Source organism: Lycium barbarum, chromosome 6, assembly GCF_019175385.1.
Source record: "Lycium barbarum isolate Lr01 chromosome 6, ASM1917538v2, whole genome shotgun sequence".
In the NCBI taxonomy this organism is placed as follows: domain Eukaryota; kingdom Viridiplantae; phylum Streptophyta; class Magnoliopsida; order Solanales; family Solanaceae; genus Lycium; species Lycium barbarum.
In genome coordinates this window covers 100213077-100285165 of record NC_083342.1, presented here as the reverse complement: position 1 = coordinate 100285165, position 72089 = coordinate 100213077, and the positions used below count along the sequence as shown (strand labels likewise).

At 35.6% G+C, this 72089-nt stretch overlaps 5 protein-coding genes across 12 annotated transcripts; 3 read left to right on the top strand and 2 right to left on the bottom strand.

Annotated features, from left to right (window-relative positions):
- Window positions 1–23729: 23729 nt before the first annotated feature.
- On the top strand, window positions 23730–25290 carry LOC132645029 (probable galacturonosyltransferase-like 4). The gene has a single exon (XM_060361766.1). It carries the CDS (start codon window positions 23730–23732, stop codon window positions 24828–24830), a length of 1101 nt encoding a protein of 366 aa, XP_060217749.1. The 3' UTR covers window positions 24831–25290.
- Window positions 24438–40845, bottom strand: LOC132645027 (AP-5 complex subunit mu). Of its 7 annotated transcripts, XR_009583974.1 has the most exons (11): window positions 40669–40845; window positions 40358–40492; window positions 36410–36655; window positions 36099–36233; window positions 33773–34084; window positions 32697–32980; window positions 31699–32588; window positions 30893–30949; window positions 26016–26063; window positions 25527–25860; window positions 24438–24794 (listed from the first exon to the last, which is right to left on the bottom strand). XR_009583974.1 is itself a non-coding variant. In XM_060361760.1 (10 exons), the coding sequence occupies exons 3-10, from the start codon at window positions 36475–36477 to the stop codon at window positions 25789–25791; spliced, it is 1866 nt and encodes a 621-aa protein (XP_060217743.1). In that variant the 5' UTR covers window positions 36478–36655; window positions 40358–40492; window positions 40669–40845; the 3' UTR covers window positions 25308–25788. The 7 variants fall into 7 exon arrangements, 6 of the variants coding, with proteins under 6 accessions (XP_060217743.1, XP_060217745.1, XP_060217746.1 ...); XM_060361760.1 differs by lacking the exon at window positions 24438–24794 and having other exon boundaries at window positions 25308–25860; XM_060361762.1 differs by lacking the exon at window positions 24438–24794 and having other exon boundaries at window positions 25308–25860; window positions 40764–40784.
- Window positions 40846–47156: 6311 nt separating this feature from the next.
- On the top strand, window positions 47157–53392 carry LOC132645026 (uncharacterized). Of its 2 annotated transcripts, XM_060361758.1 has the most exons (11): window positions 47158–47434; window positions 48507–48671; window positions 48771–48889; window positions 50613–50687; window positions 50926–51019; window positions 51106–51165; window positions 51254–51319; window positions 51405–51503; window positions 52004–52048; window positions 52849–52945; window positions 53051–53392. In XM_060361758.1, the coding sequence occupies exons 1-11, from the start codon at window positions 47312–47314 to the stop codon at window positions 53137–53139; spliced, it is 1032 nt and encodes a 343-aa protein (XP_060217741.1). In that variant the 5' UTR covers window positions 47158–47311; the 3' UTR covers window positions 53140–53392. The 2 variants fall into 2 exon arrangements, with proteins under 2 accessions (XP_060217742.1, XP_060217741.1); XM_060361759.1 differs by lacking the exon at window positions 52004–52048 and having other exon boundaries at window positions 47157–47434.
- An 8600-nt stretch (window positions 53393–61992) lies between these two features.
- Window positions 61993–63686, top strand: LOC132645023 (uncharacterized). Its single transcript, XM_060361756.1, has one exon. It carries the CDS (start codon window positions 62183–62185, stop codon window positions 63458–63460), a length of 1278 nt encoding a protein of 425 aa, XP_060217739.1. The 5' UTR covers window positions 61993–62182; the 3' UTR covers window positions 63461–63686.
- Window positions 63687–65042: 1356 nt separating this feature from the next.
- Window positions 65043–67593, bottom strand: LOC132645024 (BI1-like protein). Its single transcript, XM_060361757.1, has 4 exons — window positions 67178–67593; window positions 65845–65958; window positions 65581–65738; window positions 65043–65471 (listed from the first exon to the last, which is right to left on the bottom strand). The coding sequence occupies exons 1-4, from the start codon at window positions 67431–67433 to the stop codon at window positions 65265–65267; spliced, it is 735 nt and encodes a 244-aa protein (XP_060217740.1). The 5' UTR covers window positions 67434–67593; the 3' UTR covers window positions 65043–65264.
- Window positions 67594–72089: the final 4496 nt, after the last annotated feature.

Below are 72089 nucleotides of genomic sequence, written 5' to 3'. Positions count from 1 at the left end.
AATTAAATATTCCTACATCAATTCTAAGTAACATCAATTCTGTCAGCTTTGCCATAATCCACTGCTGGCCTAATTGGTTTTGGTGGCGCCTCAATGTCGCTAGCATGTTCATCGATCTTCCGTGCAGCATAGTCCCAAAGGAGTGCGCCGTACCTATTGCGGAGCATTGTTGCATCGATTTGTGCTGGGATACCTTCACCAGTGCTTAGATATTCAGCGAACGCTGCTACGTACACACCACAATCCCTGGAAAGGTATAAAAGAAGTAGAATTATTAGAATGAACCCCGTATATGAAAAATTGCAATACATTAAAATATACGTACATGCTGGTAGTGTCTTGCTGCAACAGATTTTCTACATACTCCACTTGCATGTTCTCATTCTGTGTCATGTCCGTATATGCTAGGTGATTCTGCCAATTTATGCCAGTTTTTTGAGTGTAGAATCCACTTATGTGTAGATAATGTGGCAGGAGGGCAACAAGCTTTTGTACTTCCTTTCTAACAACCGCATTGTGGCCTGCGCTGCCTCGGTATGAGTTGTACACATAATGTCGACTGTCGTACCGAAAAGAAACACATGACACATTAAAAACTGTGTTGTATTTGAAAAAAAAAGGCAACCAGATACATGGAATGTAAATTAAAAAAATATCAATAAACTTGAACCAAATACACTGGATAGTTTTACAGATACATAAAGTACACTCTGAAGGCCAACAATGATTATCCGAAAAGAGCATACATAAATATATGATTCATTAAAACACAATTGAAACTGAAAATACTTAACTAATAAAATATATATACATAAAATACATGTCATTGAATGAGAGTACGACCAAAATCCAATGATTATCCTCTTTGATGTTGACATGTATAAAAATATTGTCAACTGAATGCCACGGGACATTTGCATGCAATCTGTAGACCTTAACATATTGACATATATCGTCTTCTTCGTTGGCTAAATTGGGTCCAGTTTCCGGGTTATTGTATGCAAGATATGTTTGATCAACCTTTCGCATGAAGAGACAGTCAACTGTTGTGTATTTGAAAGTGCTCCTTCTGTCATACTTTCCTTTCTTTCGCAAGTAGTAGAAAATCACGTCAATGTGCTGAAAATCGAAACACATAAACATTAAAAACATCAAAAACATAAATCTTAAAAAAATGGAATATTGTATTTTATGTTTCTATATTTTTATTGAACCTCATCATTCCACAGCTGGCCACTCATTGATAACTGGTAGAACCAGTTTTTGTTCTCTACTACTGTGATGCCAAAATTATAAGTATAATATGCATCATTCTGCAAAGCTGCCATCTTCTTTTTGTAACGGTCTTCATTGTTCTTTCTACGAAAGAATTATGCAAAATACATACAGTTAGTTGATATGAAAATAAATGACTGATATCTACATTAAACAGTAAATGTATCTACAAATTTTACACGAAGAACATACTTATTTTCATGCCTGACAAGCAGTCCCTTGCGAATCACTCCAAGTATTTATCAAAAAGCTCTGTGTCGACTGGGCCAGTGATAGGATCTTCCGCGAATGGATGCTTCTTCTTAAAAATGCGGACAATGATGTGTTTTGAACCAGCTGAAAATATTCAAAGTACATATGATCAATATAAAATGCTTTGCAATACAAAAAATTAAATGCATTAATGCTTTTTTATATATAGTTTCCTGAAGCAGAGTCGTAATCCTCCATGAAAGGGGAAACTTGGTATTTACTAGGACGCCTATTCCGGGATACTGATGGATGCAAAACCATTCTTCTTTCGGGAGTTTGGCTTGGAAACAGCTCGTCAGGAAAACGAAACTGAGATAAGGGAATCACATTCTCACCAACTTTGGGCGGCGTCTCGAAAATAGAACGATCTTCCTGCAATACAACACTCTTGTCATGAAAGGGACCTGAAGACCATCCTGTGCGAGAAATATCAGCTAGGACCTCTGCTATGTCAGCAAAGTTTGCTGATACGACTGGCGATTTGACAGATATGGTGTCGTCGGGAAATTGAACTATGTATTCCTATTCAAGAATGAAAATACATTAAATACACAATATATATTATGAAACAGTCAGATGTACTTGATCTATGCATACCGTCGATTCGTTTTGTTCTCCAGAATTATCACCACCTTCTTGAAGTTCTTCAGTAGATGCTTTTAATGTTTCCCCACTTTCGTTGCGTGATCCATTCCAATATCAGGCACATCAAACTGTTGCATGCCAACTCCCTTTGAAAAAAATAGTGAAAATAAATAAATAAATAAATAAATAAATAAATAAATAAATAAATAAGGAAAATACATCAATAAAATATAAGTATTTTCAATGTACATCTATGTACATCAAAGCGTAATTCAAGGTACCCAATAAACACATGACACAGTAAAAATTGTGTTGTATTTGAAAAAAAGGCAACCAGATACATGGAATGTAAATTCAAAATATGTCAAATAAACTTGAACCAAATACACTGGATAGTTTTATAGATACATAAAATACACTCTGATATACAACAAAGAATTTTGATGGAAAACAAATACATTCAAAACACACCAAAAACATTTTAAAAAAAAATCCAATTATGTCAATCAGAAAATACAAGTACAGTTTCAATACATCGAATTCACCAACAAATTACCTCTGTTGACGCTGCATGACCCGTGTCGGTTTGCATTTGTACTCCAGCATCCCGTGGAATGTACTCGTCGGCTGGCTGAACCGGGTCCGCACTGTCAGCACCCTATAAAAACATTTTTATTGATAACTTTTATTTATCTGTTGTATTTCAAATTTTCAAATAATTGTATATGTATGGATCTTTACTACCTTTTCTGTAGTTTGATTCACTTTCATATATTCAAAAACCTTGGCAAAGTTTTTGTTGATGGCGTTGTGAAGATCCTTGAATTCGGTGTAAACCTAAAATTTCAAACAATATAAATATAAAACTGCATACCTTATTAAACAGTAATATAATACAAACAAAAAAAAAATATGATAAAGAAGAAATAATAAGTCTTACTTTATTCTTAAACTCATTGAGTTCCTCCCTCAGACCAGAGATATCCTCGAATTTGCTGGTGGATGGGATGTCAACAGGAACAACAGACGGGGGGTTAGGTATTGGAGCTGATTCCTTTTCCACTGCTGAAGCATGCCCAGTTGATTCCAACCCATGACGTCTGGTTAATCGTCCACCTCTCGAATAACTACCAACACGTGTAATTGGAGATGCGGTCTTCTTCATTGGCGATGGTACCATTGGCATCTGTCTAGGCTTCTTGTGGGGTGAAGATTGTGATACACCTTTATTTTGAGGCTGCTTGGTCGTAGACACATGTGGTGGTGTCGAACTAAAATCATCATAGTAATCCGCCACCTGTCGTTGACCTGTCGAAGCAGAATTACCGAAGAGACATGGACGCAATCCAAGTTCCTCAATCTCACTGATGGTCGGCACAATATTCCTATAAGTAAGACGGTCCTGCAAAAGTATCGTACTTAAATAAGTCAGATACAAAAATACCAAATATTTCCGAATTTTTTTCGTGTATTTGAACTTATGTTTATTTTAATATACAGAGGTTCAAAATACATATTTGATATACATAGGTTCAAAATACATAATTATGTTCAGATACATGTGGTTATACATTTGTAAAAGACTAGTAATCTGATTGACATAGGTTCAGATACATGTATCTGATTGACATATGTTCAGATGCATGTGGATATACACTTATTTTCATGTATTTTGAGCCTATGAATAATTTCATAGACATAGGTTCAAATACATAATTTCATATACATAGGTTCAAATACATAATTATGCTTCAGATACATGTGGATATACATTTGAAAAAAACTCATAATCTGATTAACAGTTCACTGTTTTTTATCAAAATAAATAATTATGATTCAAATACATGTTGAAAACTACATTGTCTTAATTTGAACATCCATGTAATTTTGCATTAAAAATAATGAGTGCAAATTACCTCTGACTCGTCATCATTGAACATGCCAGTCATGAGATCTTTAAAGTGTGGAGTCCCGTCTATAGTTTTCCAGTTGAACATTCTGGGAATACGATCTCCATTTTTTACTGTCAAATTTGGGTAAACGTTGGAGCAGCACTTGTATAGCCATGCTTGCATTGCAAACGGAAAACCACGAAGACAATAATACTGTTTTGTCTTATCCATCTTATGGTGAATACTTCTGACCAAATCATCAAACGCTTCCTTTCCCCATGTATAGTCTACGTACCGCCCACTCTCTACCAAGTCAAAAGGAGCCTTGGAATGACTACATTATTTTTCTCACCGGATAGGATGTATGTATGGATAAAATACAGCAATGCAATCTTTACAGCATCTCCATCTGCATCATCGTCAACGCCCCAATTCTGATCCTCAAAGCATTCAAGCAATTCAACCCTTTTCACACTTTTGTTGGAACCCCCAAAATATGTATCCAACAGTTTGTTTTTCTTAGAGTTAACAACAATTTCTTCCCCAAAACACTTCAACCCAGTCATTAATGCAAAATCGAAAAGCTTGAACGTCAATTCGAAACCATTAACATCAATAACAAAGGCAGTAGGGGTACTTTTTTTTCAGTTCTCTAACCATAAAACACCTGAACATCTGTGGTTGAACTTCACAATGCTGCATGTCGAGGTATTTCCTAAATATAGTCTCGGAAAAGAGTTCAAACTGTCTATCCGTAAGCTTGTCCTTCAATTCTTTTTTAACTTTCGGGTTCATGTAAGAAACATATCGTATTGCATGACTGGGAGGATATTGGACAAAGACTTTATCATCCTGTGTAAAAACAAGTAGTTAATTAAAAAAAAGACACAACAAATATATGTATACAAATATCATATGAAGCTGATGAAGAAAATTAGAGTGAACCATACATAACTACAACAAATATGTACACACATGATTAAATAACCATGTGTACATTCAAAAATATATGATTCTCAGTTCATCACCCTTTTCAGATACACAGTAAAATTCCAATAATATGTGGTTCTAAATTCATCAATTTTCTAAATACATCACATACATTGAAGATGGTTCCAGGTTCTTCAATTTTCCAAATTCAAATACATGATTCTCAGTTCATCAACCTTTTCAAATACTCAGCAAATTTCCAAATATATGATTCCCAGTTCATCAATTTTCTAATTTTCCAAATACATAACATAAGATACACAGAAAAAAAATATGATTCTCAGTTCATCAATTTTCCAAATACATAACATACATTCAAAAAATACAAAAAAAAAAAAAAAACACTCTTCATCAATACATAACATATATCAAATACATTCATCAATACATAACATACATCATTACATATCATACATCAATACATAACATACATCAAAATATTCGCAAGTTCAAAAATACCTGCTTCATCGCTGGGTCAAACTCTTCCCCTTCTCCTGCTTCATGTTGTACGACTTTTTTCCTCTTCATCTTTTTTCCGGTATCTATTTTCTTTGTTGATTTTGTGACTACCGGTTTTTTAGGCCTTTGCATGTGGGAAGGATCATGATTATTTTTTGTCCTTCTTTTAGCAGTGATTCTCTCAGCCGAACCTGCAACAACATCATGTTGTTGTTGAGAAATCCCCAAATCAAAAGAAGGATAACCAAAATTTTGAAGAGTAGAATGTATACCTCGAGTAACCATTTTGATTTTGTTCCGTCTACCATTAATGTATAAGCATTTAACTTCCAATTGCTTGAAACCCTAGCAATTTAATACTTCAATTGACTTGAATTTGGTGGAAAGAAAAAGACTAAAATATGAAAATACACTACTAGAGAAAGAAAAAATCTAAAGAAATATACATTCCCCAAAAATCACGGAAGAATCTTTTGCTAATGTTGATCATGAAGGAGATAATGGAGAAAAAATCGGTGAAAATTAATGAAGAATGAGAGAGAAATCAAGTTGAATAATGATGTATCCGTTAAACTTGTGATATGGGAATATGGTAGCGTCTAATACGGTTAGTTACTGAGTGTATTTAACTGTGTATATTTATCAATAACTGTAATTTACTGATGTAGTTATAGATGGTAAATAAAAAAAGTAAATTAGTTACTAAATATAAATAAATAAAATGATAGTTATTATCATTAAATATGTCTTATAAGAAGCTATAACGAGTAAAAATTTCATTTCCAAAGTCCACGCATTAGAAACCTCGTAATACATATTTTCTGGTATGCAAACATCACTTTACAATTTTGCATGTGTTACATTTTGACACTTGATAATAAGTTATTGTTGTTGCATTTTACTTCACCTAGTTGTTAACACCATAAAATTTCACCTCTAGAAAAAAGGAAAGAGAGTATACGAATATTACATTAAAAATTATATACAGAGTTAATTAATTTGATGCAATAGTAGAATCTCACTAGCGTAGATTCCTAATCATATATAGACCTAAAGCTAAACTTTCCCTATGTTAGGCAGGAGTCTTGGGGAAATTTTAAATAAATGAACATGCACGCCATGCTAGACATTATAGGGAACAAAATGCAATATTTTAGGGTCTGAACTTTGGAGTATATGACAACTTTCCAGATATTAAAAAGAGACCTTACTTTTATGATAAAACATTATTTTTAATGACAAAACATATAGCATATGATGTAATTAGAAGGTGGAAGATTTATTTGAAGCAAGCAAAGTCATGTTAGGACTTTCAAGTGCTTTTATATTTATTCAATTGTTTCGAAAAAGATACATATACTTCTTTCTGTTTAGTTTATTATTCTGTAAAATAATTGTTTTTTTTATGTACAATCACATGACTATTCATCAATGTATATTCTCCTCGAGCCCTGTCACAAGCTGAAGCAAATCTCTCGATGTTTGGTGCAAACTTACACGCCAAATCATTATCTCGTGCCTTTATTTTTAATTTCTTTTTTTGTGTTTTGTATTTTTATTTTTATTCAGAAAAGAAGAAACCTTAAAGAAAATGTCTTCTTGCCTTCTGAATTTTGATCCGAATTTGTAAATCATTATTTGTGTCCCTCTTGAGTTTCAGAATATGTGACTTGAATGCTGCTGTGTCTTATACATTTGCTTGGCCAATAGGGCACCTATTTTTCCATTTTCATGATCCTTAATTTCTTTTTGCTATTTTGTCTCGTTTTGCTTAAATTTCTAGCCAAATTTAGCACCACATGCTCATTACAAAATCTGAAGTTAAATCACATGTGAATTATTCCCACCCTTCCACTTGAAGAGTTTATTATAGACACGATGAACGTGCATTTAAACTTTTTGATTTTATGAATTTTGAATTCTAATTTTTTTTTTTATTATTGAGTTCTAAAGTTTAAAAAAAATACATAGTTTGGATCATTACTATTTATAAATTCTATCGAATCCGTCAATTCCACAACAGCCCCTACACACAATCAGGTCGAGTTAGATTATTTTTCCTTACTATTATAATGACGCACCAAACGTTCTCCTAAAGTGATTGTATTTTAATTTCTTGATTTATCTCAAGTACATGCAAGTTGTTAAAATTTATTTATTAGATGGCATGGGAATTAAAAATTAGAGTTTTGGGATTTATTACCATTTTCTTTCTTTTTATCAGTATGGATACCAAGTGATAGTTATTAAAATTAAAACAAGGGCTCGATTAATCCTACTTTCACCTCCAATCGTCTATTTAATAAATATAGGGCACCCGATATGATTTGTGATTAATGTTCCTCTTACCATTATATCAATTAACATGGCGAATGCGGCTATATGATAATATTTATGTTTTAGGTTATACGCACCGATAGTATACAAAATATTTATACGACCAAATCAATTAAAAAAACAATGATATGTAATTTAAGTACCATTGTTTGGTAATATAAAAAAGACAATAAGTAACCAGTTATAGTTAAAGTATATCGATTTTTAGACGAATACACTAAGGTAATACTTAAATTTATCCAGCAATGAAATAAATCTTAAGTCTTTTATTTTATAACAGAACATGATGCGCCATTAAAAGATCTCTTCACCCTTAACCGGAAGTCCCAAATTTGAGTCATGTGAATGAAATATTAAAAGAGCAATTACGTTTTAGAAAAGCCCTATATAACATGAATTTATATCAATTGGATTAGTAAGTTTCGAATGCGATACTCCCTTCATTTCAAAATAAATAAATTTTTGGAGGATGGCACACTCCTTAAGAAAGTTAGTTAATGACATTACTCAAAGCGTAATTTGTCAATATTACTCTCTTGCCTCTTCGAAAACTTTTCTTAAAATTAGAGATAGTCAATATTGGAATTTGAAAAACTCATTTAGCAGAAGTGTAACTTTGAAAATAATCAATTACTTGTAGTAATTTTTTGGGGGGCTTTAAAAAAATTTATTTATGTTGTACAAAAAAAAAAAAAAGGCGCTAGCAATTCATTTCAAAATTAATTTTGAAATGAAGGGAGTATAGTTAAACCAAAAAAAAATAACCGAACATGATGCACTTTTGCTGACATAGATATGCCGTCATTGTGGGTGTTTAGGTGCATGCCAAGTGTTTACTAACTGAATAGGTTGGCCCAATTAGAAGAAAAAGTAGGATTTGATGGCTGAAGTATCCAAAAGGAGAATTAATGAGAAGAATGATTTGAAGAGTTTGGAGTTTCCAAGAGAGATTCGTAATAGCTAACTAACATTGGCTTCCTTAGCTTTTTGAAACTACTGATAATGTCAGGAGGGTGAAGCATGGATTTCTAAACATGGAGGCCATTATGTCTCCTCCCCCCCTAACCCTTTGTCCTTCCAAAAAGTTACCCCTAGAAACCCCCCCACTCCACCCCTTACATCCCAATCTTTTTTACTTCTTTTTTCTTGGCGGAATCTCTTCTGTCCACTTTACTTATCGTTCTTAGTATTAATAGATAATTCAAAATAGTTATCATTTTAAAAATATAATTAACTATTAATGTGTTGAAAAAAAAGTAGTATTAAATTGAGATCAAAGAATAAATAAAAATAATTTAGTCCAACAACCTTTTTAGTTATGATAAAGTGTTTCTATTGAACATTTCTGATTTAAATTTTGAAGAAACTTCTACCCATGCTTTGAAGTGCCTAATACATAGAGAAGTTACCTACTTAAAACATATCACCTCCTTCAAGTATACACAATAGTCTCAATAAGTAAAACCTCAGGCCTCTTTCGATTGATACTAATGTATATAATTAATTTATCTACAATGAGTGTTTGAGAACGTTCGTAGAAACTTTTTCAAAATTTGAATCGAAAGTATCTAATAAACGCACTTTATCATGTATTCGGGTGCTTAATTGAAACAGGTCCTAGTTCGAATGTCTAAATGAAATTGCCAAGTTTAAGGGGTTATCGATGTATTCAACCTTTTTATCCTCTTTTAAACACTGAAATCTCATGCTCCCTTTGTTTCATTTTATGTGCGATAGTCTATTTTTTTTTTTAAATGAAACAGAGGGAGTATATTTTTATATGTGATAATAATATAATTTTAATTTTTTTTTTGCCCCTATTAATGTTATTCTTTTATAATTACATAAATTTCATGTATATTTAATATCGCCACAAGCTTCAAGGTCAGTCTTCTTTCTTTTTTCAAATTAAACAAAGCCACGTAAGTGAAACAAAAGGAGTAGTAGTTTTTGTTCAACTTAATCTACTGGACCGACAGATCGTGTTATGAAATTTTGGAGAAAATGATAAAAATGGTCCATTTAAGACTAGAAGTGTTTAACTTTTAAGAAACTTAAAGGACCAAAACTGGTATGTCTATACTTAAGGGACTATTTTGAACTTATCCTCAAACATAATAGATCATTTTTGTCATTTTCTCTGAAATTTTGAATGAGTTATATTTTTAATTTGTTAGAAATGTCAATCAACCGATCAACTATTTCTCAGCTCCAATTAACTAGCTGGAATTTCTTATATAAATCTGTTCTACTTTTTAAGTTGAAAAATTGTTATTAAAAAAAGTATTAGACGTTGCGCATGATAGTAATAGAATATAAGAGTGATATTGTGACACCAAAGAAGGATTTCGGGTTGTATTCTCTACCCGTTCTTAAATCTACTACTTCATATTCTAAGTCTTTTGCAATAAAACATCATTTCCATTTTTAACTTTCTAAAGTGAAACAAAAAGTCTTAAAGGATAATGTATAAACCGAGGATCAATGAGCTCAACAAAAACAAACTTGAGGGCAAGATTATGAAAAAGTGAGTAGTTAGAGGACCAAATTAGCGATTTATCTCCCTTATTATTGTATACGGTAAAAATCGGACATATGTTAGAACCGGTAAGACCAAAGATCGAAGGAAAAGAGGGAAGATCATCATCTGGTCCGATTTCTCCATAGTCGAATTGACCGTGGTCGTTGGTCCGTTTGATCATGGCCGTTGGTCCGTTTGATCGTAGCCGTTAGTCCGGGAGATCATGGCCGTTAGTCCGGGAGATCCTGGCCGTTAGTCCGTTTTGGTCATGGCCGTTGATCCGGGAGATCCGTTACGCGGTTGCCACGTGTCGATAGCATCCTGCCATGCTCAACTGCCAATCGTACGGGTGTCAGACCGTACGGCCAACCTAACCCAAACTAATCCAACTCAGAGCTTTTTTATCATTATTTTATTGTTCATGTTGTATGAAGCCCACAGAGCACTACTATAAATAAGGAGCATTGTCCTCCTCTTAAAGGGTTGGCTTCCTCGTATCAAGAACACTTTGTAGTAGCAATATATATACAAAATCTCTCTCTCAAATATCTGATTTCGGTCACATTTGTTGTGTTTATTTCTTACATATCTTCAATCAAGTAACACTCATACATTAGCAAACATACAAGTATATAGCAAACCACCGATTATCATTGCTCTCTTCATATCATATCTATATTTATATCTTTCTTTTATCAAGTAGATTGAGACTTAACCACATATCTTATACCCACTCACAAATTTAATTGATTATCCAAATTCGGGGTAAACAGTTTGGCGCCACCGTGGGGCTAGGATAATAGTGGTCTTTGATCTTGATCTCTATCTTACCCATCAAAATAAAAAACACCTACTATTCGTCTCTGAAAAAACGGACCAAATGGCTAACAGTGGGCAATCTGGTCACGTCAACAACAACGAGATCGTGGACGAAAATGAAGGCAGCGGGCCACGAGGATTGCCAAACCCCGTTAATTCGAGGGAGGGCCTCAACCGACAAAACACCGTGGACCAGGAGAATGCCGCCCAGCCGGCCACTGACCCTTTAAATACTAACAATTCAATTACTTTGTTCGGGACACAAGTCCGGAAAGAACCGGATACCCCGAATGATAATATTGACTTGCGTTTAATTTTTGAAATGTTGCAAGAACAGAGAGCGGCGATTGCCGAACAGGGAATCGCAATAGCCCAGTTGCAAACGGAAAAGATAAAACGACCCCGGAAAAGGCGAAGGGTGTTGCTGAACCCAGAAGAGATGAGGCACGGATGGTTGAAAGCAATGGCTCCGGAGCTGTTTCATCCACCGAGGATCTGAGAATGCTCGAAGCGTTGGCGAAGCGGGTAGACTCGACTGAAAAAAGGGTGGAGACATACAACTCTCGGGTGGATCAAATCCCGGGGGCTCCGCCTATTTTGAAAGGGCCAGATTCAAAGAGGTACATCCAAAGGCCTTTTCCTCCGAGTGCGGCTCCGAAATTGATCCCGAAGAGGTTCAAAATGCCAGATATCCAAAAATATGACGGCACAACGGACCCTCACGAACACGTGACCTCATACGTCTGTGCTATAAAAGGCAATGATATGGAAGAGGATGAAATTGAATCCGTGTTGCTGAAAAAGTTCGGGGAAACTCTGTCAAAAGGAGCATTGACTTGGTACGATCATCTGCCCGAGCATTCAATCACTTCTTTCGAAATGCTCGCCGATGCCTTCATAAAAGCACACGCCGGAGCCAAAAAGGTGTAGACTCGACAGGCGAATATTTTCCGTATAGCCCAAAGAGACGAGGAGTTATTGCGTGAATTTGTCAACCGGTTCCAAAGGGAACAAATAGAGCTCCCCCCGGTTCCGGAGGAATGGGCTGCACAAGCTTTCACAAAGGGGCTCAATGTTCGGAGCTCGACGGCTTCGTTCAAATTAAAGGAAAGCTTGCTAGAATACGAGGCTGTGACCTGGGCGGATGTCCATAACCGATACGAGTCAAAAATTCGGATAGAGGATAACCAACTCGAGCTTCCCCCGGGCCCGTAAAAATGAACAAAAGCTCGAAGAGATCACGAAATAATTACGAACCGGAGACCGGACCATCGAGGGAAAGGTATCAGCCATACTTTTGAAAACCAAGCTTCAGGTCGAAAAAATCAAGGGATGGCCCGAGTCATTTCTCCGGGCGGGAGTGATAAACGGATCGAGTCCTCGGTTCAGGTATACCACCGAGGAGTCAAATGAGGAGGCCATGGCTGTGAAAGTCGATCTCACGGATGAACTTCGCGAAAACTCATTGGTCCGTATTACAGCCCAGAAGCAGAGAATGGAAAGGTACTACAATCGGAGAGCCAATTTTCGACATTTCTAAGTTGGGGACTTGGTGCTTCGGAAAGTTACCTTGAACACCAAGAATCCCAACGAAGGAAAACTAGGTCCAAACTGGGAAGGACCGTACAAGATAACCGAGGTAACGGGTAAAGGGTCATACCAGCTGGAGTCCATGGACAGGCAACGGTTGCGCAATAATTGGAATGTGGCTCGTCTAAAAAGATACTACTGCTGAGGTATGAACCCCTCATGCTTTTCTATTTTTGACCTTTCTTTTTTGCAGGAGACCGAGTACCGGGCAAAGAAAAGAACCTAATTCCAAAAACACGTGTTGCACTCATTTCCTTAGTGCGGTTTTGTCCCAAAATTGGTTTTCTGACAAGGTTTTTAATGAGGCAACAAGTACAACGTGTTACTTGACAAAGATAAAGGACAGACGTCCGGATTCTCGGGGTCGCACCCAAAAAACGGGGACTATCACACCCACTCCAGAGTTTGCCCCAGTTAGCCGAAACCGGAGGCCGCCCCTAACGAACAAAACCGGACCAAAAATGTCAGGTCCCGATCTAAGGACCAAACGATCAAAATGAATCGTGTCCCCTCAATATTTGCTACTGCAAAATCAAGACCGGACCTTCTGCATTAGGTTTCGGTGTAAGGACCAAATGATCAGACTGAATCGTGTCCACTCAATATTTGCTACGGCAAAACCAAAACCGGACCTTCTACATTCGGTGCTGATGAAAGGACCAAATGATCAGAATGAATCGTGTCCAAACAGTATTAGCTACGGCAGAAGCAGAAGGAAACAAAATTCTCGTATCTTGTACAAATACTTGCAATACAAAAATCATTGAAAGTTCGGATAACGATATCTCGGATGTCTTCTTGTTAAAATACTCTACCCCTATGATTATCGCTGTATTTCGGCATTACTTCATTCGTATACCTTATTCCGGGCACTACGGTCGAAATTCGACAAAGGCAACAAGGTCATAGTGAACCAAGCCAAAATCGTTAACTCCTCAAACGGGGACTGTTACATCAAAATTTAGCTAAGGCTGAGATTCAGGTGTCCGAAAAATACCGACCCTAAAAAATAGCCGAAAAATACCGGCCCTAAAAATGCCCATCGTGATTCAGAAACGTCTGAATTCACAAAGCATAAGATAAGTCCCACGGGCAAAAACTCCATCAAATTCCCGGAGAAAACATACCGGATGAAGAGAAAACCCGATATTCAGGCACAGCGCGGAATAATGACTCCGAGTCTGCTTGTCCTTAAATCGGACCGACAACTCGGGCAAAGGTCATAACAGATATTCAAGCAAAAGAATAAAGAGAATCAAGAAAAATGTGTGTTCCATTTATACGAAGGTCTTTACACCGGAAACCCCTACAAAAGCAAAAAACAAAAGGCTAAGTACAACCCATGGTCTATCCGGTATGGCTGGATCCAGAGTGTTCGAACATTGTCCGCTCGGAGTCGTGGCAGTCAGTCTCGAGGGCTCTCTTAGCTTCTTCCTCGAGCCTCTTAGCTTCAAGTATCAGGGTCGGAAGATCTGCAAAACCATGCCCGGCTTGCTCAAGGGTGATCCTCCGAGACTTCCATCGTTCATAATACAAGCGATGAACCAAAGGGGATAAACGGTTAAATCAGCAACAAACTTGAGATGGAAGATGATTAGAGGTGACGAAATGAAGAGAGAATAAAGTGAAGTGAAGAAAATAAAATGGAGGAAGAATGAAATGAAGACGTGATTCATCCACTTCCCATTACTCCGATAAAACTACGGTCCGGAAAGTGTGGGGGCTATCTGTATACGGTAAAAATCGGACATATGTTAGAACCGGTAAGACCAGAGATCGAAGGAAAAGAGGGAAGATCATCATCTGGTCCGATTTCTCCATAGCCGAATTGATCGTGATCGTTGGTCCGTTTGATCGTGGCCGTTGGTCCGTTTGATCATAGCCGTTAGTCCGTTTGATCGTGGTCGTTAGTCCGGGAGATCGTGACCGTTAGTCCGGGAGATCCTGGTCGTTAGTCCGTTTTGGTCATGGCCGTTGATCCGGGAGAACCGTTACGCGGTTGGCACGTGTCGCTAGCGTCCTGCCATGCTCAACTGTCAATCGTACGGGTGTCAGACCGTACGACCAACCTAACCCAACCTAATCCAACTCAGAGCTTTTTTATCATTATTTTATTGTTCATGTTGTATGAAGCCCATAGGACACTACTATAAATAAGGGGCATTGTCCTCCTCTTAAAGGGTTGGCTTCCTCATATCAAGAATACTTTGTAGTAGCAATATATATACAAAATCTCTCTCTCAAATATCTGATTTCGGTCACATTTGTTGTGTTTATTTCTTACATATCTTCAATCAAGTAACACTCATACATTATTAAATATACAAGTATATAGCAAACCACCGATTATCATTGCTCTCTTCATATCATATCTATATTTATATCTTTCTTTTATCAAGTAGATTGAGACTTAGCCACATATCTTATACCCACTCACAAATTTAATTGATTATCCAAATTCGGGGTAAACAATTATTATTATTATTATTATTATTATTATTATTATTATTATTATTATTATTATTATTATTATTATTATTATTATGTTTATTATTATTAGGAACACACGTTTTATGCAAACTCATGAAAAAATTCCAACCTTTTAAACTAGTTTATCAATATTAGGGGGTGGAGAGGTAAAAGGATGACATGCTTTTGGAGAGTGAAAAAAGATACAAAAATAAAAATCTTCACTTAATTTAAGAATGTCTCATGCTAGATTCGTAGACTAAACTTGATTCCGACATGTTGGAACTCTTAAACATGCTTATTCTAATTAGTGTTAGGATGCATGTAAGAGATTAGATTCTAATTGCAGAACTAATCATGATTACCCTTTTTCTTAAACAAATCCAGGTATGTAAGTTTCAAGGGGATATACATGTCCCCTCTTGAACCCACAATTATATGATTTTTCTTGCAGTGTTTTGGCCTAACTTTTTAAAAAGATTTCATCCCTAGCCTTTAATCAATAATAAATTTGATTAGTAAAATTTTCCTCTTTTGACCAATGATGCGTTATGAATAATTGATTTTTAATTTGTTCAACAATTTATTGCAATGTGGATTAACCAAAGGTTTTAAACATAAATAGGAAAATGTTTAGTGGGAAGGGCCACGTCTCTTCATTTGCGCATGTTAGCCATGTCACACTTATGCAAGCTGTTCCAAATATTCCCAGAAATTGGCCAACTTCGTCTGTATTAATGTATAAATAATTTTTCAGAGGAAACAAACATAAAGGGGGAAAAAGGCTGTTGGCATATTTTTCCTTTAGAAAAAGATAAGCGAATAAAAAAATGTTTACATGATTAAAACAAAACATTCTGGGAAGAAATGTGTTAAAGAGTGGCAATATGGGACTAAACAGACTTTAACATGCACATTGAACTTCTAATATGTGTAGAAATTGAGCTTGTTATTAAAATTTTCTCCAAAAAATTAATTAATGATCTTAGTTTAGTTTTGCTATTAAACTCGTAACCGCAAAAGAGTTTCACCTTAAATAATTAAATTAAAATCATTATCCTGTTAAAATTAAATGGACAGAGTTACAACTATTCTTAGTAAATTAACTTCACAATTACTCATGAAAACTTTTGGTGGATGCAATCACTCACTGAAAGAAAATGAATCATTAAGGTCTTTGAAACTTGGAAATCACAAATGGGCACAATCATCACAACATTGTTGTTCTAGCAAAGGAACAATTAGTTATAATTTGGACTCTAATGTACCTCATTATGAGTACAATGTATGAGTAAAACAGTACATTTGTACGTACTTGTACAATTCCGTATGCATATTTTTTATACATATTCGTCAATTTATCATAGTACTAGTAGCAACACAATCGAAAAATTATTAAGATTAGTAAGGTATATATGATGATCAGCCTCAGAGATCAAAATAATCGTTAATGTGTAGGGGGTCGAACTATTTCGATTTTTAGTGTACGTACCGTTTAATATGTAGTCCCAAATGCATTTTAAAAATTGATCACTTTTAGTCTATCAATCTAAAACTAACTATTTTCCTAAAACAATCAACCATTTGAAAGAACCTACGGGTTCACCGGTGACTAGTTCAAAGCCTGAGAGTTTACTCAAAACAGTCTAGGAGACCTGGTCCCTGAACTATTTTCACACATAATAATGGAAAGTAAATTAAGCAAGGTATTTACGTGAAAAACTCTTTGCTCAAGGGATTAAAAATCACAACCTACCCTTGTAGGATTTCCAACTTCACTAAACTGAGCAATGTTCAGATTACAACCTGTTGCAATTTGCAACCTAGGAATTAAAACTCTTAATCTCTCATCCTTACAATAACCCTATTGTAAGCAACTCTTGACTACCTCTAGCCAAGCAAACTAATACACCTTGCCTTCACTTAGATAAGTGTACCACTCAAAAGGTTAAGTGAGTGAACAACCCACAAACATCTTCTGAGAATTTAAACTAATACACCTAGACTAACTCTAACCTAGTGTACCTCTCAAAACTTGTAAAGATAACCTTCTTACAAGAAATCCCCTTGGGATTCAAGCGCCTACAAACATCTTCTTAAAAGAGAAGAGTATGTTTACAATTTATAGAACAAAGAAACAAACGCTCAACAACCTAAGGACTTAAAGCATCTTCAGTTCAGGGATCTGGTCCTTTGGGTGGTTGAGGCTTGTTCTTGAGAGCACCTTGATAGGGGTAGCGGTTGCACTTGAGAAAAAATATATCTTTTTGATTTGCAAGTGTTAGGTCAAACTAATCCCAACATGTTGTATATATATGAGATCAATGTAGAGAGAATGTGAGAAACATGTGACCATAGATGGTGGCTTTCCAAGGGCTCATAGCTCCTAGCACACATACAGCTGTGCTGCTGCAGTTCTGCAGAACCGTGCAGCAGCTTCACTAGCTGCCATGTTTCGTATAGTGCTCAAGGGACCTAATCAAGGACCTAGTCCTTAGTGTGTTTGTCAAATCATCAAAACTACAACATATCATAACTTTTAGAAACTACACAATCTTGACTTGTTCCATTCATTCACCAAGAGAGAATATATATAGGATACAATCTTGAACCCTAGTGAAACAAGGAAACTAACTAATATATGGTAATTAGTGAAAAAAGGAAACTAACTAATATATGGTAATTATCTCCCTACAAATATGCTACCAAATAATATCAAATAATATAAAGATATTATACCGCAATACCCCCCTCAAGTTGGAGCATGGGAATAAAAAATGCCCAACTTGGAAAGCAAGAAGTCAAATTGAGTTTTGCCGAGAGCTTTGGTAAAAATGTCTGCCAATTGTGAAGATGTTGAAACGTGTGATGAAGAAATTAAACCTTCATTAATTGCATCACGAACAAAGTGACAATCTACCTCAATGTGCTTTGTTCATTCATGGAAAATCGAATTTTTTGCGATGTGCAAAGCGGACTGACTATCACAAAACAATTTGATCGCCTTGGGATGTTGTATACCTAAACTCAACAACAGACCTCTCAGCCACTTCAACTCACAAGTGACCGCAGCCATGGACCTATATTCAGCCTCTGCAGAAGATCTAGAAACTGTGTGCTGCTTCTTTGTCTTTCAAGAGATGGGAGATTGACCTAGAAATACTAGCCAACCTGTCAACGAATGACGAGTAAGCGGACAAGCCGCCCAATCAGAATCACTCCATCCCTGCAAAGTCAACTCACTGTCGGTACGTAACAAAATACCCTGTCCTGATGTGCCTTTCAAATAACGGACCACTCGTAAGGCCGCTTCCCAATGTTCAATCCGGGGTTCTTGCATGAATTGAGACAAAATACGAACAGAATATGCCAAGTCCGGTCGAGTGACCCCCAAATAAATCAAACGCCCGACTAATCTACGGTAGACCTCCGGATCCGACAACAAATCTCCATTTGCAAGGCCAAGTTTATGATTTTGCTCAATAGGGAACCCACTTGGCTTTGCACCTAACAATCCTGCTTCAGAGATAATATCAAGAGTATACTTGCGTTAACACAAAAACAACCCTGATGAACTACGAGCTACTTCAATACCCAAAAAATATTTGAGAGACCCAAAGTCTTTCATTTTGAAACAGTCACTCAAATAGGCTTTGAAAGTTGCAAGTACAGCGGAATCATTCCCAGAAATAATAAGATCATCAACATAAACCAAGATATTAATCTGAATATTCCCTCTAGTAAAAGTAAAAAGAGAATAATCAGAATAAGATTGAAAGAAACCGTACCCTTTCAAAGCACTCACCAATTTTGCAAACCAACATCTAGGGGCCTGTTTCAACCCATACAGCAATTTGCGCAAACGACACACCAACATAGGATCTGGACTTTCAAACCCGGGAGAGAGCTTCATATACACCTCCTCATCAAGGTCACCATGTAAAAAGGCATTATGAACATCCTTTTGGTGAAGTTCCCAATTTTTGGATGCTGCAATGGCTAGGAAGGCTCGAACAGTAGTCATCTTGGCGACCGGAGCAAAAGTTTCATTGTAGTCAATCCCCGCTTGTTGATGATTTTCCAACACAACCAAGCGCGATTTGAGTCGTTCCACATCTCCATTTGACAAAAACTTGGTCTTGTACACCCACTGATTACCAAGTGCTTTCTTACCCAGAGGAAGATGTTCCAAAGTCCATGTACTATTGTCTTCCAATGCACGTATCTCTTCTTTCATTAAATGTCTCCAACCTTCGTGTTTCATGGCTTATTTGAAGGTCTTAGGATCCTTACCCGAAATAATAGCTACAAGAAACTTACGATAATTTACAGAAAAATTGTCACAATTAATATAGTGTGCCAACGGATAGGGAGTACCTGAGGATTGATTGTTAACAGGAGTTGTAGGGGACGGACTATTAGCAAAAACTGAGTGTGTCACATAATCAAGAAGCACAACAGAGGGAAATTTCTCCCGAAAACCACGCCCCAAGCCACCTTCCACATTCATGATTGGGGTATAGTGTTTCTGCCCCCCCCCCCTGCCAGCGGGCGCTGGGTTCCCAGCAGGCTGTGCAGTGGCTATTGGCAGCCGCTCAGCCTCGCTGCCAGCTGGTGCTGGGTTCCCAGCGGGCTGGACAGTGGCCGCTGGCTGCAGCTCGGCCTAGCTGCCAGCAGGCGCTGGTTGGGCAGTGGTTTGCGGCTGCTGCTCGGCAGCCTCCGAACTATCAACTTCGCCCCCTAATTCATCCCCGTACACCATAAAATCACGATCAATTTCAGCACCCTCATCAAAAAAACTAGACGAAATATTAACATCTTCCGGACAAGCAAAAGGAAACACATCCTCCACAAACTTTACATCACGAGTGACAAAAAATTCTTTCGTATCAAGATCAAACAACCGCCACCCCTTCTTACCAAATGGATATCCCACAAACAAACACTTTCTGCTCCGACTAGCAAATTTGTCACCCTGAGTTTTTTTATTATGAGCAAAGCACAGACACCCAAAAGTACAAATAACATCAAAAGAATGAGGTTTTTTGAATAAAATTTCAAAAGGTGTTTTATTTTCCAATTTTGGTGTAGGGGTACGATTTATGAGATGAGATGCAACAAGAACACATTCACCCCAGAAAAAAATAGGCAAATTGGCCTGAAATCTGAGAGCCCTCGCAACATTCAACACATGTTTATGCTTCCTCTCTACCCTCCCATTCTGTTGCGGAGTACCCACACAAGAGGTTTGAAACAATATACCAGTGGCGGAAAAATAATCGATCAAACAATTAAATTATGTACCATTATCACTTTGTACAACTTTAATTGTTTGATTAAATTATCGATCAACCATAGCAACAAAAACCATAAACATCAGAAACACTTCTGTTTTATCAACCAACAAGTAAATCCAAACAGCTCCGGAAAAATCATCAACAATTGTTAAAAAATAACGAGCTCCACACGACGAAACATGGCGATATGGGCCCCACAAATCACAATGTATTTTCTCAAATATTCTAGATGCATTATTATCACTTAAAGGAAATTTGTCTCTAGGATGCTTAGCACGTAAACACACTTCACCATCCTTTGCTAAACTACTCTTATCACTACTGACATGAGGAAGCAACTTAACTACTCTCTCGGAAGGATGCCCCAATCGTCGATGCCACAATTCCAATGCGGACGTTGCCATGACAGTAAACACATGTTGCATCACGTCCGGTTTGCTAAAATAGTATAGTCCGTCCGGTTTGCTAAAATAGTATAGTCCGTCCGTCCTAACTCCCGTTCCAATCAGCTCCTTCAGGGGGTCATGAATAGCACACATATAAGAATTAAAAGAGACAATAGTATGTAAATTATCAGTAAGTTGGGGGACGGAGAGTAAGTTGCAACGTAAATAAGGCACATAAAAGACATGATGTAAGGTGATTTTATCTGACAATCGAACAGAACCTTCCAAAGAAGCAAGCACCTTTTCACCATTAGGCAAACCAATAGGACAATCAACAGTATGGACATCAAACAACCAAGATTTCTCACCGGTAACATGATGAGTAGCACCAGTGTCAATAATCCAAGAAAAAACATCAAACTTATCATTCAAGCGATTTTCGGGAATTGTAGCATTACCAAAAAATCCCGTAATAGCCTTCCATTGATCGGAAGTAAAGTGCTGACCGATAGCAGCGTTATTTGATGCGCCCTTGAAACGATTAGGCGTGATATAGTCCCCGGGTCGGTCTTGAGGACCGAGAAAATAGGGAGAATTAGACTCAATTTTGGGTGGTGGTGGAGGAGGTACGGCGTCACCGGCCATGGAAATTTACGATGAAGAGAAGAAAAAAAAACGTGTGGCCTGATACCATGTAGAAACTACACGATCTTGACTTGTTCCATTCATTCACCAAGAGAGAATATATATAGGATACAATCTTGAACCCTAGTGAAACAAGGAAACTAAGATCCTAGTGAAACAAGGAAACTAACTAATATATGGTAATTAGTGAAACAAGAAAACTAACTAATATATGGTAATTATCTCCCTATAAATATGCTACCAATAATATCAAATAATATAAAGATATTATACCGCAATATAACTCATCACCATTCGATCGACTATGAGATTGCCCTGTAACAGTGTTGCAGAAACGTTAACATAAATTTTATGTTGATATTCCTTACTACCACCATTGCTGCTCAAGGTTTTCTTCTCTAGGTTCTGTATTTTTGTGTTTATATGCCAGCCATGGTATGTTTACTCAACTGGATTCTTTAGGGAACCGTTACTTTTAACTTAGATTCTGGACTTGGTGTCCCACTTATGGTTATTTTCTCATAAATGACCAAAATAGTTTGGCTCCATGGCTAAAGTCTATTTTAGTTATTTTCTCATTAATCTCATCTTTGTGAAAATTAGAAACTTTTGTTCTAACGCGTCTCATAGCAGACGTTATGGCAAAGAACAAAAAAGGAACTCAGATACTACAAGTAAAAATTCATGGTCAGTATTCATACTAGATCATACTTGATCTCTTAATTGATTTAACATATGGTAATTATTGTTGTTATTGTTCGTGTTATATTTTCAATAAAGGAATAGAAGGACTAAAATAGATAACAACTATCAAGAGGCGATTGGAGAGGTTAAAGGTCTCACTTACATCGAAATCGTTAAGTTTTACTTCAATTGAAATGTCCAAATCGTTAAGTTTTACTTCAATTGAAACGTCCAAATCCACCAAGATGACCTCCAATAGTCTCAAACTATGCAAAGCATTGCACAACTCATTCAAATTAGGCTATACGTAAACATTTTCTAAAATTTTCGGACAAGTCAAAGGAAAGTAAACTCAAAAGATAACCTCCGTTTAACCGATCGGATCCCCCCCTCCCTTTTTTTTTTTTTTTTTTTTTTTTACAGAATTAGATTACCCATAAGCTCATGATTCCAAATCTATAATGAATGTGCAACTTCACACACGCATGCCACTTTGTTCTTGCTCTAGCTAAAGAGTGATCAATCTGCTAATGTAAGTCACTACTCAAGTAGTGTAGATTCAACAACGGACAAAAAGAGGAGTAATTTGGGATGCAAGAAGGAACCTCAAAAACAACTGGCTTACTATTTTACAGGTTTTAAAATAAAAGGTATACTTATTACGTTATATATACTCTCACTTGTTTTACCTGAACAACACACCTATGTATTCATCTCGTATCATAGCATGAGACCAGGCATACAAACACATTTTTTTTCTTGCACAATTTGATGTAAAATGCAATTAAGAGTTCATTTATTTCCTACCACTTATGTGGCACAACTTTTTGTTTATTACTCTGGTTTTAACAATATTTTGACCTATTTATTAAAACATTTTAGTTACATTATTTTATGATTAAAAAAAAAATAGATGTTTGAAGTTTATCTTTTACTAGAATTTGATCTGAGCAAAAGGAAAATTATTGATCTCTTCCTTATTGCAAAGATTAAGGAATTCCAGATATGTGCATACAGCGATTTTAGACATTTGCTTAGGAATTGTCCGTGTCAAGATGGTAGCTGATACTCTGAATATGCACAGAGAAATATCCTGGAAAACTTGTAATTTGCAAAATTCTTGTATAGGCAGTTATTTAGTTATTGAAAATATATGACTGTACATGCAAAGATATCGGTTTATCCTACATTTAAAAATAAAGAATTCCGTAAGTTTTGCATGAGCAATAATTTAGGACATTGAAAATAAACCAATGTAATTGAAAAACTATCGGTTCTCCCTACATTTCATGATCAAAATTTACCTGTTTGTTGTAAGCACTTAAACTTTAGAACCACTAATCTAGATTATTACTAAAATAACTCTATTAACAAACTCGTCCAATGGCCAATTCTTTCTCTCTAAAAGTTACTTTATTTTGAGTTTGTCAAGCACGTATTGAACGCGGATTAAGACTCTCCCGCCCTTTTGACATCCATATTATTAGCCCAAGAAAGAAAAAAAACAAGAAATGTAGCTCAAGGAAGGATGGCCTTTTGGAACAAAAATGTCCCCTCTTCTTCTTCATCACCATCTTCTAACTATTTTCCAATCCTAGGCCTTCTTTCCCTCCTCCTCTTGCATCCTACCACCACCACCACTTCGTCCTCTTTTGCTAACGCCATTCGTGTTGTTGCCATCCAAAAACCTACCTCCGATGACATTCCTTCCTTCCGGGAGGCACCTGCCTTTCGCAATGGCAATTCATGCAGCTCGCGTGACATAGATAAGATCCAAATAGTAATGCCTGTTGATGCCAATTACATTAGGGGCACCATGGCTGCAGTGTTGTCTATTTTGCAACATTCAACATGTCCAGAGAACACTTCCTTCCATTTTCTTTCCATCCATCTTGAACCTGAGATCATTTCCCTCATCAACTCTACTTTCCCTTACCTTAGCTACAAAATCTACCGTTTTCATCCTAATCGTGTTAGGGGAAAGATATCCAAGTCTATTAGACAAGCCTTGGATCAACCTCTAAATTATGCAAGAATTTACCTCTCAGATATTCTCCCTGAGGACGTGCACCGCGTTATCTACCTAGACTCAGATATCATTGTTGTCGATGACATTGCCAAGTTATGGGGGGTGGATTTGGGAGATAAAGTCCTGGCAGCACCAGAATATTGCCATGCAAACTTTACAACTTATTTTACAGACACATTTTGGTCGGACGTTAATTTAGCGAAAACATTTGAAGGAAGGCGTCCATGTTACTTCAACACAGGTGTAATGGTGATGGATCTTGATGAATGGAGGAAAGGAGAGTACACACAAAAAGTTGAAGAATGGATGTTAATACAAAAGCAAAGAAGAATTTACCATCTGGGGTCATTGCCTCCAGTTTTGCTTGTGTTTGCAGGAAACATTAAGGCAGTTAATCATAGATGGAACCAACATGGTTTAGGTGGTGACAACTTTGAAGGCAAATGTAGGGGCCTTCATCCTGGACCCATAAGCCTATTGCATTGGAGTGGCAAGGGTAAGCCATGGTTGAGACTGGATGCCAGAAAGCCCTGTACCATTGATTACTTGTGGGCCCCCTACGATCTGTATCGTTCATCCAGAATTGCGTTAGAAGAGTGAGAGAGAGAGCTGAATAGAACTGAGATAGATTGATAGAAAGAAATTGCTACAGTTAAAAATGAAATGGTGCTAGAAGTACCAACACCGATGCAATATAATTGCATTGTAAGACATTGTCAGGGAAGAATGATTAAGATTACAGCCAATAGTCCTCAGGCTTGAGATGTAGAATCCTTAGGCCTTGTAAATCTAAAGAATGAAGCTAAAAGAGTCTACAGGTATATTAGACACCGATAGCTAAGAAAGGAATTCACGAGTGTGAATGAACTTAATTGTTCTCCCCTTATTAGGCTTTGTACATTCACCATTCTTGATTATAAGGTACAGTGTTAATTTTGAATGTTTCCTTCATGAATGCATAGGTACGTTAACAACAGGAATGGACTTACAAAGATTTATCTTAAAACAGACAGAAGCACTTCAGTTAAAAGGGCACCAATCCAATGAACTCCAGTGTCCACACAAATTAGAAAGCAATTCACTAACAGCTAGAAATATCTTTCTAGTTTTATTGAGTTCAAATGAAGGGGAAAGCTGACAATCAAGTTTCTTGCAAAAGCATGTGTAACAGTAGAAGGCACGAGACTCGGTCTTTTTAGCAACAAGAGTATCTTTCACCTAGTAGAAACACCAAGGCAAACAAGCATATATGCAGTTAGTTCTCATAACCTATACAACTAACTAATTATGTATGACCTGAGGCTGAGTATCCACGAAGTAGTTGTACACGTCTTAAATAATCTTGTCCCACAAAAACCAAATGCCAAGAAACATGAGTCATCCACTTCCCCATTGTTGAATCTAACTGCAGCAGGAACTTGTCATGGAATGGCCCCACAATACATCTCTTTTACAGACAGCATCTTTGACGCTCACCTCTCAAACTCAGCTGCCATCTGACAAGTTAACCGTCTGTCACTGCTCCTAATCAGATACGCCAACAATATATCTTGCAACTCTATGCTTTGGGTGTGGCAGCAACCGGACATTTTCCTAATGTGTTCCACAAAATATAATCCCCAGAAGTCACCTGTGACAATCATAGCAAAGTTAGACAACTAAAAGTTTTAGTAACCCAAAAGATAGGCTTGATTGCAGATGTTGAACAGCTGCTGTAATAAACAGACCTAAAGACAGCTAGAGAAATATGTGGCCAGGAACCTATTTAACTAATAACAAAAATACCTGAGTTGAGAACTCCACGGGTGCTTTAACAGCTGGGAAAATGCTTACCTGCAAAGGCTCATCGCATTAAGAATAGCAGTGACTATATATCAGTATAAAAACAGGAAATATAAAGAGCCTAAGGATCTCTATGACTGAGCAACTTCTCCCAGCACAAACCTAGGGCTGTAATTAGCAGGTCAAGTATGATGCAGTGAACGATGGTAATTTGCTTTCATCTAGATGTTCAAGGCGGAAAGTAGTCGTCGCATGAGAAGTTTGTATGCTTAAGGAAGAGATCTGAAGTGCAGAACTAGGTCGAAACTTCTGATAACAAATAGTAGAAATTACTGTATATAGCCTGGCAAAAGTGGGTACAGACCAAAAAACACACTTATATTTCTCCTATCACAAATAACAGGAAATCAACCTGATAACAATTAACATGTTAACATCAAATAATGCAATACAATGGAAAAGAGGAGACCTAAAGAACTCTCCCATAACAATGGATTTACACCACAAATCAACCTTGAGCCTTCGTTTATTTATCTTCAGTATGAATGAGCCATACAACATTATACAAGATAAGACTTCATGGTGCATGCTATTTGTAAATGATAACGTGTCAAATGACAACAATAAGGAAGAACTCAACTCAAAGTTGAAACAGTGGAGACACACTCTATAGGGTAAGGGCTTTAAAATAAACAGAAGAGAAGATTTAGCCCCCTTATTACCAAGGTCAATGAAATTAAACATCATTGTGGCGCCAAAATATAGATAATTTAGTATTTAAACTCAGTCTTCAAGAGAATGACATGACCTGGAAAAGAGAAGACCTAAAGAACTCTCCCATAACAATGGACTTACACCACAAATCAATCTTGAGCCTGTGTTTATTTATCTTCAGTATGAATGAGCCATACAACATTATACAAGATAAGACTTCATGGTGCATGCTATTTGCAAATGATAACGTGCTAAATGACAACAATAAGGAAGAACTCAACTAAAAGTTGAAACAGTGGAGAAACACTCTATAGGGTAAGGGCTTTAAAATAAACAGAAGAGAAGATTTAGCCCCCTTATTACCAAGATCAATGAAATTAAACATCATTGTGGCGCCAAAATATAGATAATTTAGTATCCAAACTCAGTCTTCAAGAGAATGACATGACCAATGAAGATGTAATACAAATAATTAAAATTGGATAACTAAAAATGAGGAAGTGGTGCAGGAGTTTGTTGATAAAAAGGAGTGACACGGGAGTACTATGCAACATGGATATACCTAACCGCATGAAAGGAAGATCTATATTTTGTAAAACTACCACCGCCATACGGACCAAAACTAATGGACGAATATGAACAATTGATTAAACCAGATAATAGGGCAACATTAGGGGGAAGAATGGAATCTTGCTCAAAATCAAAAAGATGATTAGTGTAAAATTCAGAGAATCTGAAGATATATAAACATGCTAAAAGAGGAATTTGTTGTCAAGAAAATGAAGAAGTAGGGGCATATGGTGTCCTATGCCTAAAAGGCACTGCCTACGTCTCAATTTATGTGAAGGTGTTCGTCTGGGCACGGAGTTTAAGGGAAAAGGAAGACTTTAGTGACCTTAGTGATTTAGTCTATAAGAAAAAGGTGGTCTTAAACAGAGATTATATTTGATCCAAATAATTTTGAAACAATTTCCAGAGAAGATTTAGACTTGAGAATAAAGGATATATACGAACAACAGTATTCTAAACGAGATGAAGAAAAGTAATTTTTCTGCACTTGTTCCTACTTCCTTCAAAACTTCCTCTTCTACTTCCTTCAAAACTTACTCTTCTTTGTTCTGGAATTCTAGATTCTTTTATTGCCTTTTTGTACTTTATCAAATTCCATATGTAATTCTTGGAGTATGTGATCTCTCTTTTATTCCTAATTGGTTCATAATCTAAACAAGAACTAAATACTTTTTGTATTAGCATTTTTTACTTCCTAGCTTATCTTTTATCTCATATTTACTACAGTAAATGCATAAATTATCTTGGTTGTTATACTTATTTCATCACTATTGGGTTTCATATCAATTCCATGTAATTTATACTACATTACTAGCGCTTGAATTTTATTTGGTTATCTAATACTTAATATTGGAATTTGGATTATTGTAAATTTTACCTTTTGATATATTAAGTTCCCTTTCATTATTGCTATTAGACTATCCATTAAGCACTTGTTATTCTATCATCTGCTAAGTATAAATTAATCGGAGTATATATTCCTTCTTCGAATATGTTTTTATCACAATTTGTATTCCTCAAATATATGTACTAGCTGACTTGTTCTTTCTATCTTCTGGTATTTAATTTAATTCTTGTTTTATTACTCCTCGATTCCAGTTTATGTGAACCTATTTGCCTTTTAGTCCGATCCAAAAAGAATGACCCTGTCTAAATTTGAAAACAGTTTAACTTAAACATCCCATTTTGCCGTTAATAAGAAGCTTTTCGAGCCACACAAATACTATTGCATGTTTAAGACCACAAGTTCAAAAAGAATTATATCCACACAATGTTATGGCTTGTTTAGGGAATTGAAATGGGGAGAGTAATTTTTTTGAGAAAAACTCTTGTTCTATTAATTCTTCACTTATCATTGGAATTTCACCTTGTGTCATTGCGCGTGTCTTAGCTGTATAAGGGATTCTTGCCTATGAGCTACATAATATGTATATTTTTCTCTTTTAAAATACGGTTGTTCATATCTATCTTTTATTCCTAAAACTAAATCTTCTCTTGAATTGTTTCAAAAAAAATCGGGTCACATATTAATCTATGTTTAAGACCGCCTTCTTCTTATCTTTCTTATGGGGTTACTCGTTATCACTATCGATCACTATTTCATATGATTCTCAAAAAGAAAAAGCACTATTTCATATAGCCTATAATCACTAAGGTCATTACCACTATCTTCTTCGCGTATTAAAATTTACCTCTTCTAAAGTGTTTATAAACTTTATTTGTTATTTATTTTCTTTCTTATTCCTGTTTGGACACACATTAGCGTAGTGTCCTTCTTGATAGTGTCCTTCTCGATGGCAAGCTTTGAATTTCAAATTATGTACCTAAGACAAGAAGAAATTCGTTTACCTCTTTTTTAAGGAGCATCTACATCTCTTTTCCCTAGGTGGGGTTCTATGTCTCTTCTTTTTTCAATATTGTCTATATTTTATCTCATGTCTCCTTGGGAGTTTTCTCCATTTGTACTTTTTCTTATATATTGGATGTTTTAAGACCTTTTAGGGATAGTACACTTGTATGCCCCTACTTCTTCATTTTCTTCATAACCGATTCCTCTTTTAGTGTGTTCATATTTTCATATTTTCTCTCTGAGTATTACACCAATCATTTATTTTGTTTCTAGGAAATTCTATTCTTCCTCCTAATGTTGCCCTATTATCTGGTATACATAACTGTTCATAGTCATCTATTAGCCTAGGTCCATATGATGGTGGTAGCTTAAATTTATGCCCACCATTTGTTGGTATATTTGATTTGGCAGTATTTCTAGTCTTGCTTCATAAAAGTATTTTTGTAACTTAACACATATCACATCACATATCGATAACTGATTCAAATTTTTCACAGCATCCTTTTTTAGTTTATCTTGTCGTTTAGCTTCACTATCTAAATCTTGTCCTAGAAATTCAAATCTTATTGCATTTTCTAATGTCTCAATAAATGTTTTGCCGTTCTTTTTCCTGCTCATTCATCTTTTAGTACTTCGGTTAATTCTTTATACCATAATCCAACACTTCCTCACATTGGTCCGCATAGATATCCTTGTGCTCTATGAGCATTTTCCTTTTTTAGTAATTACTGAGATGCTATGTTTTACCAATTGGGTTACCATTCATCTTCATTTCAAGTATACAGTGCAAATTTAGATATATTCTCATAATAGGACTCTGCATAAGTCCTGGATGCCATGAGACCAACAATGGCATATCAGGAATGAGTAGATGAGTGTAGAAGAATTGCAGATGTTAAGATGGAAGTAAAATCAGCTATTCTACAAGATTAGAAATGATCATATTCTACACAATGGACAAAATGAGAGGAGGACCCTGAAGATGGTTGGGCCATGTCTGACATACAACCCAAATGCACTCGAAGGTGCTATGAGGAGATGAGCTAGACCTAAAATCACACAGAGGTAAAGTGTCTCGAAAGACCTACACTATCACAGAAAATGCCTAATTACCTGAGAACATAATGGAGCAAAAAACCCTTATAAGTGATATAAACTAGTATGGATTAAGACTTAGCGGTGGTTGTTACACTTAGGCAAGGTCCAGTGCTTACCAGGACTCTTTTTAGTTTGGTGAGAGACTTGTTTGTCAGTGCAGAGATAAAAGTGAGAGTTAAGAACACTAGTTTTAGAAAACTCTTAACTTGCCTCAAAAGATAAGTTATCTAGTATAAGAACGAAATGGGCCCAAGTAGATCGGAACCGACACAAAGGATGCATAAAGCCAATCCTGATTAGTTTGGGATTGAGGTCAGGTACATTGATTGACTAACTTGATTGCTTCAAAAACAAACCTAGATAAAAATTAGTAATGCTTGACATCATATACATGGACTCCAACTAAAAAAAAATAAAGAGGAAAGACAATTCACATGGGTTCTTTTGCCCAAATGAAAACTGCGAGGGAGACATTTTTGCAGATAATGATATCCAGAAATTATTGGTCTCATGCTATTTCTGGATAATAAACCAAGATAGCCGAGGTCAAACTCTTCACAATCACAATACTATTTCAATGATAATGTTCCACTCTGAAAGAAAGAATCAACCTGCCAATAGATGATACAATTGGTCATAGAGGACTTACTGATCTCGGATCAATAGACATTCCTGACAATGATCCTCCCATTATCTTGAAAGATACCTGCAATCACATGAGTCAAAATAAAATGTTTTTCACAAAGCAATTTACTTTCAATTACAGAAATGTTCATATCCGCATCAGCTAATTGTCATATTGTTAGAAAAGAATATAAGCCTGTTTATGAGGTTGAAAATAGTACTTTTGATTATAAAAACAAACACATTTATAGAACTCGTCGGACTTGCCTGACTTTCCTTGTTACTCTTTAGTTTCTTCTGCTTTTGTTTTGACTAGACTCTCCTCTGTCATTATTCCTGTAGCCTGAGGGAGGGTAATGGACGCACCTGGGGATTTGGGTGGGGATGGGGGGTGAGGGGGAGGAGGGGTTGATGGTAACAAATTGATTGGAATTTGGAAGTAAGTTCTTCCTTGAAAATTCCTGTTTTGACTTTCTTGTTCCACTCCCGCCCTCCGGGTGGTGATCTTGTGAGCAGTTATCAAATCTACAAGCTAGTTCGGTGTCTGCTACATAGCTTATTTTTCTTCAATCAGCTCTATCTAGGGCCACGTTTTCTGCTAAGCCACAATGTATTATATCTTCCTAGCTTCCCATGCGATTTTGTAGCTCTAGTTTAGTCTTAAACGTTTAGCTACTTAGCATACCTAAACTCATAGTAAATCCTAGCACTAGCATGTTGAAAGAATTCAGTAGGAAAAATAAAAGGAAATCAGGGCTGTCTGGACTCCACATATGAAAGTAATCCAAAAAAGGAAACATCACCACTAAAGTTGCTATGGGAAATACTTACTTTAGCATAATCATATGCTTGCCAGCAAAATGGCTCCTCCAAATCAACTGCTTGAAGATCCTTATTCATTTTTTCCATTAAAAGATCTTCCACATTCGCCATGTTGTTCGTTGACTCTGTTTCGGTATCACTCTCTTCATCTTCCATATTCCCAAGTACTGAGGAAGGCAATCTTTGAGGTTGCCATGGAGCAAACTTAACTGTTCCTGGAAATGTTGCCTCAACACTCTTTCCTGAAACTCCTCGACCTGTCGTTATAATTTTCCATTCAACCAAGTGCTCAGCAACTGAAATTGTTCCAATAGAAGGTGTTCCATCAAAAGAAAGTACCCTTCTCCTTGGGAAAGGCATAGTCACAGTGCAGAAATCCATTGACAGAGGAGCTCTATAACCTTCCATGAGGCGTAACTTAAACAAAAATGCACCTTCATTTTCTGAAACCATGGAAAGCTGATAAAAACCCTTAATTGGAGGTCCCATACCACAAAATGCCTGATAACGCGTCAATACAAAATTTCCTAGTGGTGGTGAGAACATAAGTGCTTGCTTCTCATTACCATGCTCTGGAACTTGAGCACAGGGGTGGAAGGATAACAGCTCAACACGAGCAGTGTCCAAACCTATTAGTGGGAACATCACATCGGGCAACCCTTCTAATTCCGCTCGACAGTTAATTTGACCTGAAATTTTTATGCTATCTGGAATTTCATCGCGATCATACATGGCAGCATGGACTGTCTCGTGAATTGTAAACAGAATTCTCTGCTTCCCTCTATAAAGATAAGGTTTCCATGCTGGCTGCTTCTGATCTGCAGGAGGGATATCTCCTGAAGAAAATCCATTTATCTTAACTGCTGAAATGTTGGTGTAGTTGAGATCCAGAGGGGTGCCTACATTTAAGGTAGACGAGTGTTTCAGCAAAGATTAAAACCTTTAGTTAATTCACACATGCATTACGATAAATTTACGATGAGAGATACCATAAAAAGATTACCAACCAAAAGGCATTGCACTGCTTATGAAAGAGCGAATCGCATCTCTATCTAGGGACCTCAAACCAATCTTTGGAGCATCAGATGCCATTGCTCCACTCGTTGCAGCTCCAGAAGCTGTTGAACCTGCAACTGAAGCAGCTACAGGTTTTGCTCTTGCTGAAATACCAATACTTCCGGTGAGAGAATCCAACAACCCACCCACTGATGGAGCTGCACTTATGACTATTTCAGGTTCTGTCACATCACCTGTTATGATGTCTCCTACCATGTGACCCACCATAAATGCCCTGTACTTGGAAAGTTTTGCAGCTTTATTATTAAGTGAAGCTGGAGGAATCCAATTATAAGAGATCTAAACCAACCTACATTTACCACAAGAAAAGTTTACGACAATTCACTCTACACCAAGCTAAACCCCAGCTTCAAAGATTACTTTGAGTCATACAGTTCATGTACAAGTATATAATTTAATAAGAGAGAGAAAATTGAATATGCAACTCTAATGAATTGACAACTTAATCCATATAAACTAATCAAACTCCCCCCAACCCCCCAACCCCAAAAAGAAACTATTTCCTCAACACACAACAAGGAATAGTAGGTGACTATGACAGGCCCAAAATCATTCTCTTGATGAGTCAATGACAGGCTCAAAAATCTTTTCTTTTTTGATGAAGTAAGGTGTTTCAATTGAAAAGGCATCAAGAAGATGCAAAGTTACAAGAAGCATATTTACATGAAACAAAAAGACAAAAGTACATTTTACCAAACACAGCAACCGCTTATGTTCAGTTTTAGCACTCTTATCCAAACATGTAACTACTTATTTAAAGAATAAGTTGCAGCAGTTAAAAGTTCTTTTCAGCATTTAATACATATGCGCTAGTTTTAATCAGCCAACCGACTCTTAACAGCATTAGTTGAGAGCGAAGTTAGTGATTGATCAATGGCAGTGAAGAAGAAGGGAAAAGATAAAACTCAGAGATATTCTGGGTCAACTTAAGGGGCATTAAGACAGACATCAAATACCAGTTTGCCTATCAACTTGAAAGTTTGAAACAGGTAAAGATGGAACTTACCCTGTGATTGATGGAAGATTAAGCAGGATGGGGGACAAACTTTCATCGGCTCCAACAGCATTTCCAGAGTCGGATCTTTTACACATCTTTGTATATGTTTTTAGATGATCAGGTTCCACTAAAGGCAGTACAAGAATACAGTAGTGTCCCTTTATGTGCAAAACAAGTGGCCACAAAATACGATTCTTTTCCTCCTCTTCATTTTTAATGCACAAACTTATTATGTGACGCGTGATCGGATCATCAACCCAGGAATCTGAACCTTCAACTGACTGGTTTATCCTAATGCCAAATCCACGAGCAGATCCCTCCCTACAGAAAAAATTAAACATGGTAATTCATGGAAAGTACACTTTGGTAATTCGTGGAAAGTACACTTTGGCTACAAAGTAAGGACATGAAACTGAAGAAAGATAAAGAGAACAATGGAAACTAAATCAGCAATGATAAGATAACGAGGTTTTACATAATAAAGACAGATAGTTCACAGTTGCAGGCCATTTCACTTTCACTCTTCATGACAACTTCATCGATAGTCATAGCTAAGAACACTAGAGATCTGTGTAAAGGAACTTAGCAGGAAAATTACTAGAGGTTTTCTTACCTAAATCTTTATTCTTTAATAGCCAAGAAAGTCACAAATTTGACAGAATCTGAAGGGAAATGGACCATGAAAAGGGAAAAACATCAGAGTGGATCCATGCGAATAAAAAAGGAGATAATAGCAACCAACTGAGTTTAGATTATCGATGTTCCAATTCTCACAACTTGCAAGTGTCACTTCTTTGTCAAACCAACTTTTCGAACATGAACCTATCCCCACTGGTTGCAATACAAAAATAATAGATAGGGATAGACAGTAGGGAAAGGGTCTCCCTATAGTCATATTTATCTCCATGTAGTCTTGATCAGAAATTGCATACCAGAGAGAATTGAACTGAAGTTTAACAAATACAAATGATGGTTTTTTCAAAATTTTGCAGATATGCCACTTTTTGAACTGAAAATACATTTCTTTCAACTGAATTACAAAACCCATGTGATTCACTGGGCAAAAGTTACACCAGCTTTCAGTTATGAAACCAAATTACCCCCTCACCTCACCTCTAAGATTATAAAACATTCACAATAGAAAACATAAATAAATAACGGACTGTAATGAACACACAATTCTTTATACTTGAACAACCTATATCCTCCACACATAATAAGCTTTCAGTATATTATCCAAACCACATGCATTAACTTGCTTAAAACGAAATAAGCTAACTGCTAAGCACACTAAACTCGAAGATCTAAAAATGAAGATACTTTTTTTTTTTGAGAAAGGTTAGAAGGATGGGTTCATAGTACACCTAGTTTTTGCAACTCAAAACATCAAATTTGTCAATTATCCCAAAAAAAAAAAAAAAAAAAAAAAAAAATGTAGAAGACAGTATGTGGTTTCGAGCACTAGTACTATTTTCTATAATATGTGGTTTTCGAGCTAATTTAGTACACTTCAACAAATCCACTGGATACACGCTATCTCGCACCAAAACAGGTACAAGGTAACCTACTCAACAAAACTCCAAAACTTAGATAGAAAGAAAAACCTAGTATCTGCTAAGATATAAATCTTGGTTCCAAATGTTGTCACTCCAATTCTTCAACCGCTAAATCAATCCCTTAGGGACTTAAGGATAGTACTTTTGTGTTCTCTTCAATTACAGATATATAATGAAACATATCGAGTTTAAATTCTAATTCTATGCACTGACAGTGCAAAAGTATTTATACAATCACATTACTTGAAGGTAATTGCATGTATGATGTACCTTTATTTACATGAGAGAATCTATGTATTATTTTATGCAGGGGTTAGATATTCATGTAGTATTAATTATTCCATCTTCTATCCTAATAAGGTAATTCATAGATTCCCTCATAACTTATACTCCCTCAACCCCAGTGTAAGTGTCTTAGTTTGACTAGACACGAAATTTAAGAAATAAAGAAAGACTTTTGAATCCTGTAGAATGTTGAAATTGGGAAACTTACTAATTATAGAAAGATACGCTCTTTTTGGTATAGACCAAAAAGGAAAGTAAGACACTTTAAGTTAGGACGGAAGGAGTACATGTACTAGTTATGCGGATTTCAAACCAAACACCAAATTAGGTGTGTTGAATTTTATACATAACAAAAGAATGCTAGTACTATTACTTATGGAGGATTTATTTAATAACTTAGCTCCTAACCAGCTACCAAAACTCAAAACATATAAACTTTTTCATCCAAAGCTTCAAACTTTATTCAAAAAACGATTTAACAAGAAGAGAAAAACCTTTTCTTGCGGTCAATGAAAGCAGCAGCAATCTCTGAATCAGTAGGAATAGAAGGCAACGCTTTGTATTTCAAATCATCACTCTTATCTCTCTCACACGCCGCTCGCCACCGCTTCTCCACCACCGGAAATCTCCTGCAATTCATCAACATTAAAATTTAGTAGGCGTTTCGCCATACAAACCAAATAGTTGAGATGTATTTGGTCATACTTTTCGCAAAGAATATTTAGTTGTTAGTTTCGAAAGAAAAAGAAAAAAACATGATTTTAGCTGTTTATCAAATTTGGTCCAAAAGCTGATTTTCAAATACCGGGAAAAAACAAGGGTGTCTTGATTTGTGAGGATCCAGAGAGCTCTGATACTACACGAATTAGGCATTTCCGACCAACTCAACTAATTTCCTACAAGGGTGTCTTGATTTGAGAGAGAACTTGATGTTCCTACAAATCTAAGAGATGTCTAAAGTTTCGTTGACACAAAAGAAGCAGCAACCCAGGAATCTGAACCTTCAACTGACTGGTTTATCCTAATGCCAAATCCACGAGCAGATCCCTCCCTACAGAAAAAATTAAACATGGTAATTCATGGAAAGTACACTTTGGCTACAAAGTAAGGACATGAAACTGAAGAAAGATAAAGAGAACAATGGAAACTAAATCAGCAATGATAAGATAACGAGGTTTTACATAATAAAGACAGATAGTTCACAGTTGCAGGCCATTTCACTTTCACTCTTCATGACAACTTCATCGATAGTCATAGCTAAGAACACTAGAGATCTGTGTAAAGGAACTTAGCAGGAAAATTACTAGAGGTTTTCTTACCTAAATCTTTATTCTTTAATAGCCAAGAAAGTCACAAATTTGACAGAATCTGAAGGGAAATGGACCATGAAAAGGGAAAAACATCAGAGTGGATCCATGCGAATAAAAAAGGAGATAATAGCAACCAACTGAGTTTAGATTATCGATGTTCCAATTCTCACAACTTGCAAGTGTCACTTCTTTGTCAAACCAACTTTTCGAACATGAACCTATCCCCACTGGTTGCAATACAAAAATAATAGATAGGGATAGACAGTAGGGAAAGGGTCTCCCTATAGTCATATTTATCTCCATGTAGTCTTGATCAGAAATTGCATACCAGAGAGAATTGAACTGAAGTTTAACAAATACAAATGATGGTTTTTTCAAAATTTTGCAGATATGCCACTTTTTGAACTGAAAATACATTTCTTTCAACTGAATTACAAAACCCATGTGATTCACTGGGCAAAAGTTACACCAGCTTTCAGTTATGAAACCAAATTACCCCCTCACCTCACCTCTAAGATTATAAAACATTCACAATAGAAAACATAAATAAATAACGGACTGTAATGAACACACAATTCTTTATACTTGAACAACCTATATCCTCCACACATAATAAGCTTTCAGTATATTATCCAAACCACATGCATTAACTTGCTTAAAACGAAATAAGCTAACTGCTAAGCACACTAAACTCGAAGATCTAAAAATGAAGATACTTTTTTTTTTTGAGAAAGGTTAGAAGGATGGGTTCATAGTACACCTAGTTTTTGCAACTCAAAACATCAAATTTGTCAATTATCCCAAAAAAAAAAAAAAAAAAAAAAAAAAAATGTAGAAGACAGTATGTGGTTTCGAGCACTAGTACTATTTTCTATAATATGTGGTTTTCGAGCTAATTTAGTACACTTCAACAAATCCACTGGATACACGCTATCTCGCACCAAAACAGGTACAAGGTAACCTACTCAACAAAACTCCAAAACTTAGATAGAAAGAAAAACCTAGTATCTGCTAAGATATAAATCTTGGTTCCAAATGTTGTCACTCCAATTCTTCAACCGCTAAATCAATCCCTTAGGGACTTAAGGATAGTACTTTTGTGTTCTCTTCAATTACAGATATATAATGAAACATATCGAGTTTAAATTCTAATTCTATGCACTGACAGTGCAAAAGTATTTATACAATCACATTAGTTGAAGGTAATTGCATGTATGATGTACCTTTATTTACCTGAGATTACCTGAGAGAATCTATGTATTATTTTATGCAGGATTAGATATTCATGTACTATTAATTATTTCATCTTCTATCCTAATAAGGTAATTCATAGATTCCCTCATAACTTATACTCCCTCAACCCCAGTGTAAGTGTCTTAGTTTGACTAGACACGAAATTTAAGAAATAAAGAAAAACTTTTGAATCCCGTAGAATGTTGAAATTGGGAAACTTACTAATTATAGAAAGATACGCTCTTTTTGGTACAGACCAAAAAGGAAAGTAAAACACTTTAAGTTAGCACGGAAGGAGTACATGTACTAGTTATGCGGATTTCAAACCAAACACCAAATTAGATGTGTTGAATTTTATACATAACAAAAGAATGCTAGTACTATTACTTATGGAGGATTTATTTAATAACTTAGCTCCTAACCAGCTACCAAAACAGGTACAAGGTAACCTACTCAACAAAACTCCAAAACTTAGATAGAAAGAAAAACCTAGTATCTGCTAAGATATAAATCTTGGTTCCAAATGTTGTCACTCCAATTCTTCAACCGCTAAATCAATCCCTTAGGGACTTAAGGATAGTACTTTTGTGTTCTCTTCAATTACAGATATATAATGAACGGAAAAGGTCCAAAAATACCCTGAACTATTGAAAAAGGCTCATAAATACCCTTCTTCCACCTTTTGGTCTAAAAATACCCTTCCATCCACCTTTTAGGTCTAAAAATACCCTTAAGGTTTGTTTTTGGCTCAAATATACCCCTCAAACTAACAAGTTAAAATTAACTCTTTTAAAAAGCCAAATGACAATTTGTAATTGGTCAATAATAAAATTCCGTAATTTAAAAAAAAATCCTAATTTAAAAAAAAAATTGTCAATAATAAATTTCCAGTAATTTAAAATTCCAGATTTAAAAAAAAAAATTGTCAATAATAAAATTCCGTAATTTACATATTTGTTTTAAAAAAAATTGTGTGGAAACTTAAAAATTAAAAACTAAAAAATTTAAAAATATGAACAAAACTGTTTTTTTTTTTTTTTGCATTTCGTGAATTAATCAACGAAATATGTTTTTTTTTGCATTTCGTGAATAAAAAAACGAAATAGGAAATTATAATTTTTTTTGCATTTCGTGTATTAAAAAACGAAATAGGATAATTTTTTTTTTTGGTTCATATAAAAACGAAATAGGATAAAAAAAATTTTCCGTTCATATAAAAACGAAATTGGAAAATTGGACAAAATATATTTTCCAATTTTGTTTTTATATGAACAAAATTAATTTTTTTATCCTATTTCATTTTTCAATACACGAAATGCAAAAAAAAATTATAATTTCCTATTTCATTTTTTTATTCATGAAATGCAAAAAAAAAAAAATCAGTTTTGTTGATATTTTTTAATTTTTAAATTAAATAATATATGTGTCCAATCACAAAATGCCATTTGCCTTTTTAAAAGAGTTAACTTTAACTTTGTTAGTTTGAGGGGTATATTTGAGCCAAAAACAAACCTTAAGGGTATTTTTAGACCAAAAGGTGGAAGGAGGGTATTTATGAGCCTTTTTCAATAGTTCAGGGGTATTTTTGGACCTTTTCCGTATAATGAAACATATCGAGTTTAAATTCTAATTCTATGCACTGACAGTGCAAAAGTATTTATACAATCACATTACTTGAAGGTAATTGCATGTATGATGTACCTTTATTTACATGAGAGAATCTATGTATTATTTTATGCAGGGGTTAGATATTCATGTAGTATTAATTATTCCATCTTCTATCCTAATAAGGTAATTCATAGATTCCCTCATAACTTATACTCCCTCAACCCCAGTGTAAGTGTCTTAGTTTGACTAGACACGAAATTTAAGAAATAAAGAAAGACTTTTGAATCCTGTAGAATGTTGAAATTGGGAAACTTACTAATTATAGAAAGATACGCTCTTTTTGGTATAGACCAAAAAGGAAAGTAAGACACTTTAAGTTAGGACGGAAGGAGTACATGTACTAGTTATGCGGATTTCAAACCAAACACCAAATTAGGTGTGTTGAATTTTATACATAACAAAAGAATGCTAGTACTATTACTTATGGAGGATTTATTTAATAACTTAGCTCCTAACCAGCTACCAAAACTCAAAACATATAAACTTTTTCATCCAAAGCTTCAAACTTTATTCAAAAAACGATTTAACAAGAAGAGAAAAACCTTTTCTTGCGGTCAATGAAAGCAGCAGCAATCTCTGAATCAGTAGGAATAGAAGGCAACGCTTTGTATTTCAAATCATCACTCTTATCTCTCTCACACGCCGCTCGCCACCGCTTCTCCACCACCGGAAATCTCCTGCAATTCATCAACATTAAAATTTAGTAGGCGTTTCGCCATACAAACCAAATAGTTGAGATGTATTTGGTCATACTTTTCGCAAAGAATATTTAGTTGTTAGTTTCGAAAGAAAAAGAAAAAAACATGATTTTAGCTGTTTATCAAATTTGGTCCAAAAGCTGATTTTCAAATACCGGGAAAAAACAAGGGTGTCTTGATTTGTGAGGATCCAGAGAGCTCTGATACTACACGAATTAGGCATTTCCGACCAACTCAACTAATTTCCTACAAGGGTGTCTTGATTTGAGAGAGAACTTGATGTTCCTACAAATCTAAGAGATGTCTAAAGTTTCGTTGACACAAAAGAAGCAGCAACCATAGCAGAACATCCTATGATGCTCCAACAAATCTCCTGTAGGTTTAATTTTGCTCAAATAAGCTAGTGTTCTTTGATGAGACAGGGAACCTACTTATTTCTATCCAAGAAGAAAAAATCGCCAAATACAAGTAAGCAAAAACTAAAAATTCAAATACCATTAGTACCCTTTAGCGTACGTAGTTAAGTATCGTTAATTATTTTGAAATCCCAGTAGTTAAAAGATTAAAATCATTTACATAATGGTTAGGAGTGGTAAGTTAGACTAAAAGCAGAATATAACAATAACTCAGGGACTAAAAATATTATTTCCCTTCAATTTTTATTTTAAAATCCAAAATTAAACCAAGAAACCGAAATATCTAAATCCTCCATCCCAAACCAAACTAAAATCTAAGAAATAAAAATAAAATTTCAGTTTGCTTTGATTTTTTAGTTAATAAGAATAATGTGCACCCCTATTTTCAAATTCCACAAATGAAACGTGTACTGAAAATTTCAAACTATGAAAAAAAAATTATTCTTCAATTAGAGACAATTTAAGTAGCTTAGTCTAGTCAAAAAATTGAGTAGCGATTTGGTTAAGGAATGGAGAGTTGGAGACAATCAATTTTAGCATAAAATTTTAAATAAAATAATATAGTATTTGATTGATCATAAAAGAATCGCCAAATAACTAATACAATATTTTGTTAGCATTAAATAAATTTTATATTAAGTTATGCGAAGATTTAAATATTATTTTATGCAAACTGACATGTAAAATAAAAAAAAAAAATATATATATATATATATATATATTAACAATTCGAGAATTAAACTATTTAAGCTAAAATATTCTTAAAATAGGTTAAGATCTGCATACAATCTGTCATTTTCAGATGAGATTACAGCGCGTATGTTGTTGTTGTACCCTCATTATAAATCACTACATAATAATATCTCTACTATTAATCACTTCATAACAATATTTTTCATTATTAATCACTCCATAAACAACTAATTAATAATTTATAATGAATACAGAACTAATTTGTGAAGTTTGATTTTCATTTAGGAAATTTTACTTTCCATGGAATAATGATTAAAATTGAATGCGAAAATACCATCATTTTCCCCGTGTAGGTATCGAAAAACAGAGAGAGACAAAAAGAGAGAGGTTTTGATCATCAAATCCAAAGTGGTTATACTTTGGAAGTTGGAGTTGTATTTGGTTATACTTTTCGCAAAGAATATTTAGTTGTCTGAATGTAATTTCGAAAGAAAAAGAAAAAAACATGATTTCAGCTGTTTTTTAAATTTCATCCAAAAGCTAATTTTCAAAAACCGGAAAAAAACAAGGGTGTCTTGATTTGTGAGGATCCAGAGAGCTCTGATACTAGTTATGCAGATTTCAAACCAAACACCAAATTAGGTGTGTTGAATTTTATACATAACAAAAGAATGCTAGTACTATTACTTATGGAGGATTTATTTAATACATGAATAACTTAGCTCCTAACCAACTACCAAAACTCAAAACATATAAAGTATCATCTAAAGCTTCAAACTTTATTCAAAAAACGATTTAACAAGAAGAGAAAAAAAAAACCTTTTCTTGCGGTCAATGAAAGCAGCAGCAGCAATCTCTGAATGAGTATGAATAGAAGGCAACACTTTGTATTTCAAATCATCACTCTTATCTCTCTCACACGCCGCTCGCCACCGCTTCTCCACCACCGAAAATCTCCTGCAATTCACCATCATTAAAATTTAGTAGGCGTTTCGACATACAAACCAAATATTTGGAATTTTTGAAGATGGAGTTGTATTTGGTTTGAATATTTAGTTGTCTGAATGTAGTTTCGAAAGAAAGAGAAAAAAACATGATTTTAGCTGTTTTTCAAACTTCGTCCAAAAGCTGATTTTCAAATACCGGGAAAAAACAATGGAGTCTTGATTTGTGAGGATCCAGAGAGCTCTGATACTACGTGAATTAGGCATTTCCGACCAACTCTACGGTGGTTGCAACTAATTTCACCGCCGCGTTTACTGCATTTTTACGGTGTCGTTTCGCATGCCGTTGTAGATTTGAGAGAATTATTTAATGGGGCACTTGAAGATTTGAAATGACAATTTGGTGAAAAACTGTTTGGGAAAAATTCTTTTTTAGGGAAAAATTAAATATACTCTTTTGTTAACGGAGGCACTACTTAGTTCAGGTTCAATAACTTAATTAACAATAAATTTTGATAAAGTCTAAGTCCTGAATTTTTAATTTAGATTGCGGGTGTTGTCATTGGTGTAATTGCTAGCAAGTATAGTAATTACTATGACTCATTTATTTGTCATAACGCATTGTTTCACTTACAAGCGTATTGTTTGATTGCATATGTATAATTATATAATTAGATTAAATTTTAAATAAAGTTAATTATCAAATTTTAAAAGTTAATATTTGACTGATATTAAATTTGGTATTTAAGATATGTATTGTTTCTTGAAATTATATTAATTAATCATCATTATTATATCTAATATGGTAAAAATAATTGGTATATATTTTTCACATTAGTAATATTTAATTTAATTAATTATAAAAACTAAAAGCACACATATGTAAAGAACATTATGAATTGTATGTCTGATTAAAAGAGATTAAAATATATAAATATAATGTCATAACATTATTCAAAACAAAATATATTCTATCAATTCTAACGGAAAAATAAACAACATGCAATGTGAAATAATAAGTGTTAAGTTTTTTATCGTGTCATTTGGGTTGATCAATGCATCGACAGTTTTTATGGACTTGATGAACAGGGTATTCAGACCATGCTTGAATTCATTCATCATTGTCTTCATCAATGACATTTTGATATACTCCCATAGTGGAGAGGAGTATGAACATCATTTGAGGATTGTGCTTCATTTTTGAAAAGAAAAAAAAAAGCTTTATGTCAAATTTTCATCTGGCTAAATTCAACTGCATTCTTGGAACACATTGTGTCCAAGGATGGTCTTACAGTGGATTGAAGAAGATTGAGGTAGCTATGCTAGACCAACTTTTGCCCACAGAGATCTAGAGTTTCTTAGGCCTGGTCGATTATTATAAATGATTTGTGGAGGGATTTTCATCTATCGCAGTCCTATTGACCAAGTTGACTCAGAAGCTTGTGGTATTCCGATGGTCGTATGAGTATGAGCCAAGTTTTCAAAAGCTCGAGACTATTAATCACGGCTCCTATTTTGACATTATCCTAGGAGGGAGAAGAATTTACAATATATTGTGATGCTTCGCGGACTAGTCTTGGGTTTAATTTGATGCAAAAGGCAAGGTAATAGCTTATGCCTCGAGATAGTTGAAGGTGCATGAGAAGAACTACCCACTAATGATTTGTAGTTGATATGGTGGTACTTGCATTGAAGATTTGGACACACTATCTCTATGGTGTGCGTTGTAAGATATTCACGAATCATCTTCGCCTTCGATACATATTCACTCAAAGGGATCTCAATTCGAGGTAGCAAAGATGGTTGGAGTTGCTGAAAGATTATGCCACGATTATCATATATTATCCAGACAACGCAAATCTAGTATTTGATTCCTTGAGTCGGATGACGGTGCGTATGAACAGTCTAGCGTTATTGCAAGTAGGGAAACTTCCTTTGAATGGACGTTCAGTCTCCGGCCAACAACTCTGTGAGACTTGATACCTATTAAGGTTCTAGCATGTGTGGACACGGTCATTTCTAATACGCAAATCAAAGTATAATACTTTCAGGTGAGAAGTTGTGTATCATCATAGACAAAGTGGAAAGGATAAGGAAATGGCTCTAGATGTTGGCGGTGTTTTGTGGATCAACAATCACATTTGTGTTCCTAGGACGTGTGGTTTAACACAACTGATTATAGAGATGCCGATAATTTAAGGTATCTTATTCACCAAAGGGCTACAAATATGTATCGTGATTTGAAACTACATTATTGATAGTGACGGATGAAGAGAAACATAGCTAAGTATGTGTCTCGCTGTTTCAATTTTCAACAAGTGAAATACGAACATAAAAAATCGGGTGGTATGACTCAGAGAATGCCTACACTTGGGTAGAAGTAGGAGAAATCACCGTGGACTTTTTAGTTGGTTTGCCACTTTGCCACAGACTTTGGGGATATTTGATGTCATTTGGGTAATTTATGAACAAGTTGTTCGAGTCCACTCATTTCATACCTATTAAGACTAATTACAATTTGGAGAAGTTGCCCAAGATTTACATTCGGGAAATGATTTGATTGCTTGGGATCCCTATTCTATTATTTCAAACCACCCTCTATTTCTATTATTTCGTATTGGGACATTCAATTCACATCTCGTTTCTGGTGGTTGATGCAAAATGAGTTAGGAACGCAGGTTGCTCAACACTGCCTTTCGATAAATGACCAGTCCAAACGGACTATTTAGATGCTTCAAGATATGTTGAGAGCTCTATGATTGATTTTGGATGTCATTAGGATCATTCTTGCCTTTGGCGAAGTTTTCATATAAAAACATTTACCATGTTAGCATTCAGATATCATTTATTTGATGTCTTGTATTGTAGGATGTGTTGTTCGCTCGTTGGTTGATTCGATGCGTTTGAGATTAGGTCATGAGGTACAAATGTGTCAAATTGATTTAGGAGAGAAATCTCATAGCTTAAAGCAAACAAAAGAGCTACGCAAAGCGAAAGGTTCGTGACGTGGGGTATATGGTGGGTGATTAGGTTTTGTTGAAGGTCTCACCGAGAAAGGGTGTGATAAGGTTTGGAAAGAAGAGCAAGTTGAGGTCGAGGTACATAGGCCGGTTTGAGATTGTATGACGTGTGGGGAAGATGGCATATGAGTTGGCATTGCCACCTTGCTTGTCATATTGTTTGGGTCTATAATAAATGGTTGCTAATTTAGAAGTGACCAAAATATGCAATAAGACAAAGAAAAGAATAATTTATAATATACTATATTATTCCCATTTATACCTAGGAACACCCAACTCAAAATTGCAAAAAACATAAAAAGACACATCAAGAATTATAAAATAAAAAAGAGCAAAATATCTAAAATCACGAGTACCCTTCATGAAATTTGCTTGAAAATCCGGTTGATTTTGATCAAACTTAACTTAGATAAGAGTGCATTCTCGAGAGAGAGAGAGAGAGAGAGAGAGATCGGGAATGTGTAACACATTCCTGTAGGTTTAATTTTGCTCATATAAGCTAGTGTTCTTTGGTGAGATAGAGAGATAAAGCGTTATTCATTATAGAAGAGAATGACACACTTACTTTATTGCCGCGTCTGTAAAGTATAACGAGAAACCTACTTATTTCTATCGATGAAGAAAAAATCGCCAAATACAAGTAAGCAAAAACAAAAAATTCAAATACCATTAGTACCCTTTAGCGTAGTTAAGCTATCGTTAATTATTTTGAAATCCTAGTAGTTAAAAGATTAAAATCATTTAGATATTTAATTGATGGTTAGGAGTGGTAAGTTAGATAACAAAAGACTAAAAGCAGAATATAACAATAACTCAGGGACTAAAAATATTATTTCCCTTCAATTTTTATTTTAAAATCCAAAATTAAACCAAGAAACCAAAATTTCTAAATCTTCCATCCCAAACCAAACTAAAATCCAAGAAATAAAAATAAAATTTCAGTTTGCTTTGATTTTTCGGTTAATAAGAATAATGCGCACCCCTAATTTTCAAATTCCACAAATGAAACGTATACTGAAAATTTCAAACTATGAAAAAAAAAATATTCTTCAATTAGAGACAATTTAAGTAGCTTAGTCTAGTCAAAAAAATTGAGTAGCGATTTGGTTAAGGAATGGAGAGTTGGAGACAATCAATTTTAGCATAAAATTTTAAATAACATAATATAGTATTTGATTGATCATAAAAAGAATCGCCAAATAATTAATACAATATTTTGTTAGCATTAAATAATTTTTTTATTAAGTTATGCGAAGATTTAAATATTATTTTATGCAAACTGACATGTAAAATAAAAATATATATGTATTAACAATTCGAGAATTAAACTATTTAAACTAAAATATTGTCAAAATAAGTTAAGGTGTGCGCACAATCTGTCATTTTCAGATCTTACTTATGAGATTACACCACGCGTATGTTGTTATTGTACCCTCGTTATAAATGACTACATAATAATATCTCTACTATTAATCAGTGCATAACAATATTTTTCATTATTAATCACTCCATAAACTAAGTAAGTAATACTTTATAATGAATACAGAACTAATTTGTGAAATTTGATTTTTACTTTCCATGGAATAATGATTAAAATTGAATGCGAAAATGCCATCATTTTCCCTGTGTAGGTATTGAAAAACACAGAGAGACAAAAAGAGAGAGGTTTTGGTCATCAAATCCAAAGTGGTGGTGGTGTTGTTGTTTGATCGAAATAGTTTAACAATGTCTTTCTCTTTCTTCAAGGCTTCAAGGCCTAAAACTCCATCAGAACTCGCTAAAGCTGTCAAAGACAGTTTTAATGCCCTTGATTCCATTACTGTTGCTGAAGTTAAAGCTCTCGAAAAGGTTCTTTCTTTATTCTTCTTGATTGTTTACCTCTATGTTCTGATTTGGCATATTGTTTAGGGAGTTGGTTTTTCTGGGTTTGTTTTTGTTTTTTCATTTCTTTGCCTTTTTCCAAGAAAAGCTACCCACTGTATTTTTGTTGGCTCATTCTTGTTTACCTGTATTTTCTGGTTGTGGGTTAGTAGATTCTTGTTCATTTCTTTGCAGTTTTTGGGGAAAAGATTCAAGCTTTACTATACTCAGCAGTATGTTGCTGCAAAATAATTGAATTATTCAAAAAAAGGAAAAACAAAACAAAGGGTATGGACTTGATTGTTAACATTGAGCAGCAGTATCTAAACACCAGTAACCAGCTTAAGAATCAAGACAAAGAAAAAGAAAATGGAAATGAGCCTATGGGTTTCATGGTTGAATCTTAAATTCATTTCTCAATAAGTAGAAGTGGTTTGAGTGGAGAACTAGTTAATACTGGTTCAAATTTCTAGCTTTTTAGAAGGAGATGAGCATTACAATTGATCGATGATTTCGGGCCTCAACTGAAATTGCTTATTTTGTTGTGTATTTGTATTCTCTATGCTGATATTGGGTGCTAAGAAGGAAATGTTTTTGGTAACTGGTATCTGTTGGATTATAAGAATTTCTGTTACAGAAACTTAGTCAAATGCTTTCCACTTGTTGAAGCGAGGCTCAGCGTAGTGAAAGGAATGATTTGGATAGTTGGAAACTGTGATATGGAAAAAAAGGGAGTGGAGGAAGTAACCGAAAGGAACAAGGTTGTCGTCTTGCGGAAAGAACTAATACAATAAAACAGATTTAATGTAGATTACTAGACAAGTGTTTAGTAAAGTTAACTGCACTGCTAAACATTATCTTTCATCATAAAATATAATTAATAACAAAAATTTGGACAAAGGGAGTAATTTTTCTTTTTTGAATAAGTTGGCTAAGAGAGCAAGTACAGTAACTGTGCTTTCTAATTTGAAAAAAATCTATTCTTGCTTGCTTGTTCCTTTGTTCGTTAGAATCTGCTCCAAAGAATGATAACACTTTTTCAAATATCCCTTTAATACAGGCTATGGAAGAAGTTGAGAAAAATATAGTGGCAATGAAAGTTATGCTCGCTGGAGATGGAGAAGTTGAGCCTAACCCAGATCAAGTTTCACAACTAACACTTGAAGTTTGTAATGAAGATATTATTGCGCTCTTCATTCACAAATTACCTATATTGGGATGGGAAGTACGTTTTTCTATCTTATCTGATTTTAATCTAGAATCAGACTTTATGCAGTGTATGCAGTTTGAGACTCTATGACTAATTATTGTGTCTTTTGCTTAGGCTAGAAAAAATTTGGTCCATTGTTGGTCAATTATGTTGAAGCAAAAAGTTGACTCCACATTTTGTTGCGTGCAATACATGGAAAAACATTTGGAATTGCTGGACTTCCTAGTTGTTTGGTAAGCAAGTCTAATTTTTTGTGCATGCACATCTGAATAGGGTGGAACCGCCATCATTTGAAGATAATTGAAATTATTTTTAGAACAATTCCTCTAGGCTCTAGTTGTAAAGGTGACTTTGTAGAATGTGTTCCCATTTTGGTAACCCGCTGGCTGGCTGGTGTTGAAAGTGCTGGGGACCTTTAAAAACTTAGCACCACTATTTCCTTTAACGGAGTGATAGTATTGTTAGTCCATCCTACCTGATTGAATTATGTGCTTATATAGGATTAGGGGAACTAATAATCTTTCCATATGCTGATGGGGTAAGTCATTTCAAGCATGTAATGCTTCACCGGCTCCACGCACTATAAATATTCTTAGAGTAAAGACTTCTCTCTTAATTTTTTTTTCAGTCCTACTTCTGAATTAGCATACGAGATACGTAACATTTTCTTTGAGTGGGATAAAGATGTTATTCCATTTAAATATCTCTTTGTTCATTTCCTTTGAATTAGTTTGTTACATCTCATTTTTATGGCCATTTAGTATTTGAAATTTAGAAGTTTAATTTGTCATAAATGAAGTTTAAAAACTTAGCACCACTACTTCCTTTAATGGAGTGATAGTATTGTTAGTCCATCCTGACTGATTGAATTATGTGCTTATATAGGATTAGGGGAAGTAATAATCTTTCCATATGCTGATGGGGGAAGTCATTTCAAACATATAATGCTTCACTGGCTCCACGCACTATAAATATTCTTAGAGTAAAGACTTCTCTCTTAATTTTTTTTTCCACAGTCGTACTTCTGAATTAGCATACGAGATACGTAACATTTTATTTTTCTTTGAGTGAGATAAAGAGGTTATTCCATTTAAATGTTACTTTGTTCATTTCCTTTGAATTAGTTTGTTACATCTCATTTTTATGGCCATTTAGTATTTGAAATTTAGAAGTTTAATTTGTCATATATGATATATCCTTTGTAACTAGACCTTACCATATCTATCCTGTTTTGACAATCGCATATGATATTAGAGGTTCTTTTCCTCTAGCGATAACATTTCTACTCCTTCCTTTTGTTTCGGTTTTCCTTGTTGTTTTACAAAATTTCTCTGTGATGTGTTCGCTCTGGTGGTATCTTTAGCTTTCTTAGCAATTAAACTAAGGAGAGTGTGTAAAGAAAAAGAAAATTATCAATTCAGATGAAACACCTGTAAAAAAAAGAAGATAAAATACGATGGTACTAGAAGGTCTTGAAAGAAGATGAAAGTTCAAAGGAAATAGGATTCATTAAAAAGACTTGTCAACCCTTATCCTTTAAGAGTTGGGTTATGGCCTATGGGTATTCCCCCCTAGATTCTATTGAAAGGTAAGGAAGTAAACTTAAGAGCTAAAACTATAATGACCAAATATAAACTAAATTTTTTCCTGAACAACTGGTATATGTAGAATCCAGGCAAGTTAGATTTGGATAACATTCTTCCAGTGCCAGAAGTTCTGTATTGGCTTACACGTGAACACCCTATGATCTGTTCTTGGAAAAAGAACTCTCCCCAGCCTCTCTATCCCTCTGTTCCACTCTCAGTAACCTTTTAACTTTTTATTTGTAAGGGCACTCTCAATATCCTTCTAATTTTTAACTTGAACATTAGTTACAGACATACAGTTTATTGTGAAATATTGTCATTGAATAGTATTAACCCTCATGCTACTAAAACATTCTGATTTCACGAGCAGCTATGATAACAAGGAAATTGCATTGCATTGCGGAAGTATGCTTAGGGAATGCATAAAATTGCCAAGCCTTGCAAAGTAAGATATTCACACTTTCCTAACCCTGATTGTTGTGAAGGCTTCTTCGTCACTATCAGATTCTTCAGATTTTTGAAACTTCTTTCGTTTTTGCCATTATTTAGCCAAGATCTTTCATTTTTACCTTATTTCTTGGAATGGATTCACTTTTTAGGTACCTCTTGAAGAATTTGGTATTTTACACCCCACTCTTCCCCCCATTGTTTTTGTCTTATGATTCTTATGTACCTTCTTTTAGATACATCTTGGAGTCTCCCAGCTTTGAATTGTTCTTCAAGTTTGTGGAATTACCGAACTTCGATGTTGCTTCTGATGCATTTTCTACCTTTAAGGTCATACTGTTTTCAAGTTCAAGATTGTGCTTGCTATGCACAGTTCTGTGCGAATGCTGCTTTTAACATATCTTGGATTTCTGCAGGATTTACTCACCAAACATGAATCTGCTGTGTCTCAATACCTGACTAATAACTACAGTGAGGTTTTACATCTTAACCATCACCATTATTTATCCACTGATCAGTCTTACATCTAGTTTTTTCTTAAGATCTATTGACTGTTACTTCCAGTTCTTCGAGCAATATGAAATACTCTTGACTTCTCCTAATTACGTGACAAGAAGGCAATCTCTGAAGGTTAATTCCCTTGTCAATATTCTTTGTTTCTTTTCACTGTTTCTACGTCTCTTCCGCTGCTGATAAAATGTTTCATGAAGTTTAGCTTCTCTCAGAATTTCTACTGGAGCCTCCAAATTCCCATATTATGAAGCGTTATATAGCAGAGGTCGGCCATTTGAAAGTCATGATGAATCTACTAAAGGTATTCCTCACTTGCTCTCTCATAATAAAGATCAATTAGTAAGGATAACTGGTAAATGAGTGTAGAAACTGTTGCGTTACATAGTGTGTGACATCGGGTATAAAAGAGCTTTTAAGGGGGTTTGTAAAGGTCCGTACCTCCACCTTGCCTCTTAAGGTTTTGAATTCTTCACATGGGTCATAGCAACCTTTGAGACGTCCATTCTCACACATAAGTGGTATTAAGTTTATGATCCACAATATCGGTTTACACGTATAGGATGGTGTTAAGTTATGCATTAGCTCCCATTTGGTATAGAAAGACATTCAAAAGGGCTTTATCCATAATTCATTCTCACTTCTGTATGTATCTGAAAGAGATGACAATATGATTTTTTTGGAAAGTTAAGATTGATCTCAGATTGTATCTTAGGACTTCCTCATGCTGCTGGAGATTTATAGGTTTTTTTCTCTTTCTTCGTTCAATATAAAAAATGATACTTTACTTTTCTGCATCTGCAGGACTCAAGCAAAAACATCCAAATCTCTGCTTTCCACATTTTCAAGGTGATATTGTCTTACATTTAGATATCCTACTTTCTGATAAGAGGGGGAGGGGAGGAAGGTATCATTTTGCTAACTTGCTGGGAACTGTGGGAAATCCCAACTTGAAAATCTGAAACTTTTTTCTGCATGAAGAAGCAACAGAAAATCTGCATAGTAATATCTCATGGAGCATGCACCACTTGTAGCCGAGGAGCTAAGCGGATTACTTAGCTTATAGTTTTGTAGATCTCCAAATACTATCGGATGATTAATAGTTGCATTACTCTCATAATCTCGAACCCTAAAGTCTCTTTCCCCTCAGATGTTTGCATAGTATTTCTTTTTGTCATGATTACGGTACACCTACTATGTAGAAATCCTATTGGCTCTTACATGTTATGTAAGCAGACTCATCAATACTTCCATCATGTTTAGAAGAGTGCTGCAAATATGATCTTTTTTACTTGGCTCAATAAAATGTCAAGAGCAACGAAAGACAGTCAAATTCAAGAATTTGCTATTTTGGACACAAGTTTCAGAATGACCCAATCTGGAGGTTGCAAATTCTCGAGGATTTTGTGGCAGTGTCGATCCTCATTGAGTTTGAATCCATTAATATATCATGCTATGATAAGATATCCGAAGTGTTTATGATCTCTGTCTTTCTCCTTTCAGTAATTATGCATCCATATGTCTGGTCCGGGCCTTCTTTGTACGTCGCGTATAACAAGAGCTTAACAAACCTGGCTTCCCGTTATGTCCTATTCGCGCATACAGATTAAGGTCTATGCAGTCCTCATGCCTATACAATTCTCTTGCAGGTGTTTGTTGCAAATCCAAACAAGCCTCGAGAAATAAAGCTTATATTGGCAAAGAACCATGAAAGGTTATTGGCATTGCTAAACAACCTTGGAAAAGGTATACATATAAATATATATTAAGAAAATCTTCATCAGGGTACAATTGATCTCGAGGTTTAGCACCAGTATATTTTTCAGTTCTCTGAATTATTCTGTGATACAGGTGGTGAAGACGAACAATTTGAAGAAGAAAAGGAACTGATTATGAAAGAAATAGAAAAGGTGTCTCGGTTGGCTAACTTAGAATCTTAAGTGTTGTGTTTTTTTTTTTTAATACCTTTTTTGGCATTAAGTCATTCATTTTCATTCTTTGAAGTTAAAGGAAATGCCCATGTGAGGGTGCTGATTGCTCCAACATCATCTCCCAAGTCTAGAAAGAAATGCCATGTACTAATGTTCTGATCAAACTTATTTCTCAATTAGAAGCTATTGAGTCGAAATTAATGTTCATGGACCGAGACTAGTGGTATATTTGTGCTGTATATCAATCTTCTTCTTTATTCTAGTGGTATTTTCACTTTGCCTTATTTCCCTTCCTGGCAGTAGAGTTGATAAAGGGGTTGAAATGAGAAAGGTCTCATAAATAAAAGGGAAGAAAGGGGGACAAATGATTAAGGTAATTTGTCACATTATTTGTTCCTTTTTACCTATTTATCCATTTGCAACTGATGCATATCTAAAATCTTCTTAAAGATGATTGATGGGATCTCTCCTTCACTATTTGCTAGAGTTCGTTTAATCTTTATTAATATGCCAGTAAAAGATACAAGAGAAGCTTAAAATTCATTGGATCGACACGAGTCTAAATAGAGAGGTATTTTTTTTAATTTTTATATGGAGATCAAATTTTCTGATACTCGAAACAATCCCTGATTGGATAACGTACTACATGATACACTTGAAAAAACAGAAAACTCAATTAAGATTAACCATAAATCTGTGCATTATCAAGTGAGACCTTTTAACACAGGAAACACAAAATTAAAGCAGCAGCTCAAACTTTCACAGAATTTGGTAGTACAAGCAATTTAAATTACAACTCAAACGTAACTGTCGATCAATGATTTCCTCATCTCATCAACAATAGCAGTTGGTTGAGCCTCCCTTAGCTTGAAAACGCTTTCAATGACAGACAACTAAGTTGCGGTAGTGTCTGAGCCGGTAAATGCTATCCAGTCAATCCAGCAGCAGTTACTTCACTACCGCGGTTCACGGTTCCTGCAACCAGAGGAACCTGAAGAAGAGTTGAAAGCTCATTCAAGTCTTCAATGGATGTGTGAGGATGTACCAAGCCTCCATTGTTTGAGAAAGCACAATAGCTGCCAACAAGAATATTCCCTGCTATTGTTTGCCTGAAAACTTCCACCCCAAGAACATCAGCATTGATAATGGGAATTTATATGTTGTAGCTAGCTTGGTATTGATGCGTAGTACTTGTGCTTGCATATCATAGAGGGCGAAGTGCAAAAATATATGATTTGAGGTCGCCATTTATGCTGTATTCGATTTTTTTTTTTTTTTTGCAAAGATAACAAACTTTAGATACTTTTTGTCTGAAGTGTGACTTTGTCAAGGTCAAACATTTGACATTTTTATTTGGCTTGCATAGGCTAACTTTGTCCATTTTTTTTAAACGGAAAAGGGCCAAAATTACCCCTGAACTTTGGAAAATAGTTCATCCATACCCTTCGTTATACTTTAGGGCCAATTATACCCTTACCGTTATACTATGGGGTCAATTATACCCTTATGTCTAACAGCTGCTGTCACGACCCAACTAGGGGCCGCGACGGGTACCCGAGGCTGACCACGAGCACCGCTCTTTTCCTCACTCGTCATAACCATTTTACATTTCTTTATCTTTTATTATATCATAATCATAACACCGTCATTTTCCATTTGAAAAGAAAACACAATTTATATTATATACATATGCCTCGTTAGATCGACAACATAATATGTACACATATGCCAAGATAATATAGTGAGACCATCTGACCCACACTACGTATCTACGAGCCTCTACTGGAGAAATGGACATATATATATATACACAAAAGCATAAACCGACCGGCACCTCCGAAATAGTGGAGTGCTCCTGCAAATCTGCTGAAAGCTCCTAGCGGTCTGCGCCGTCTCCCTGCCTACCTGCGGGCATGAGCACAGCGTCCAAAGGAATCGGACGTCAGTACGAATGTTGTACTGAGTATGTAAGGCAGGAGTGAAATAAACGTGATAAAAAATCATAAGTCATAAGGTGAGAGCAAACCTGCGCGACCCTTAAGGGTAAATGTATTTCATATACGCACCATAGATCATACATACACCCCTGTCCTACGCTTATCGTCATACCTATTGCATGTCTCATATATACACTCGTCGTACTCGCATCGTCATAGCATATACGTCAATATGTCACATAAATCATTATCGTAATACGGTATCTGCTTATGCATATCAAACACAGTCATGATGCAACACAATCATGATGTAGCACAATCACGTACTCGGCCATCTAGGCTCGATACCATGCGTACTCGGCCATATAGGCTCGATAGGGTGCGTACTCGGCCCTCCCGGGCTCGATCATATGCGTACTCGGCCATGTAGGCTCGATCACATGCGTACTCGGCCATATAGGCTCGATCATAGGCGTACTTGGCCATGTAGGCTCGATTATCTGCGTACTCGGCCCCTCCGGGCTCGATCGTGTGCCCAACTGATCAGTGGGATGCAATGCATACATACATACATACACACATACAAACATACATAAAAATACCTAAAGGGCACCAGCATCATCTTACGTTCCTCATAGCATATGCCTATACGTCTTATAGTATCGTATATGTTTATACTCATCTAGTCACTGTCCGTACTTGGCCACGTAGTGGCTCGATAGTATCACTTACATATCCTCCATACCCGGCCATGACAAGGCTCGATATATCTCTTATCATCACATTCATATACTTCTTATCATCACATTCACCTTAAACACATATCATGACTTTCCCCAAATCACATATTTAACTTAAGGACGATCTGTTAGGAATAACATCAGTTCCATGGCGTGGATCTCATTACATATATCGCGTTCTTATCATTATTACCCCTTCCATATGTCTATCTATCATATCACTCGTAGACTCGTCGTTACTAATCGTCTCGTGAGCATATCATGACACTACCACGATTACTCATCATGATTCATCATATCGCGTGTATAGGACTTAGGGACAATTGTACTTTATCGGGGTGACATAAGGTCGTGACCCCCGAGTCCATTATGGAACAATCATGAGCGCTATGTCTCACCTTGAAGGAATTAGCATATAAGGTGAGTGTATACTAGCTCCATAGGAACATCATATCGTAGACTACGGCACCTCTTAGCCTCAAGCTTATCATTCATTAACACACTCATAGGATATCTCTCATTTCATATGGCTATTCATAAACAAGGACTTATAGTCTTCTAGGAGATAGGAAATTGATAAAGAAGAAGGAAATCCATACCATAAGATCATGCCTTAGAAAGAAGGGTTGAGCCTCACATTACCTTTGTCGTTTACTAATGTGTGACTTGCTTGTTTTCCTTTGATGCCCACGTTTCTACCTTCAAGAGAAGTCGCATGAACGTTAGCCAATCGGTTACTTAAATGTGCCTACTATTTCTAGGAGAATTTGGGAAGCATTTCCTTTGTTTATACAACTTTTCCCATATTCTATATCAACTCCCAAACATTCATAACAACGTTCACGACATAATAGACAACATTCATCATCCATTTACGTTATTCACATTTCACAATTTCACTTCAATTTCCCCATAATCATGGTCATAATTCACTATTACGTTCTTTCCTGTATGATACTCATTTCCATGTTCTAAATGTCATTCATAATCTACTTACAATCATAACATATTCATATTCATGATTCATTTCAAACTACTATTCAACAATAGCACTATTCCCACATTTTTGACCCATTTTCTATGTTCTTCAACAATTCAAGTGTTCCAATTCCTCAATACCTTAAATATCATGAAAACATCATAAAACTTACCTTAGATGTTGTAGGAATAATCCTTGAGTAGCAATACTCTTCTTGCACCAAAAACCCTAACTCACCTCCTTTGAAATTTCTTGGTTTAGATGACTTTAATGGGTTTTCTTACTTTGATTCTTGTTGGTTGATGTATTTGATCATGGATTTCCCTTGATTTCTTGTATATGATGTTTATGGAACCTTCTAGAGGTCTTGAGAGATGAAGAGTGTGTGGGAAATGAAAAAAATGAAGTGGGAACATGATTATATAATCAAAACATGTTCAGCTGCTCGGGATTTCCACGGACACTTCCACGGTCCGTGGAATATTATATGGTCCGTGGATTGTGGTCGTGGTTTACCATCAGGAAATCATATTTTCTGCTGGGTATTCCACGGACCAAGATACGGTCCGTATAAAGTTTCACGGACCGTGAAACTTGGTCGTGGAACTCACAGCTCCGAAGTTGTCTGTAGAGTTCTGTTCAGTAAAAATGTCATAACTCTTGATCCCGATATCGTGTGAGGGCCCACGACCTATGGTTGGAAATATATTTCAATTATCTACAACTTTCATTTCTTGGTGTTTTTCCAAATTCCAAACTTATAATGACGTTTTTGCCCCTCCAAGTCAGATCATCCGGAAATGTTTCCTTAAATTGCCCTTTTTGGATGGCTTATGCTCATATTTGGCTTATGGGTCCTTCTTAGGACTTGCTCAACTTTCCATGTACTACTCATATATCTCCTCATTTGTCCTTTTTGAAACCTTACCACACAATCCTTAACACAAAAAGTTACGGGATCTTTCCTAAACCTTACTTATACTCCACTTGTCCTTATCGATTCTTATTTCATCTTTTCATATAACTTCAAGATCTTAACGTATGCATTCCAAAACCACTAATCATCCATTTTAAAATCTTAAGATCTTCCTATTGTCCTTAAGCTCGCGTTGGTTCATTCACTATGCGACGACATGAAATTTTCGAGGTGTAACAGCTGCGACGTGGCATCATCCCAGCCCTTCAAAATTATTTCCCCCTCAAATAATTGTTTACCCACTAAAAAAACCCAACTCGACCCGAATTTTTTTTTCCAGCCAAACTGATATGAAGCCAACCCAATACCCCTTGGCTGGAAAGAAAAAAAAAATCGGGTCGGGTTGAGTTATTTTAGTGGGCAAAAAATTATTTGAGGGGAAAATAATTTTGGAGGGCTGGGATGATGCCACGTGGCAACTGTTAGACATAAGGGTATAATTGACCCCATAGTATAACGGTAAGGGTATAATTGACCCTAAAGTATAACGAAGGGTATGAATGAATTATTTCCCAAAGTTCAGGGGTAATTTTGACCCTTTTCCGTTTTTTAAAACTAAAGCTGTGGTCTTGACCATTTTGTCCCTTTTTTTTAAACTTTGTCAATTTTTTTTTAAAACTAAAGGGCCGGAACCTTGTGGTCCGGCCCTTTCCCGGACCCCGCGCATAGCAGAAGTTTAGTGCACCGGGCTGCCCTTTAAAGTTGTGATTTTGGCAAAGCTAAACTTTGAACAATTTTGACAGAAGTTGTGGCTTGCAAAGCCTAGCTTTAGACATATAATGGCTTGTCAAGGCCAACTTAAATGAAGTTGTGTTGTGGCTTGACAAGACCAAACGTCAGACATATAATGTTGCACTTTAGACTTTTTGGCATGAAGTTCAGGTAACAAATTTTTGTCCAGAACCAACAACTTGTTTCTTCGAATTTCAACTATCCAACACATGGTTGAACTCCCAGATCTACTTCAATTGAGCTCAAATATGAGATATCAATTTCATATCTCATAAAGAACAAAACCTAATTATCAGTTTAATAATAAATCTAACAAATTCATTCTGCAAGAATGATGATTTGCCCTTGTGTTCAAACTTTTCCAGCACATCCGTTTGATTTAAATTTACTTTTTATATTGAAAATTCAAGACTACTTCAAATCGTTATACTTTAATTATTATAAGTTCGAAACATTATTATACAACAACTAAGAAGAATGAGAGTGAGGAGGAGAAAGAAAAGCAAAGCCAAAACACCTTTGTCTTAAGTTACCTATAATTTGGGTGTTAATTAAACTTTTTTGGAAAAAATAAATACATGTTAAATGGGAGCGATCATAGGATATCAGGTGAACTTTTTACTATTATAGACACAACCATATCCACGTTACGTACACTTTGTTCTGATTGTTCTTTCATATTTCTTTAATAAAATGTATCTTTTTGTGTTGCCTGATTTTGTAGATAGCCATATCTAGGTAGACTATATTATTTGTAGTGGTTTAATAACAGTTTTTTCTTGTTCGATTTAATTATATCGTATTGTGCAATAACTGATAATTTTATGAAAATTCCCTTAATTGTTATAAAACTAATAGATAATTATCAACAATTACTTATAAAAGATTTTAAGAACTTATTCTTAATTTATCACCAATTATGCTTTACAAATTGGCTTTATTGAAAATTAAACAAGAAAGTGGGGAGAAAAACTTGTATAGTGTAAGGAGGAGGAGGCCAACACGATCTAAATCCACGTGATCGGTATTCGACACAATCTGAGTGAACCAAACTCATATGAGAATTTTCACTCGAAAAATAAGCTTGGCCAAACAGATTATAAGCACTTTTCTTAATAGCAAGTAGTTAAACTCATATGGCTCGTCTATTTGGCCAAGCTTATTTTTTTCTCAAAAAGTGCTTATTTTTTTAATAAGTGTTTATTTTAAAAAAAGAGGTGTTTGCCAAGATTTTAGGAGAACATGTATGCTTTTGATTTTTGAAGAGTAGCAGAAGCTAAAAAGTAGCTTTTCTCAGAAGCAATTTTTAAAAGCTTAGACAAACATTAATTGTCGCTCAAAAGTGTTTTTTTAATTAATTGGCCAAACACAAACTGCTTCTCACCAAAAATACTTTTTTGAATAGCACTTATGAAAAAAATACTTTTCAAAATAAGCATATTTTAGAAGCTTAACCTTACTAGGATGATTAGTAATCAATTGCCCATAAAAAAAAGCTGGTCATTGCTATTGTTTTAAGGTAGGAATATTCTTGTGTAAATATTATTTCAAGTAACATGTGATTAAATTTTGATAACATTTTAAAACAGTGACTTACTTTCAATCAAAAAGTAATTGGAAAAGTTATTGTTTGTGAACTTTGATCATTATATTTCTCTCAAAATTTAGAAATAGTAACCTAATGTGTTTAGTCATAGCTGAACCATTGTGCATGGGTTCGCAAACGAGTGGCTTCATGTTCATGGTCACCAGTCACTCATCACTATCCAGTTATTAGGCATGTAAACAATAATTTAAAAAAAAAAAAAAAAAAAAAAAGAAGAAGAAACAATTAACTCTAAATGTCTTCCAACTTCGGACCTGTTTGGCCACGAGAATTATTCATTTTTTTCCGAAAAATCTTTTTACTATTTGAAACTCAGTAATTGGTCATAATGTTGTTTATCTTTTTTACTTTTAGTACATTCAAATAAAAATAACTATTTTTCGGCAAAAACTGTAACCAAACATAACTCCATTTGCAATTTCAACTTCAAAACTTTAAGGGCCTGTTTGGAAAGTCACCTGGTAATTGGAATTGGTGTAATTACTAGGGTAGTAATTACACAACCTATTAATTACACAGTAGTATAATTACACAGGCTAGTAATTACACAGTAATGTAATTACAACGACTTGTTTGTTTGTCATAACGTAATTACAGTGTAATTACAAGCGTATTGTTTGGTTGTACAAGTGTAATTACACAGTTAGTTTAATTTAAAATAAAATTTCATTATAAAAAATTTAAAATTAATATTTAAAAAATATGCCTTTATAAATGATATTAAATTAGTTATTTAATAACATTGTTTATTGAAAATATATTAATTAATAATCATAAATTTGTAACTAATATTGTAAAAAATAATTGATATATACATATACATATATATATATATATATTTCAAATTAATAATATTTAATTTTAATTAATTATAAAACCTAAAAGAAGACTTTTTTGTGAGAACGTCATGGATTGGATGTTAGACAAAAAAATAATATTTATAAATATAATGCCATAACATTATTCAAATGTTTGACACAAAAATTTCATCAAATCTAAGTGAAAATAACAACACGCAATGTGAAAGCAAATAACTTAAAATTGAAAATATAACCTAAATTCAATATCCAAGAGAAAAAGTTTAACATAATACTCTTATGCCAAATTCTAACATTATATAAGTAAGTTCCAACGTAACTTAAGTAAATAATTCAAAAGAAAAGAAAAATATAAGTCTAAAATCTCATTCACAACGAAATTCTACTTTAATAACATTACTCGTTATATGTCAAGTCTGTTAATGACTCGTTCTTTCCAATATTAAGAGGTATAGTTTCAAAAATTTGAATAATAATACGGTTATGCTAAATGAATAAAATTAAAAAATTAAAAAAATACGAGCAACTACATGGGATCACAAGAAGTAAAGGTTGGGAATGAGAAGAAAGGAAATAAAAAATAAATAATATAAAAAGATAAATACATTTTAAAAATAAAAATAATTTAAAAGTAAAAATAAAAAAGAAATTAAAATAATAGAAATAAAAAATAAATTAAAAATAAAAAGAAATTAAACTAAACAAAAAGAAACAAACTAGAAAGTAACGCTGTAATTAATTACACTCAATTCTCAATCTTCCTTGAAGATTGAAGAGTGTAATTACACACTCTCAATTACACCAAATTCTCACCTAGTTATGTAATTATTTGATCAAATAAACAGATCAAACTGTATAATTGCACCCAACTTCAATTACTTGGGTGGCTTTCCAAACGGGCAATAAATAGTGAAAAATATTTAGTTTCTCGAAACGCCTACTTCGAATTTTTTAAAATTAATTCTTTATCAAGTCTGCAACACAAAAAAGAACAAAATTTTAAAGTCGGTGGAGCATTTTCTTCTTCTTTTTATTTTTTAAATTTTTTTTAATTTCAGAAATCGACCATTTCCTTATTATATTTTTAAAAGGATTTAATCGTACAAACATGTCGTACCTTCCGCCTACTCAAACAAATCCCTTCATATCTCCTGTCACGTCTCCACCGCCGTTGAGAATTTTCCGGCGATTGTGTAGCGTCTGCATAACACGCGCCTCCGCCACAGCAATATAAAACCAAATCACACTTCTTTGTTTCTCATATATGGATTTCTTCAAATCCGTATTCACCGACAACGATCCAGAACTTTCCGATACCGAAAACACCCCTACTTCTCCAAACCCTACGAACGCATGGACAAGCTTGTTCAAAACCATAGCCACGAAATCCGAATCTGTAGTGCAAAACTATCGCCGTGATCTCCAGGAATTTAGCACCGGTTTGAAATTAGAAACGGCTACAATCCGTGAAGTAGCTAGCCGAGCCGTTAAGGACTTGCCTGCTCGGCTTGAATCAGGAGCCGCCGTTGCACAGGAATCACTCGAATCTGTTGGCCAAGCCATTGACAATATCGGCTCTACTGTGTCGGATATTATTGCTCGTGGTAAGGACTCTATGATCCTTGTTAATAATGATTCTGATACTGATGAATTATCTACTAGTTTAGATCAAAATGCCAAACCTTACAGTAGAATTGATGCCACAATTCGAGCGACACAGTGTGATGTGAAAACGTATTGTGAGGAGCCGGAGGATTTGAGTGATTATAATGAGTGGAAATTGGGGTTTGTGTTAGAGGAGATGAGTGGGGAGATTGAGGATTTGATTAAGGGGAATGGTGTGATTGATGAGATTTATAGTGAGGTTGTTCCGAGTAGGGTTGATGAGGAGAGTTTCTGGTCTCGGTATTTTTATAAGGTTTATAGGATAAGGAAAGCGGAAGAAGCAAGGGCGAGGCTTGTGAAGAGGGCGATTGAGGGCGAGGAGGAAGAGGAATTGAGTTGGGATGTTGATGATGAGGATTACGAGGATATGGAAGGGAGCACCCGTGATAATGTAGCGAAAGAAGAGTACAACAACAACAACGTACCCAGTGTGATCCCACAAGTCGGGTCTGGGGAGGGTAGTGGAGCGAAAGGAGAGTTTGGGAAGAAAATGAATAGGTTAGAGGTTGAGGAAAGGGCGAGGAGATCGGTAAGTGGAGAAGATGAGAAAGAAATGGCTTTGGAGACAACAAGTGATGGTGGGGATGAGAAAGTGAGAGTAGATGATTCTGAATCGAGGGGTGATAGGGGGAGTTCAGAAGGTAAGAATGATAACAGTGATTTTTCAGTTATTTCTAGTCAATTGTCTTCGCACGAGGGAGATGATCTTGGGTGGGATGAGATTGAAGATATTGCAAGTGGTGATGAGATCAAGGTGTCTGAGAGAACGAGCCCAAGCAAAACTGATTTGAGGAAGCGTTTGAGTGCTGCAGAGGACGAGGAAGAGTTGTCGTGGGATATTGAGGATGATGATGACGCTGAAGCTTCCAAATCATGATAATTCCCATTGTGCTATCAAAGCTACTATTATGGTTTAGTTTCCAAGTATTAAGTATAGAATATAGCAGCGGTTATTCTGGATTTATTTGATGGCGCTTCATAAGAATAATGTATATATCATTTTTAATTTCTTGAATTTAAGAAACTGTATCCGACTACTACTATTTGTATTGTGATCGGGATCTGCATCTTACACGTCAATACATTTTTCCTATTTTATTTTCTCGGTCATCTTCTTGAGATAGCATCTGCTGGATGTGGTTTCAGATGTGAACTTCCACGTGTTTTGGCGCTGTTGAATCTCAAATTCTACCTATATTTGGTGCAGCTTAGGGAAATTCACAGTTAACATGTTCGGAATTTGATATGCTTGGTGCTCAAAACAACTATATTCTCCTGCAATTATGTCATCTTATTTTGGATCAGTACCTTTACTCCTGGATTTGCTTTATATAGGCATCTATGTGTTTTACAGCCCTAGGGCAATTCCCAAAATTGTGGTAGTTAAGAGGCCAATTAATTTGAATTGTTTGTGTGATATTTAGTTGCTTACCTGGTTACCGAGTCCCTTCATATTTCAGCTTTGTCTCGAGTTGTGCTATCTGACTTCTCCTTGGATTTACTTTTATGCGAAATGATGATCCCTCTCCATTTAAGTTTGGAAGTTGGAAAACTGTTGGATAAGCTCAGCTCCATGGTTTGAGGGATGCCTTGCTTAGTGTAGCTTAGTTCCTTACTGGTCACGCGAGGAACATGAGGAGGTCTATATCATCCTTCATTTGAGAAGCAGTCTCTTTCTCATAAGGCGAATGTTGATGCTCTTAGCCGAAAATCATAGGTGGTTTGCTTCTGCCTTCAAAGAACTTGGAGACAAGAATAAGGGGATAACCAATGTGAAACGCTACAAGAAAGTCAAGATGTTGTATAGGCAACTAGTCTTAGACTAGTGTATTGAACTAAAGCTCCCTGTGAGCTAAACAACATTGCTAAACTGTATCAGTAAACCATAGTGATCTAGACGCAGTTACAGTTGCATTAAATTTCAAGTGATGATTTATCTGATGATTTATCATACTCCCCTTCTAGGGTGGGTTGCCAGAAAGTTCTGCATTCTAGCCAGATATGATGTTAGACAACGAGGGAAAATTATGAACAGTCAACATGCCGTCCACCGCTGAGATAGCAGCGTCCAATTTACTTGTCCTGTTTTGTATCACTTTTTTTCCAGAGTTAAGATAATACCTTAACCCCCTAAACGTTGAAGTACTAATAACCAGAGCATCAGCAGAAGAGCTTCATTCATGGTGTAAGAGAGGCTATTGCCTAACTACTGCTACTGAACGTTTAAAAGGGCTAGAGTGCGAGGAATTTTTTTTTTCAAAAGACAAACTATAACCTACAAAGTCTACATCTTACAAGCTGAAAATTTCGGCAACCAGCACCTCCATGTTTTAATTACACCATTACGTGAACTTTTCTATCACAAGGGAATACACACAAAACGCATTCAAAGTTAAAGCTATTTGCCATGTTTGAGATCTCTGTCAGGCCAGAGAATGCGTCCCATTTCTCATAGTCGATTACAGTAAACATCAATGACACTTTATTTTGGAATTTCCTGATAATTGGCCTTGACAACATCAAACACTGGAACTTAAGTGCTACTTACAAGTAATATACCAGTAGAAACAGTAAGACAACTTATCTATAGAACCATGTTTCAGCCATATTAATGGACAAACAAAGCAAAATTTTTAAAAATGTTTTGATCACACGCATTTCAGGTGACATTGCCCACACACTTAGTTGTCTCCCTGCCTCAGAATACGCAGAATGGTCAAGAACAGGTTCAGAACATCCAGGTACAGAGTGACAGATGCCCAGATGTATTCATCATATGTGAACCTCTTAATCAGGTTGTCTGTGTCGTAAATAATGTATCCACAGAAAATTATAGCACTGATTGCACTGTAAACAGCACTAGTTGTAGATCCGAGAGGGAAGAACATCTGCAAATGGACAAAAGTCTCACAAGTCAACTACAAAATAGGTCATACAAAAGTTCTAGTTTCTCGAATTGGGTTACAGGGGATGAGCAGAAGGAAAGGCAACACGAACCTGCATAAATCCAGTCAGGATAAGTACAAAGAGGCTAGTAAACAGTATTGGACCCAGGAAGCTGAAGTCTTTGCCCTTCTTAGAAGCCCAGAATGTGTATCCAGTCAGAGCTGTAACTACAGCGGATGTCAAGACCAAGGCTTCAAGCACAATTCTTCCTGTAATTTCAAAGCGCACGAATATGAGTAAATCATCCAAAATGTCAACATAAAGATAACCAACAAACGCCAATAGAAAGCTTCATAAAGTAGAGAAACTACTCACCTTCAGTATTAGCACAGGTCACACCCACTGTGAGACTCAAAGAAGCAGTGAAGAGGCCAAGGAAAACAAAATTCAATGGATGCCTCTGCTGATATATGTGCAAGGGCCACAGCACTGCACAGAAACACATCATTACTGGTCTAGCTTTCTACAAAGGGAAAAGGAAAATGCTGACAGGTCGATAAACTTTTGGACAATTCAATATGAGCAAATCCAGAAGCATCAGACCATGCATTAACTACAAGTTTGTACTGCAGAAAAACCAAACAGACCTGTATACACTATTAAACACCAAACCTATGACCACAAGCCCGTAACCTCAAGTTTCCTCCATTTTCTCAGCTAATTAGAAAACTCTGTTCTGTAACTGCATATCATATTATACAATTCTGAAAGGAGAAAAATACTGATGCACTATCTGTGCAAACAGAAACATTAAAGCTGATCAACGCAGTGGCAGATTTACTAGCAAAGCTAAAATTTTCATTGGCCGCAATCATAAACGGAACACAAAGAAGTCTCAAAATTTGAGGTTGCATCGTTGACTGAACACCATAAGTGTGAAGAGTAATCTAAGAGTCCAACAATTCAGAATACAGATACCAACAGTTACATGCATAAGAGAACACAAACCTGAAAGATCGTAGCTCTTTTTCCGATCAAAGCATAAAGAAATAAGATGAATTTACAACCATATTACAAAGTACACAAACAACCGCCAGTTGCATTTGACAGGACAAGCCCATAAACATCACGAGTATACTAAAGGGTCAAGAATTCAGAATTGGAACAATTTAATAGATCTATAACATATCTATTATCTAAGAAGGAACCCTCTGTCCCATATTACTTGTCATGTTGCATTTATCGAGAGTCAAAACATTTTAAAATGTATTTTTTGCATTATATTGACGTGAGAAAAATTGCAACTTGTAGTACTTTTCATTTAGTTTTTTTAATATCTAACTATAATTTTAAAATATTGTGTGGATCTGATCCAATTTAGCTACGAAAATGAGTCAAATTGACTCTCGTCAGGTGAAAACATGACAACTAACAAGGGATGGAGGGAGCAATAGATTGCACAATTTGCATTAATTAAAACACATACATGAAAAAAAATATATATATAGATCTCAGATGTCGCTCTAGTCATAACACAAATAAAAGATTTTTAACCTAATAGATCATAAAATACGCTCAATTCAAAGCACTAATAAACAATCATCAAGTCAACGATTCAGAAAACAGATCGACGACCGACAAGCACAGAGCACATGAATAAAAACCTAAAGCATTAATAAAAATGAAGAGATCTAGGGTTACTACTTACAGAGAAAAGGAAGGATAATGAGGAAGAGAAGGCCAGGAGTGCCACGTAGGAGATCGTTGATGGGCGCGTAGAGCACAGTGGCGGCAGAGACAAGGGTGGTCAAGAGGATCTGAGCAGCGAGAATACCGTAGACTTTACGAATGAAACCCCAACGCAACTGATTCTCACCATATCCGAGACCTGGATATAAGGTTCCTTCTTCTATATCTCCTTTAATTCCACCATCTTCCGTGTTCAAACTCCTAAATCCGTACATCTTCGATTTAGACGAAAGGTCGTTGTGGTGGAATAGAGAAAGGAGAGTATATTATTATTCGTCAATTTTAGATATTGTTATTCCGATTCACAAATATATACTAATATGTTGAAGTTTCTGTGATGTTACTCCAAGTTCGATCTCTCTTTCACTATAAAATACTCCCGATTCTTTTTCCGTCTATTTATTTCCTCCGTACCAAAATAGTTGTCGTTTCACCTTTTTATTAATCTTTAGAGTTAAATTAGATTAGATTAATTTAATATTTTAAAATTAAAATTTAGATATTTAAATGAGAAAATAACACTCTATATCTATTTAGAGAAAATATTTACCTGAAATGGCTCATATTACGAATATTACTCGAAATAGCCCTTTTATATATAATCATACAGTTTTATACAAAGGTTTAAACATTGTTTACAATAAGTGTATAATGTTGTACAATATTGTATATCGTGTGTATAAATATTTTTGCAAAAACAAATTGGCTATGCAGATGTAAATTAAAATATGACTACGTGGATGTAATATTTAGAAAGACTTAATGAAGTGAGCTTGGTACCGCGGAAAGCCGGGTGGAGGAGAGAAGGGACTCTCCCAAGAGAGGCCCCAGCGGAACTTTTTATGTTAGATTGTATATTATTGAAATTGTTCCATGAATAGCTACGATAAGCATTGTAAGTTGAATTTTTCTCATATCAATATAGTGAAAAAATGTATCTCAAAATGTTGGTCAAAATTGATGTAGTTCGACTCTCGATTAGTGAAATGTGACAAATATTTTGGGATAGAGGAAGTACAATCAAGCAAAATTCAGAAAAAGTGATCTTCTATACCCGCTTACTATTTGAAAAAAAAAACATTTATGTTTTTTTATTTCCTATATATTTTCTAGCGACTTCTTATAAAAAATTATATAACTAAAATAATATTTATAGTGAATTATAAGATATAATTTCGCCAAAATGTGTTAGCACCGGAAATTTACTAACTTATTTTTATAATATAGTTGTGACTATATTTTTATAATATAGTTGTGACTATAACGATGAGCATGGAGGTTTTGGCTTCGGGGACAGGAACAAAGGAGGGGTTTCACTCCTGGATTTTGCAAAAGCTTTTGGATTGGTGGTAGCCAAATTGAGTTTTCCGAAAAGGGAGCAGTACCTGGTAACCTTCCGTAGTTCGACGACTGCGACGCAGATAGACTTTTTGCTCCTTAGAAAAGATGATAAAGGTCTTTGTAAAGACTGCAAGGTCATTCCGAGTGAGAACCTTACGACCCATCATAAGCTCTTAGTGATGGATTTGGAGATTAAGAATAAGAAGAAAAAGAGGGTCGTGAATGACCGCTCGAGGATCGGGTGGGGGAGTTTGACTTTGTCTAGTGCCCAGGATATGGAGGAGAAGTTGAGGGCTATGGGGGCTTGGGAGAGCAGGGAGGATGCGAACAGTATGTGGGATAGGACGGCCAACAACATTAGGGAAGCAGCTAGAGCTGTACTGGGGGTCTCGAAAGGTCATCCTGGTGGGCACCGAGGGGACTGGTAGTGGAATGGATAAGTCCAAGGGAAGGTAGAAGCAAAGAAGGTGGCGTATGCGAAGTTGGTAGATAGTAAAGACGGGGAGGAGAAGCGGACGAATAGGGAAAGGTATAAGATTGCGAGAAAGGAAGCGAAGTTGGCAGTGTCGGCGGCAAAAACGGCAGCTTTTGAACGCCTATATGCAGAAATAGAGGACAAAGGCGGGGAAAAGAAGTTGTTCAGGCTAGCCAAGGTAAGGGAGAGAAAGGCACGGGATCTGGATCAAGTAAAGTGCGTTAAGGACGAGGATGGCAAAGTATTGGTGGAGGATGCTCTCATTAGACGGAGATGGCAGTCATACTTCCATAAACTCTTGAACGAAGAAGGTGACAGAGACATATGTTGGGAGATTTGGAGTACTCTGAGAGACGTCGCGATTTTGGGTATTGTAGGAGTATAAAGGTAGAAGAGGTTAAGAGTGTTGTTCGTAGGATGCATAGAGGAAGAGCGACCGGGCTTGACGAGATCCCTGGGGAGTTTTGGAAGAGTACAGGCAGGAAAGGTTTGGAGTGGCTGACTGGGTTGTTTAATCTCATTTTTAAGATGACGAAAATGCCCGAGAAATGGAGGTGGAGTACGATGGTTCCTTTGTACAAGAACAAGGGCGACATTTAAAATTGCAGCAACTGCAGAGGTATCAAGCTGTCAAGTCACACTATGAAAGTGTGGGAAAGGGTGGTGAAGATGAGGGTGAGGAGAGACATGTCTATTTCAGAGAACCAGTTTAGATTCATGCCGGGGAACTCGACTACAGAAGCCATTCATCTTATGCGGAGACTGGTGGAGCAGTATAACGAGAGGAAGAGAGACTTACACATGGTTTTCATCGGCCTAGAAAAGGCTTACAACAAGGTGCTAAGAGAGGTTTTATGGAGATGCTTGGAGGTTAGAGGTATACCTGTGGCGTACATTAGGGCGATCAAGGACATGTATGAGGGAGCCAAGACCAGGGTAAGGGCAGAGAGAGGAGACTCGGAACACTTCCCAGTGGAGATGGGGTTGCATCAGGGATCAACTCTAGCCCATTTTTATTTGCCTTGGTGATGGATGGTTTGATGCGGCAAATCCAAGGTGAGGTGCCATAGTGCATGTTATTCGCGGATGACATAGTCCTGATTGACGAGACCTGCAACGAAGTGAATGCTAAGCTGGAGGTTTGGAGACAAACCTGGAGTCTAAAGTATTCAATTTGAGTAGGACCAAGACAAAGTACATGAAGTGCAAGTTTAGTGACGTGACACATGAGGCTGGCGTGGAAGTGAGGCTTGGAACCCAGGCTATCCAAAAGAAAGGAAGTTTTAAGTATCTTGGATCTATTGTGCAAAGTGATGGGGATATTGACGATGATGTCACACATCGTATTTGCAGGGTGGATAAAATGGAGGCTCGCTTCAGGGGTGCTTTACGACAAGAAGGTGCCACCAAAGCTTAAAGGCAAGTTTTACAAAGTGGTAGTGAGACCGACTTTGTTGTACGGGGTGGAGTGTTGGGCAGTCAAGAACTCGCACGTCCAAAAGATGAAAGTCGCGGAAATGAGAATGTTGCGATGGATGTGTGGGCACACCAGGTGAGATAGGATTAGGAATGAAGATATCTGAAACAAGGTGGGAGTGGCATCGGTGGAGGACAAGATGCGGGAAGCGCGACTGAGATGGTTTGGGCATGTGAAAAGGAGAGACACAGATGCCCCAGTGCGGAGGTGTGAGAGGTTGGCTATGGACGGTTTCAGAAGAGGTAGAGGTAGGCCGTAAAAGTATTGGGGAGAGGTGCTAAGACAAGACATGGCGCAGTTCCAGCTTACCGAGGACATTTAGATAGAAGGATATGAAGGACTCAGATTAGAATAAAAGGCTAGCAGGTAGTCTACGTATCCCGTCGTACTAGTAGTCACAGTTTCGATCTTCATTTTTTTATCCTTCGATTATTGCAAATATTAGTCGTTTCTTGCACCAAAATTATCGTATGTATCTGTGATAGTTACTGCTTCTTTTTCTCAGATTGCTTTAGCATGGCTGTTGTCGCTTTCGTTAGTTTCATTTCCGTATTGCTTTGAACTGTTTGTGCTTATCTAACATTTTCTCGTCATGTTTTCTCTTGAGCCGAGGATCTTTCGGAAACAACCTTTCTATCTTCTGAGATGGAGGTAAGGTTTGCGTACACTTTACCCTCTTCAAACCCCACATCGTGGGATTTCACTGGGTATGTTGTATGTAGTTGTAACTAGATATGGATTATTTCACCGAATATTTATACCCTCCTATTAATACATACTAGTCCCGGAAATCCCGTGCTGAGCTTGGGATTTTTAATTGGAAAAGAATAATTTGAGTTATGTATTTTAGGCATGACTCTTTTAACATGATCGCTTTTTAATCATCTATTATTCATTATTTAAGTTTTCAATGACATAATTAGATAATTTACTAAAAGAATAATTTATAGAAAGCATGTTTGCTAGGGAATTCCTTCTCGCTTTTATTTTTTTATAAGGACCAATTATTAAGTTTATTTTCTATTGTATAATTGTGTTAAATCATTAAACCGAAATTTATATAGTTAAAATGATTTTTTTAATTAAAAATTAGATCAAGAGAAATTTAATGATAATTTCAGAATTACTAGGAAAATATGATCGACGGAGTACTCTCTCGGTATCAAATGAGTTCTTCAAAATTATTATTATAACCATTATAGACTATTTTTGTATATAGTTATTTCTATTAGATGACATCATTACCATTCACAACTTTTCAACTATTTTAAAAGTGCTCAAAGTTTAATATATTTACCAAATTGTATGTGACAACCAACGTAAAAAAAATAAAGTAGGATAAAAAATAAGACATAGAAAAAAGTCAACATACTTCACCTGCAAACAAGAAATAAAGGATTTGAAAATATTTTGATTTATTGGAAAAATACTATGGCATATGACGGATTTGGAAGAAGTAACCCCTTTTGGTTGGCAAACAAACCGAATAGTTACAATGTATCTAAGGACTATAAAACTCTTAACATTGAGCAAACACTTTTAGTTGGCAAACAAACCGGATAATTATAATGTAACTAA

Excerpts from the sequence above, each read along its gene's own strand:
- LOC132645029 (XM_060361766.1), top strand. The coding sequence starts at position 23,730 with ATGGCCTTTTGGAACAAAAATGTCCCCTCTTCTTCTTCATCACCATCT.
- LOC132645027 (XM_060361760.1), bottom strand. The coding sequence starts at position 36,477 with ATGCCTAATTCGTGTAGTATCAGAGCTCTCTGGATCCTCACAAATCAA. Across the intron at positions 34,085-36,098 it reads TTCATTGACCGCAAGAAAAG|GGAGGGATCTGCTCGTGGAT; the intron begins GTTTTTCTCTTC and ends TTTTTTCTGTAG. Across the intron at positions 32,589-32,696 it reads AAGCAGTGCAATGCCTTTTG|GCACCCCTCTGGATCTCAAC; the intron begins GTTGGTAATCTT and ends CCTTAAATGTAG.
- LOC132645026 (XM_060361758.1), top strand. The coding sequence starts at position 47,312 with ATGTCTTTCTCTTTCTTCAAGGCTTCAAGGCCTAAAACTCCATCAGAA. Across the intron at positions 48,890-50,612 it reads CTGGACTTCCTAGTTGTTTG|CTATGATAACAAGGAAATTG; the intron begins GTAAGCAAGTCT and ends TTTCACGAGCAG. Across the intron at positions 50,688-50,925 it reads AAATTGCCAAGCCTTGCAAA|ATACATCTTGGAGTCTCCCA; the intron begins GTAAGATATTCA and ends ACCTTCTTTTAG.
- LOC132645023 (XM_060361756.1), top strand. The coding sequence starts at position 62,183 with ATGGATTTCTTCAAATCCGTATTCACCGACAACGATCCAGAACTTTCC.
- LOC132645024 (XM_060361757.1), bottom strand. The coding sequence starts at position 67,433 with ATGTACGGATTTAGGAGTTTGAACACGGAAGATGGTGGAATTAAAGGA. Across the intron at positions 65,959-67,177 it reads CATTATCCTTCCTTTTCTCT|TGCTGTGGCCCTTGCACATA; the intron begins GTAAGTAGTAAC and ends GTTTCTGTGCAG. Across the intron at positions 65,739-65,844 it reads GACCTGTGCTAATACTGAAG|GAAGAATTGTGCTTGAAGCC; the intron begins GTGAGTAGTTTC and ends TTGAAATTACAG.